We start from the raw sequence: 72,089 nt of genomic DNA, 5'->3' as shown, positions 1-72,089 counted from the left end.
AGAAATTCAATAAACAGGGCGCGGAATTTTCTAGCATTACTATAAAAAACAATGAAAAATAAACATGAAAAAGTTTTTTCAATTGAAAGTAAGGAGTAGCATTAAAACCTAAAACGAACAGAGATTATTACGCATATGAGGGGTTCTAAAAATACTTTGGTATAAAGAGCGAGGTATTTAGGAGGAGATAAATACCTCGCTCTTTATGCTAAAGTATTTCTAGTAATTTCAACTATTTATTCTATGGCCTTTCTGTTTCAGGGATCATTCTTAAAGAATTGGGACAAAACTTAAGATTTAGTGTAAAGAGCGAGGTATTAACGAGGGGACAAACCCCCTCATATTCATAATAAAAATATAAGAATATAAAAGTTTGTTACGTAAGTTAATTCTTAAGTTACATATATTTTTACTAATAAAAACGTTTGTTAAAAATTAAAAGTTCTAGTTGCCTTTTTAAGTAACCGAAAAATTGGAGGGGAACTAGGCCTCCTTCCCCACCCCTTATTTATCAAAATCGTCAGGTCAAAACTAAGAGAAAGATATTTAGCCAAAAAAAGAATTAATATGCAAATTTCATTTTAATAATTTATGTGCGGAGAGCCAAAATCAAACATGCATTAATTCAAAAACGTTCAGAAATTAAATAAAAAAAACTAGTTTTTTAACTGAAAGTAAGGAGCGACATTAAAACTTAAAACGAACAGAAATTTCTCCGTATATGAAATGGGTTGTCCCCTCTGCAATCCCTCACTCTTACGCTAAAGTTTGACTCTTTGCCACAATTCTACTTTTTAAAACAATTAAAAACTTTAGCGTGAAGAGGGAGGGATTGCGGAGGGGATAACCTATTTCATATACGGAGTAATTTCTGTTCGTTTTAAGTTTTAATGTCGCTCCTTACTTTCAGTTAAAAACTAGTTTTTTTTTTACTTAGTTTAAAAAAAAGAACAAGCTTTTGCGTGTTGTGAAGAAATCGTAATGGAAGAAATATTTTTGAAATTTGACGGTACAAAAAATAGATGGAATAATTTTGGGAAAATAGTTGGAAAAGCAGCAAAAATAATTAACAGATGTTGGTGAAAATACTTTAAGCTTAGTAGAAAAAAGAAAATTTGTATAAGCAGTTTTGGACTGATAGATCGTATGAGGAACAGAGAAGGCTAAGTTAAGTACAGAAAGCACTGAGGTGTGAATTAAGGAGGTACAAAATGGGAGCCATGCATAGAACTGCCGAAAATTCAAAGACGCAGTCAGATTGCGTAATATACGCATGTTAAGAAATTGAGCGTAAGCAATAAGTCTGGACTTGTACCAATGAAAGATAGGAACGGGGCCTCATTTAGTAATAATGAAAGTGTTAAAGACAGATAGGCAGAAGACTTTAAGAATATGTTAAACCTTGATAAAATTGTAATAAATTATATAAAAAAAGAATCAAAAGTTTCTTGAAAGTTTAAAAGTGAAGGAAGATTTATTTTGCGAAAAGTAGTTAGAGACAATACAAAAAGAATTAAAAAAGTGAGGCGTCATGTGCTAATAGGGATATGGTTAAAGATAAATTAACTAAGATTATGAATATGACTTTTGAAAAAGAGCTCCTATGAATGTTTAGCTAACTTTAACTAAACCCCTTTACAATAAAGATGATAAGAGGGAGTGTAATAATTATAGAGGTATTATCTTGGTTTCTGTAATTATTACGATCATTTTTATTAGACAAAGCTTTGCTGTAAGCTTTTCTGCTAAGAGAAGAATAGTGCGGTTTTAGGAAGGGGGAGAGGATGCATTGACGAAATTCTCACCTTTAGATTAATAGATAAAAAGTATGTAAATCATCAGACCCATTTAGTCTCAGTTTTATACTATGTGAATAATGAGTGTAATAATTATAGAGGTATTATCTTGGTTTCTGTAATTATTACGATCAATTTTATTAGACAAAGCTTTGCTGTAAGCTTTTCTGCTAAGAGAAGAATAGTGCGGTTTTAGGAAGGGGGAGAGGATGCATTGACGAAATTCTCACCTTTAGATTAATAGATAAAAAGTATGTAAATCATCAGACCCATTTAGTCTCAGTTTTATACTATGTGAATAGGCATTTGATTCATCCAATAGAATAGCTTGAGTGAAGATATTATCCTTATATAACATACCAGATAAATACTTTAAAGTGGCAAAGGCTCTGTACGAGAACAATGTCGCTGCGATTGAGGTAGGAAGTGAGGTTAGTAGCTGGTCTGGTTGCACTGGTGATTTCTCTTCTCATTAAAATTCGATGTGCACAAACACAGAAAAAAAGTAATGGTTAGTTTATGTATTTAATATATGCTATGCTTTACCCCCACCCCCCTGATGTGCAAACATATAGCCCAAATTTGTTTCTAAACTATTACAGGTTTGTAATGACCCCATATATAGGTCATTTTTAAGAGGTCAAGAGGTCAAAAAGTGCTTAAATCTGAATTTGCGGTAGAAGCGATTATTATATTTGTAAACAGCATTAAAAAAGGCATCGAGTGGTATATTCACTTTATATGAAAGCCAGTAATACTGTTTGCACCAATTTTACTTAAACAACATCTCTGGAGTGATCCCCTCTTCAACCAAGCGTGATCAACACATTAACGCTACCTTATTTTGATATGCCCTGATTATTTACCCATTTCGGCATCAGTCCCACGGAGTATTGCCCCGTGTTCTTTTACTTGGCTGATTGCATTTCCACTTATCCCGGTTTAACCCCTAAGAGATAATAACAAATACTTATCCGGCCACGTGTCACTCGAAACGTTATGGATAACTACGAGAATAACAGCATTTGACGCAAGTAAATATATTGTGACCGTGTCCGAAATCTTAGAATGCTGCATCCCGATGCAGGGTTAATTCTGAATACTCAGTCCGAAAGCTGTTTTTGTCATTTGTTCTTTGAAGGTCAAATCCGTATTCAACAGCAACTCAGTAATAGGGGAAGAAACAGAAATCAACCATCAGATTGAAAACAGCTTCCATGTAGCTCCTAATCACTTTGCTACTACTGCAAATTAAAGTACTGGACATTTTTTTGCTCTGTCTGATGGAGGAGCAATGTTTTCTCTTACAGATAATGCATGCACAATTGTCAAGACTTTGATTTTGGATAGCTTAGGTCAGACACTGGGTATATCTAGCATTTACTATAGTCTTTGGTAGGCCTATGCCTAACAATAAGTAAGGCCCATGACTTTTATGATGGCAATCAAGATCAAAGGTCATCACTAGATTCAAGGATTGAATTTTCTCTGGCCTTTGAAATCTAGTGGTCATGCAAATTGGGTGATCATTAGATTTGTAACATAGTGCATATCCACTTATGCACTAAATATATCTCTAGAGAAAATAAAATGTAAATGTCTCCAGAACAATCTAGACCATATCTAGTAGGCTAAAAGAACTGAGATTTTCCATTACAAAGCTGCTGCTAAGAATCAGAAACACAAAGAATTGAGATTAGAAGGCAGTTGTGTTTATAGGCCTTGATTATTTAGACCAATTAGATTTGTCCTATATTTTACCACCTTTTAGCTGAATTCTTTTGCTTTGCATTTGCTTTGCTAAGAAGTTGTCTTAAAAAGTTCCAAGTTTAGAGAATTATGTTAATATTTTTCTTGCTGATCAGAACAATTGTTTTTACAATTCCTTCTGTTTAAAGCATTTTAGAGAGATTATAAGTTCACCATGGGCATATTGCAGTCTCAAATGAGCTTATGGAAAACAAATAGAACATAATTTTTCTTATTTTGTATTATTTCAAGACTAGAATATCACAAAACTATGCTTTCATATTGCTTATTGTATCTTAAGTAAATACAATTCCAGATGTAGTTTTGTTGATACCTGCCTTAAATTTAATTTGTCTAAATAAAATGCATATTGTTTATGGGCAGCAACTATAACTTGACACAGGTTTAATCCCTGGCATTACCAGTTTATTTGGTTTGGGACAGGGATCAGTGATGTGACTCTGTTAGCTCAGCTAGAATTGGTCCAACTTTAAAAGGTTACCTAAAGAAATGTGGGGACAGTAAGCAGGAAGGGCATGCAAAAGCAAAGGATGGCTTGCCCCTAGCTTCCTATTGCACTTCCCGGCTAAAGGACCACCTGGTCCTTTACTGGCCTACTGACTTAGCCATATAAGCTTTCTTTTAAACTTATTAAGCATAAGTACAAATGAAGAAATGTCAGTTGGGTATTTGTTCCTTTTCAATGAATTGTTTATGTATAGACAAGTGTGGGTCATGAGAGATGACTAGTGAATGTTTTGCAAGGTTTAAAAAATTAGGCAATTGCTCAGGTTGGCAACTGAGCACAAAAGTAAAATTTTGTGAATGATTTTTCTTTGTGACTGTTATACTTATGTAATGTCAAGTATTTTATAGTTAATCTTTATTGTTTTGTTTTAATTGCAATGGCCCTAGGACTTTAGTGTAATTAAACCAACTTACATCCATCCATTTTCTTCAAACAGACAGGAGTTCTATGTTCCCTAGCTTCAATAAATTTATATGCAATTTTGAGACCAAGGGTTACAAAGTAGGTCAAAACTTGCAAATGGAACTGTGGTGCAACTAATTAATTTGTAAGGAATGTATATCAATTTAAAGAATTAAAAAAAATCATTTAGAATTCAAACAAGACAAATAAATAAATAAAAGTATCCCTTTACAATCATTTAATGAATTGTCACAAATGTAGGTCACTCTTAAGATTGAAATGAACAAAGCTTCAATTATGAATCTGTTTTCTTCCAAGAGACTGAAGGGGCAAACCTCCAAGCTTTGATAAATTCAACCTCACTTTCGGGCTCTTTTCAATGGGAACTTTCTTTGAATTTTTTTTGCCAACTAAAAACAGTAGGGAATGCATCAGGTATAAGTGACTTAAGAGACTTGACGACATTTAGAAAAAGCTACATGCAACCTGATCTAAATAAGGATGCTATTGTAGAGTATCAAAGAGAAGCCTACAGATATATCCCAAATAAAGTAAAGGCATATTACAAAGAACAAGAACAGGTTCATAGAATACCATTGAAGTGGTAAAGAAACAAGAAAATTCCAAAAATTGAGATTATAAGATTAACAAGAAACTATGAAAATTGCAAGTACAGTACTAGCCTCCTTCCAACAGGACAAATAAGGGGATTCACACCCCAAAGCTCTGACTATTTTCAACAACACCTTTAGGAGCCAAAAAAAATTAAATACATTTTTTCACATATGTCAAATATGACAGTTGACTCAGGAGTATAGGGTCAGGGATTCAATACTCTGTGGTGCCACAAATGGAAGGACCTTTGCTGTCATAAGCATTGTTAATCCTAGCACACACCCACACTCAAATATAACATTCTGTAAAATCATAAACATCTTAAACAGCAAAAATAAAAGACTTTTTTTTTATTTTTGATAAATATTATTTGAAAAAGGACACTACAAGGCAAATATCAGGTTCATCAGCACGCTAAATTTGATGTGACAATGATAAAATTTGTTAAATCTTTTCTGGGATCAAATGTGTTAACTACAGATAACACAGACATTGCAATATCTATTTGTCCATCCATCTGTTTGATTGAGATTCTGAGACTATGACCCTAGGTCAAAAAGGCTAAGGCTTTTAAAGTTTTTTTTCATAGACCTTAGGTCAAATAGGGAAAGAGGAGGGGGTTCTATACACAAAAAGTAGAACTTTTTGTTGATTTGCTGAAGTTAGTGACAGGAGTATCAAATTTAAATAAAAGATGGAATAAATGTACATAGCAAAATATCACCAAATTGGATCCTACTAGAATTTATCAGATTTGTTTAGTATAATTTCAAGAATGGGTAAGGTGCTGTCTCTGATAGTTGACCAAGTTTAAAAAAAAAATCCTTTAGATCAAAAAGCTTAAAAATAAATTTGTGTCTGATACACAATATAGTTAAATATATGTAGTTAGAGGAAAAACTACCATATTTTTCATCCCTGGGAAATTAATTTAAAGCCCTATCCTGATTAGAAGAGGTAGCTCACATCAGGTTACTCAAACATAATTCTAAAGGAGCTAGACCATGGTTAAAATGCTAATACTGCACTAATACTTAGTCAATTATTCTGCAATTTCAGCTTATTTGCATTGTGATGTTAACAATGGGTTTGCAGCTTTAATGTGATGATTGCTTGAAGACAGGATTATCACCCTATTTAGGGTAGATCAATTCTATTTGAAAGAAAATCATTTGGTAAAATTCTAGTTGATTGACTTCTTGCTATCTCAGAAAGAGGTTATGTTAGGAAAATGAAACTTTCAGGGATGCATCTACAGGCTAAAGTATGTCCTTGGAAGGTACTTTGAAGTACCTACCTCTACTCCTTCTCCCTCTAGAGGGCCCCGACCTTCAAAATATGTGTTATAAATGTGAAATCTTGCAAAATAGATCTTCTGTTGAATGAAGTACAACAAAATTGTTTTCAGCTTCACAACTTTGCTCAATCCAAATTTATAAGGTTTCAAAGATATGCCAATACATTTCCTAAATTTTGAAAAAAAAACATTGATATGGCTCAGAATTCTACTCATAACAGGAATTGCATTTTCAGAACTAAAGGCAGAGAAAAAGCAACTGGTAACTAAAACTTAAGATAAAATGTTGTTTTGTCAAAATTTCAATTTTGACAAACCTGTTAAACTTGTCAAACCTGTCAGATAGGCGAATTTCAGGGATCTCTAGAGGGAGAAGGAGTGGAGGTGAGTGCTCTAGAATTCCTTCCCAGGATATACTTTAGCCTGTAGACCCACCCCTGAAAGTTTCATTTTCCTAACCTTACCCCTTTCTGAGATAACAAGAAGTCACTCAACTAGAATATTAACAATCACTTTATTAAACAACTATCAAAAAACTGCTGATCAGCTATTACTCTGCTTAGAGATGATCCTTTAGCAGGGCATGAGAAATTTTGTGTTTTCTCTTTGTTTAAAACAGCTTAATTTTTTTGGCTTCAAGAATAACAGAACAAGAAGTCAATGATCATTGTATTTAGCAGTTATCATACAATTAAAACTCTATGATCACTGAACAAGGTGAAGATCTACATCCTTAATAATAATCATCTAAAAGCAGCTGATCACAAATAATTTTTTTTTAAACTGAGATATTCTTAGCCATTTACACTGGAAGTTTTTTTTGTCACACATTTTTGGAATTTGAAATCTCTCTGGAAACAGATCTTTCTTCCTTATGCTCTGGTCTTCCTTATGCTTTGGATATGGATCGCCACTATCTTTCTTTAGTTTCTTCTGAAAAACCTCAGATAAATGCTGCAATTTCGTAGAATTTTTTCGTGGGGTTTTTGACATCATAACCTTGCGATAATTACAGATGAAATTCTAGTCCGGACTGAGAATTCCAGACGGATGCGAAATTAATTCTGCATACTTAAGATTTCGGACACGCTCTGTATTGTTTGAAATCCTGAAATTCTGACAAGGAAGAGGCTGGGGCTAGTTTCTGATTGTAAGGGCAAATACACCTTCAGCAATTATCTCAGAGCTGGGTAGCCTAATACTATTTTTGTGGCCAGAAGTTTAATTGTAAGATTAAATTTGTCTTTTTGAGTCATTTCATTGAAGATTCTCTGGATGTTTTTCATTGTGATAAATTGTCTTAATGCTCTGCTGAAAAAGGAAAAAATATTTCAATTGCATAGGATAGGCAAATTTCAGTAGGCTCATCAATTACAAGTCCTAAACTAGTCAGCGAAGTGTTTATTTCACTAACAAATCACCAACTTCTTTGAACTCCAATTATTTGACCCCCTTTAGTCTGTATCCAGTTCTTGATTGCCATTTAGTCTAAATTTCATTTTGTTTGTTACTCATTTCTAGTCAATATTAGGCTACTTAGGGGTCATAGTTAAGCACTAGAGAAGTTGTTGTTAAATAACATATGCTTATGTATACATAGCTTATTACTACTTATTTTTCTCTGGGTATACAATATTTGATGTGGTACAAGGCAAGAGAAACAAGTAACAGTTGGCAGAATACATTGACAATATACAATTTGGGCTATATATTTGCAAATTAGGCAGGTTGGGGGTAAACTTTTTGTTGTTCATTTTTTCACTTACAAATAAAGTGAAAATACCACTTGATGCCTTTTTGTAAGTACTTTACAAATATAATATGTGCTTCTATTACAAATTCAAATTTAAGCACTTTTTGACCTAACCAAGCAAATTTTGGCCCCTGAAAAACATAGTACATTATTTTGTCAAAAATGACCAAAAACACATGCTTTGATTGAAAATTTGGGTAAAATTCTAGTTTAGTGACTTCTTGCTATCTTGGAAAGGGGTTAGGTTTGGAAAATGATCTTCTGCTTGAGTGAAGTACAACAAAATTGTTTTCAGCTTCATAGCTTTGCTCAATCCCAGTTTATAAGGTTTTAAATATTTGCAAATACATTTCCTAAATTTTGAAAAAAAAACATTGATATGGCTCAGAATTCTACTCCATAAAAAGGAATTAGAATTTCAGATACTAAAGGCAGAGAAAAGCAACTGGTAACTGAAAATTAAGGTAAAATGTTGTTTTGTCAAAATCTCAATAGGTATAGACCTGTCATATAGGTGAATTTCAGAGGGAGAAGGAGTGGAGATTGGTACTTTAAAATATCTTCCCAGGATATACTTTAGCTGGTAGACCCATCCCCAAAGTTTCATTTTCCTGACCTAATCCCTTTCCAAGATAGCAAGAAGTCACTAAACTAGAATTTTACCAAAAATTTGGTGTCAAGGGAAAAGAAAACAGCATAATATTGTTAAATTTGTTAATCCAGCTTAATTGTGGAAAATCAGTGATTGTGGATTATATGACATTTAGAAAGCAGATTAATAATGAAACAGTGAGTTTGAGACCAATGTTTTAAGCTTTTTTTTATACCCAAAAACTAGAAATATTTTGGTTATTTTCAAGAGTTCAAAAAGTGCTGAAATTTGAAGTTGCAATTGAAGCAATTATTATATTTGTAAAGAACATAAAGAAAGGCATCAAGTGGTATGTTCACTTTTATTTGTAAGTCAAAAATATAATCAACAAAAAATTTATCAATCATTAGTATAGAGCTGCACAATTTTCTCCTGGGTATGTTGGCTAAGTGGAAGGTCACTTATACCTGATGCTATCCCTACTGTTTTTGCTTGGTTGGAAAAAATCCAAAGAAAGTTACCATTGAAAAGGAAAGAGCCCAAAAGTGAAATTGAATTAGTCAAAGCTTGGAGGTTTGTCCCTTCAGTCTGTTTAAAGAAATCAGATTCATAATTGAAGCTTTGTCCATTTCAATCTTAAGGGTGACCTACATCTGAGACACTCCATTAAATGGCTGTAAAGGGATACTTCTATTTATTTATTTGTCTTGTTTGGTTACCATATGATTGTTTTTTAATCTTTAAATTGATTTACATTTCTTACAAATTAATTAGTCATACCACAGTTCCATTTGCAAGTTTTTACCTACTTTGTAGCCCCTCGTCTCAAAATTGCATATAAATTTATTCAAGCTAGGAAACATAGAAATCCTGTATTTTCATATTTGTATTTCTATGTCAAGCATAGAAATCCTCTAGGAAACATAGAAATGCAAAAACTTTAATGGTGTCCTATGTCATCTCTAAAAAAAACCTTAAAATGTATTTTGATATAAGATGCCTCAAAGACATTTAGTTAAATCTATGAAATGAAGGGCCAGACATTCCTTTACAATTTATACAACATGTAAAAAGAACAACAATTCAATTTTTTTTTCACAAAAGAAAAAGCTTGATTTAAAAAAATAAATATATTTTTAATAGAAAGTGAAATATCAAGTGACATCAATGAAATAAAACAAAGCAAAAATTCATGGAGAATAAATAATATTAGCCATATATTTAACCTATAAGGAGGTTGCATAAAAGATTATTCCTAAATTTAGAAAAATTAAGTGTTATGGCTTAAAGTTCAACTCAATTAACAGGAATTGCCTTTTCAGAACTAAGGCCAGAGAAAAAGAAACTGATAACCAAAAATTAAGGTAAAATGTTGTTTTGTCAAAGTTTCAACATGATAGACTTATCATGTAGGCAAATTTCAGAACCATCTAGAGGGAGAAGGAGTGGAGGTAGGGGTAAATTTATAGCAAATTGTATAACTGGCTTTTGTATAAAGTGAATATACCACTTGATGCCTTTTTTTATGCTCTTTACAAATATAATAATTACTTCTACCTTGAATTGAGATTTAAGCACTTTTTTAGCTCATAAAAATGACGAATTTTCAAAAAATTATGTCAGTTCATATAACTGACTTACCAATAAAGCAAACATATCACTGATGCCTTTTTTTATGTTCTTTATGAATATAATGATTGCTTCTACTACAAATTAAAATTTAAGCACTTTTTAAGCTCTTAAAAATGACAAATTTTCAATTAAAGTACAAGTTATCTGTTGTTTCCAACAAAATAATAGCCTACTATGTTTTCTCCATGCCATTTTTGACAAAATAATACTACATTTTCTCAGTGCTAAAATTTTTAATAATAAGGTTAGTTTAGGTTAGGCTAGGTTAAAAAGTGCTTAAATTTAAATTTAAGGTAGAAGCAATTATTATATTGATAAAGAGCACAAAAAACATCAAATGGTATATTCACTTTATGCAAAAGCCAGTTAAACAATTTGCTATAATTTTACCAAGGTAGGTACTTAAAAATACCTTCCTAGGACATACTTTAGCCTTTAGACACATTCCTGGAAGTTTGATTTTTCTAACCTAACCTTTTTCCAAGATAGTCAAAGGGAATAAAATTTTACCCCTGCTTTCCCTTAAAAACCAGTTGTAGCACAGTGAATTGATGGGTAAAATTCTAGTCCATTGACTTCTTGCTATCTTGGAAAGTTGTTGGGCTAGAGAATTGAAACTTTCAGGGATGTGTCTACAGGCTAAAGTATATCCCGGGAAGTTATTTTGAGATCCCTAACTATACCCCTTCCCCCCTACTCTATATAACGCAGTTTTTTGTGCATTACAGCTTATATTTTGGTCAAATTTGATCCTATATTACTATTAAAAGTGTAAATCCTTGCTTACCTTAGAAAAATTCCACTTTTCAATGTTTTTTAAGCTACTATATTCCATAATTAGTTCACACACCATTGAAAAACAATTATCACCTTTTATGGTATAGTTAAGACTGGAATGTAGGTATTTAAACGAACCCTCTTGTCAAGTTTAGATAACAATGTTTTGAAGTGTTTTATCTAAGCCTTTAAACAGGGTTAATTTAAGGGGTTTCTCACTCCAAGTTATGATTAAGTGCAGGTTATCCTTAGCAATTTTTCTAGTAATTATTTATACAATATAATTTTTTTTTTATGTTAATCTATGGAAACTTTCAATATTTATTTATCAAAGAAGAGGCTTTTTTAATTTTTGTTTAATTGATGTAATATCAAATGTGCCAGCTATATGTGATTACTATGGTGCTACAACACACCCCTTAAAATTTTAAAACTGGTATTTTTCACATTTCTAAATCTTTTTCATAGGGTGGTAACCAGGAAATTTTTAGGGGGAAAGGGTATTAAAGATATTTTTGAGGAATTTAAAAAAAAAACTGAAACGCATGAGACTTGTTTATATTCACTTTGTTACGTTTTTACGAGTCGGAGAAAGGTTTTGGACGGGGGTTCATACCCTCTAGCCCTCCTGGATATGGCTTGGTTTTTCCTAACCAATTTGAATTTAAAGGGAAAAGATTGTATTAATTTCCTCACAACCTCCCACATATTTACATTGCCATTAAAATAGTCGGATAAAGACCGTGTCCGAAAGCTTATTTCACAAAGAATGCTGCATCCGGATGCAGGGTTAATTCTGAATACTCAGTCCGAAAGCTGTTATCGTCATTTGTTCTTTGAAGCTCAAATCTCTACTCAACAGCAACTCAGTAGTAGGAGAAGAAACAGAAATCAACCATCAGATCGAAAACAGCTTCTATGTAGCTCCCAATCACTTTGCCACTACTTCAAATTAAAGTACTGGACATCCTTTTGCTCTGTCTGATGGAGGAGCAATTTTTCTCTTACAGATAATGCATGCACAATTGTCAAGATTTTGTATAGCTTAGGTCAGACACTGGGTATATCTAGCATTTACCATAGTCTTTGGTAGGCCTATGCCTAACAATAAGTAAGGCCCAAGACGTTCTTATGATGTCAATCAAGATCGAAGGTCATCACTAGATTCAAGGATCAAATTTTCTCTGGCCCTTTTAATCTAGTGGTCATGCAAATTGGGTGATCATTAGATTTGTAAAATAGTGCATATCCACTTATAGGCTAAATATACCTCTAGAGAAAATAAAATTTCTCCATGACCATGTAGACCATATCTAGTAGGCTAATAGAACTGAGATTGTCCATTGCCAAGCTGCTGCTAAGAATCAGAAACACAAAGAATTCAGAATAGAAAGCTGTTGTTTTTATAAGCATTGATTATTTAGACCAATAAGATCTGTTATATACCTACCTTTTAGCTGAATTCTTATGTTTCGCATTTGCTTTGCTTAAAAGTTGTCTTAAAAAGTGCCAAGTTTAGAGAGTTATGTTAATATTTTTCTTGCTGATCAGAACAATTGTCTTTACAATTATTTCTGTTAAAAGCATTTCAGAGAGTTTAAAAGTGCACCATGGGCATATTGCAGTCTCAAATGAGCTTGTGGAAAACAAATAAGAAATATAATTTTTCTTATTTTGCATTATTTCAAGACTAGAATATCACAAAACTAAGCTTTCATATTGCTTATTGTATATTAAGTAAATACAATTCCTGATGGAGTTTTGTTGATACCTGTCTTAAATTTACCTTGTCTAAATAAAATGCATACTGTTTAAGGGCAGCAACCATGACTTGAGTTTTTTCAATATTTTCTTTTTTCAAACAATTGTTGTTCTGTGGTCACATTTGTGTTCTTTCCTAAGTGGCTGGCTCTCTAGCAGGCACAGGTTTAATTCCTGGCATTACCAGTTTATTTGGTTTTGGACAGGGATCAGTGATGTGACTGTCAGCTTGGCTAGAATTGGCCCAACTTTAAAAGGTTACCTAAAGAAATGTGGAGCAGTAAGCAGGAAGGGCATGCAAAAGCATAGGATGGCTGGCCCCTAGCTTCCTATTGTACTTCCTGGCTAAAGGAACACCTGGTCCTTTACTGGCCTACTGACTTGGCCATATATGCTTTCTTTTAAACTTATTAAACATAAGTACAAATCAATTTAAAGATTAAAAAACAATCATTTAGAATTCAAACAGGACAACTAAATAAAAGTATCCCTTTATAACAATTTAATGAATTGTCACAAATGTAGGTCACTCTTAAGATTGAAATGAACAAAGCTTCAATTGTGAATCTGTTTTTTTTTAACAGACTGAAGGGGCAAACCTTCAAGCTTTGACTAATTAAATCTTACTTTTGGGCTCTTCTCAATGGGAACTTTCTTTGGATTGTTTTTTTACCAACTAAAAACAGTGGGGAAAGCATCAGGTATAAGTGACTTAAGAGACTTGACAACATTTAGAAAAAGCTAAATGCAACCTTATCTAAATAAGGATGCTATTGTAGAGTATGAAAGAGAAGTCTACAGGTATATCCCAAACACAGTAAAGGCATATTACAAAGAACAAGAACAGGTTCATAGAATACCATTGAAGTGGTAAAGAAACAAGAAAATTGTAAAAATTGAGATTATAAGATTAACAAGAAACTATAAAAATTGCAAGTACAGTACTAGCCTCCTTCCAACAGGACAAATAAGGGGATTCACACCCCAAAGCTCTGACTATTTTCAATCACACCTTTAGGAGCCAAAAAAATAAAAAAAAACATTTTCTCACATATGTCAAATATGACAGTTGACTCAGGAGTTCAGGGTCAGGGGTTCAACACTCTGTGGTGCCACAAATGGAAGGACCTTTGCTGTCATAATCATTGTTAATCCTAGCACACACCCACACTCAAATATAACATTCTGTAAAATCATAAACATCTTAAACAGCAAAAATAAAAGACTTTTTATTTTTGATAAATATTATTTGAAAAAGGACACTACAAGGCAAATATCAGGTTCATCAGCATGCTAAATTTGATGTGTCAATGATAAGATTTGTTAAATCTTTATTGGGATCAAATGTGTTAGCTATAGATAACACAGACATTGCAATATCTATTTGTCCATCCATCTGTTTGATTGAGATTCTGAGACTATGACCCTAAGTCAAAAAGGCTAAGGCTTTTAAAGTTTTTTTCATTAACCTTAGGTCAAATAGGGAAAGAGGAGGAGGTTCTATAAACAAAAAGTAGAATTTTTTGTTGATTTGCTGAAGTTAGTGAATAGAGTATCAAATTTAAATGACAGATGGAATAAATGTACATAGCAAAATATCACCAAATTGGATCCTACTAGAATTTATCAGATTTGTTTAGTATAATTTCAAGCACAGGTAAGGTGCTGTCTCTGATATTTGACCAAGTTTAAAAAAAAATCCTTTAGACCAAAAAGCTTAAAAATAAATTTGTGTCTGATACACAATATAGTTAAAGATATGTAGTTAAAGGAAAAGCTATCATATTTTTGATCCCAGGGAAATTAGTTTAAAGCCCTATCCTGATTAGAAGAGGTAGCTCACATCAGGTTACTCAAACATAATTCTAAAGGAGCTAGACCATGGTTAAAATGCTAATACTGCACTGATACTTAGTGAATTATACTGCTATTTCAGCTTATTTGCATTGTGATGTTAACAATGGGTTTGCAGCTTTAATGTGATGATTGCTTGAAGACAGGATTATCACCCTATTTAGGGCAGATCAATTTTACTTGAAAGAAAATTGCTTGGTAAAATTCTAGTTGATTGACTTCTTGCTATCTCAAAAAGGGGTTATGTTAGGAAAATGAAACTTCCAGGGATGCATCTACAGGCTAAAGTATGTCCTGGGAAGGTATTTTGAAGTGCCTACCTCTACTCCTTCTCTCTCTAGAGGGCCCTGACCTTTGATGACCTTCAAAATCTGTGTTATAAAAGTGAAATATTGAAAATTAGATCTTTAGTTTGAATGAAGTACAACAAAATTGTTTTCAGCTTCACAACTTTGCTCAATCCAAATTTATAAGGTTTTAAAGATATGCCAATACATTTCCTAAATTTTGAAAAAAAAAACAACATTGATATGGCTCAGAATTCTACTCATGACAGGAATTGTATTTTCAGAACTAAAGGCAGAGAAAAAGCAACTGGTAACTAAAAATTAAGATAAAATGTTGTTTTGTCAAAATTTCAATTTTGACAAACCTGTCATGTAGGTGAACTTCAAGGCTCTCTAGAGGGAGGAGTGGAGGTGGGTACTCTAGAATTCCTTCCCAGGATATACTTTAGCCTGTAGACCCACCCCTGAAAGTTTCATTTTCCTAACCTTACCCCTCTGTGAGATAACAAGAAGTCACTCAACTAGAATATTAACAATCACTTTATTAAACTACTATCAACAACTGCTGATAAGCTATCACTCTGCTTAGAGATAACCTTTAGCAGGGCATGAGAAATTTTATGTTTTCTCTGTTTAAAACAGCTTAATTTTTTTGCTTCAAGAATAACAAAACAAGAAGTCAATGATCATTGTATTAAGCAGTTATCATGAAATTAAAGCTCTATGATCAATGAGCTAGGTGAAGATCTACATCCTTAATGATAATAATCTAAAAGCTGCTGATCACAAATGATTATTTTTTTAACGGAGATATTCTTAGCCACTTACATTGGAAGTTTTTTTTATCACACATCTCTGGAATTTGAAATCTCTCTGGAAACAGATCTTTCTTCCTTATGCTTTGGATATGAATCGCCACTATCTTTCTTTAGTTTCTTCTGAAAAACCTCAGATAAATGCTGCAATTTCGTAGAATCTTTCGTAGGGTTTTTTGACGTCATAACCCTACGATAATTACAGATGAAATTCTAGTCCGGACTGAGAATTCTTCAAAGAATTCCAGACGGATGCGAAATTAATTCTGCATACTTGAGCTTTCGGACACGCTCAAAGTAATGGGACAAGTAAAAGAACACGGGGTTGGTATATGTAAATTACCTATACTCTTTGATCAGAGTTGCGTTCGAATCGACTCGAAAAAGTCAACTTAAAAGTTGACTTTTTTCTCTGCCGTTTTATTTAGTAAAAAGTTGACCTAGAAAGTCAACACAGAATTGCGAATCGAACGCTTCAATGGCAAAAAATTTAGAAATATGAAATTGTTTAGTCTAAAGAAAAGACAAGGAAATTGTTAATAGGCCTAGTGGAAATAATCTTAGCTTTTCAGTGACCTGTAAGTAATCTTATGCATATTCCTTAGGATTTAAAGGATTTTTGGTGTTCTAGGCCTATCTTGCATAGGCTAAGCTTAATAAGGAATGAAAAGAAAAATTTTATGTTGTTAAAAACGTTGATTCTCAGGAAGGCAGCTATCACATTGGTGAGTTATTCTAATATTACCAAATCTAACAGGCTTAGTTTCTAAACCAACCTATAATTTTTAGTTGAAAAAATTAAAAATTATAGGTTGGTTTGTAACTTTATATTATAAGTTAGTTAAAAACTAAAAATTATTGGCTTCTTTTCCCAGTAAAATTGGTGCAAACAGTATTACTGGCTTTCAAATAAAGTGAATATACCACTCCATGCCCTTTTTTATCCTCTTTATAAATATAATAATTGCTTCTACCACAAATTCAGATTTAAGCACTTTTTGACCTCTTAAAAATGACCTATATGTGGGGTCATTACAAATCTGTAATAGCTTAGAAACAAATTTGGGCTATATATTTGTACATCAGGGGGTGGGGGGTAAAGCATAGCATATATTAAATACGTAAACTAACCATTGGTGTATTTTTTTTATGTTTGTGCTGTTGCACTGGTGATTTCTCTTCTCATTAAAATTCAATGTGCACAAACACATAAAAAAAAAATACAGCAAAGATTAGTTTACTTATTTAATATATGCTATGCTTTACCCCCACCCCCCCTGATGTGCAAATATATAGCCCAAATTTGTTTCTAATCTATGACAGATTTTTTATAGTATAAAGATGCATGTTTTTCCCTTTGGTATGTAGGCTAAGTAGAAGATCACTTGTACCTGATGCTGTCCCTGTTGTTTTTAGTTGGATTGGAAACATCCAAAGAAAGTTTCCTTTGAAAAGGAAAGGTGAGATTGCCCAAAAGTGAGATTGAATTTGTCAAAGCTTGGAGGTTTGCCCCTTCAGTCTGTTTAAAGGAAAATGGATTCATAATTGAAGCTTTGTTCATTTCAATCTTAAGGGTGACCAATATTTGTGACAATTCATTAAATGGTTGTAAAGGGATACTTTTGTTTATTCATTAGTCTTCTTTGTTTTCTAACAGTTTTTTTTAATCTTTAAATTGATATCCATTTCTTACAAATTTTTATTGATACCAGAGGTCCATTTGCAAGTTTTCACCTACTTTGTAATCCCTGGTCTCACAATTACATTCAAATTTACTGAAGCTAGGACACACAGAACTCCTATCTATTTAAAGAAAATCAATGGATATAAGTAGGTTTTATTGTATTTAAGCCCTAGGGCCATGGCAATTAAAAACAAAATAAAGGAGATTAACTTTAAAATACTTGACATTAAATAAGCATAATAGCCACAAAGAAAAACAAATAACAAAATTATACTTCTGTGTTCAGTTGCCAACCTGAGCAACTGTCATAAATTTTTAAATCTTGCAGAACATTCACCCCCATTACATTCACAAGCTATCTCTCATGACCCACAAATTTGTCCATACATCCACATTTCAGGGAAATGGAAGGACCATCACACTGGTATTCTTCATTTCTACTTATATTTAATGGGTTTGAAAGAAAGTTTCCATGGCTAAGTCAGTAGGCCAGTAAAGGACCTGGTGGTCCTTTAGCCAGGTAGTGCAATAGGAAGCTAAGGACCAGCCAGCCTATTCTCTTGCATGCCCTTCCTCCTTACTGTCCCTAGATTTCCATCTGTACTCATTTAAAGTTGGGCCAATTCTAGCTGAGGTTAGTCATATCACCAACCCCTATCCAAAACCAAATAAACTGGCAATGCCAGGAATTAAACCTATACACCTTGGACAAAGCGTTCCAACCCAAAGCGCCTACCACTTAGCAAGGAACACAAATTTGACCAGAGAACAATAATTATTTGAAAAAAAATTGCTATAGTTATACACTACTGTCCTATAAATGCTATAGGCCCATTTTATTTAGACAAATCAATTTAAGACAGGTATCAACAAAACTCCATCAGGGATTGTATTTGCTTAAAATACAATCAAGCTATGTGAATGCTCAGCTTTGTGATATTCTAGTCTTGAAATAATAAAAAAAAGAGAAAATTTATATTTTCTATTTATTTTTCACCAACTCATTTGAGCAAAATCATTTGTGACAGCCAAATGCCCATGGTTGGCTTAGAACCTCTCTAAATGCTCTGAAACAGCAGGAATTAAAAAAAAATTATACTAATCAGCATTAAACTGTCCCTTAAATTTGAACACGTGTATTTAATTTGAAAATGATGCTACTGCTAGTCAGGTTACTGTGCTGTTCCCACTGGCTCTACTGCAGTTAAAAATGGGCAGTTACCACGCAGTAACTGCAGTTACTGAAAAACCATCAGCTGGAACACACCCATAAGCAATTATATCTTTACATTATATCAATTATATATCTTATATTATATTATATATATATATACATAAGCAATTATATCAATTATATCTGTAAAGAACATACAAAAAGGCATCAAGTAGTATATTCACTTTATTTTTAAGTCAAAATATGAAAAAAAGAAAAAATTTACTCCCGACCTGCCTAATTTGCTAATATATAGCCCAAATTTTAAATTTTAAATGTATTTTGCCACCTTTTAGCCTACTTATTTTTCCAGTTCTTGTTTTGCCACAGTTGCTTCAATTATCAGGTACTATGGTTGAGGTATAGATTGGCAGAATCAATAGGAAATATGCAATTTCAGCCTTAGATTTCCATATTAGGAGGGTTGGTGCTAAAGTAAAGCAGAGCTGCATACTTCTCTAGTGCTTAAGTATGACCCCTCAGCAATATTGACAAGAAATGAGTAACAGAAAAAATTCAATTTGGACTAAATGGCAATCAGGAACTGGATACAGGCTAAAGGGGGCCAAAAACGGCTGTATAATTGGAGTTCAAAGAACTACAATTATACAGTGATTTAAAAAAAATCACTGTATATAAGTGATTTTTTAGTGAACTAAACGCTTCCCTTGCTAATTTAGGACTTTAAATTGATTAGCCTACTGGAATTTACCTATCCTATGCAATTGAAATATTTTACCTTTCCAGAGCATTAAGACAATCCATCACAATAAAAAAAAAAAAATATCCAAGGCATCTTGAATGGAATGACTAAAAGAAGACAAATGAAAATCACAATTTGCAATCTAACAATTAAACTTCTGGCCACACAAATTGTATTAGGATACCCAGCTCTGAAATAATTGCTCAAGTAGCTTTGCAGTAACTTTAACTAATATTGCAATAACTTTATAAGTTTTTTCTTAACCATTTTATTATCTACCTATCCCCCCACCCAGTAAAAAATAAAACCCACCCACCCACACAAGAAAAAAGCCAGTGTTAACAAGGATAATAACATAGTTTCTAAGTGCATTTTAGTGCAACCTACCCAACAACAAAAAATCTGGCTCAATAACTCACCACACTGGTACACAAAAGTGGTGCCTTCATCCTGGATCCATCTGAACACATACTCCATGATTACCTATAATTGAAACTTTTGCCCTCTTTCCGAGTTAACTTGAGACGAACGTACAAAAGGCCTTTTTTCGCGTCAACCAAAGAGACTGTTTGAGCTCAACCACTCGGTGTGGTTGAGCTCAACCGCTGTTTTTGCGTGAAACAGTGACAAACCAGGTTGTCATGAAAAGTGATTTTGCGTGAAACAATTGACTGGTTGAACTCTAATTTAACCAGAACTGTCATTGTTTTTAACCGTAGGGTTCTACCATTCATAATTGTTGGTTGATCTTTTCAGGCGTAGATTTCGAAAAGAAGAATTCGTAGGCTATAAATAAGTCTATATAAAATAAGAATTATAAGCTGACAAATAGAATTCTAGCCACGCAAACGTAAGGTTTAATTTTGTTTTGTTTTTTCGTATTATGGCTATTTGGATAAATGTTGGGTTATATCCTGCAATTTGATTCACATAGGCCTTAATACAGGAAGTCAAGAGTTTGAATATGCTTTTGAAAACTTATGTAGATACTTGGAAATCTTTGTTTCATCCTTTTGATGCCCTAGACTTGACCTTAGCTTGGTAATTTGGCTTCAGAGATTAAACCTTGATGAAGCAAGACCCTAGTGGTTATAAAGCATTGTTAATCCAATTACTATTCTTACTAGATGCTTCAAGATGTGTTGCATCTTTGTCAGAACTCTTTACATTTCAGCCTTACCCTATAGGGCCATGGACAAATTTTCAGGTCAAACTCTAGTTTGGCTACTGTTTGCTATCTTAGAAATGGGTTAAGTCAGGAAAATAGAACTTCCAGTAATGAATCCAAAGCAAAAAATATGTAAAATTCTAGTTTAGCTAATTTTCATTATCTTGGAAAGGGAATAGGTTACAAGAATGAAACTCAGTAATTAATCCAGGGTCAAAAACACTCTGGGAAGGTACTGCCAGGCTTCTATGTCAACCCTTTTCTGATTTCTAAGTCTTAGATAATTGCTTACTCAAAAGGTCTATACCTATACTATTGAAATTTTGACAAAACAAGATTTACCTTAATTTTTAATTATCAGTTTCTTTTTCTCTGGCTTTAGCTCTTAAAATGCAATTCCTTTTATTTGAGTAGCATTTTAAGCCATATCAATATTTTTTTTTTCAAAATTTAAGAAATGTCTTTGCATATCTTTAAAACCTTATAAAGTGGATTGAGGAAAGCTGTGAAACAGTTTCTTTGTACTCCATGTAAGCAGACCTTCCCAGAACATACTTTAGCCTTTAGACCCATCCCTGAAAGTTTTTTTTTTTCAATCTCACCCCCTGGTGCTCTTTTACACATTGTATAAATTGTGAAGAAATGCCTGCCCCCTTGCTAAAAGTCTTAGAAGTATCTTATATCAAAATACACCTGATACAGTTTAATTTTTTAGAGATGGCACAGAATAGCATTAAAGCTGAGTATTTGATTTGCAAGAAATGTGTCCCTTCTGTTGTAAAGCATTTTGGATAGACACTAATCTAACCATGGACATATTGCTGTTGCAAATGGTTTTGCTTAAAATGGTTTGGAAAACAAATAGCAAATGTAAATTTGCTTTTTTTATCACTATTTAAGACTAGAATATCACAAAGCTATGCAATCACATTGCTTGTTGTATCTTAAGTAAATACAATCCCTGATGGAGTTTTGTTGATACCTGTCTTAAAATTAATTTGTCTAAATAAAATATATTGTTTATGGGACAGTAGAGAAAAGCAACAACCATGAATTGAGTTTTTTTCAATATTTCTTTTTTCAAATAATAGTTCTCTGGTCACATTTGTGTTCCTTGCTAAGTTGTTGGCACTCTGGTTTGGGAATCCTTTGTCCAAGGGGTACAGGTTTAATTCCTGGCATTGCTAGTGTATTGGGTTTTTACCAGCTAAGTATTCACCATGCTAGTTTGCATCTTAAGTAAAGCAATCCCTGCTGGAGCTTTGTTGACACCTGCCTTACAATAACTTGTCTAAGTAAAATACAATGTGTATTGAAGATTAGTGAAAATGGCTGTAAATCCATCTTGTTTTTTTTTCAATATTTTTTTTTTAATAGTTGTTCTACTCTGGTTGTAATAATGTTCTTGGCTAAGTGGAAAGTACTCTTAGTAAGAAATCCTTTGTCCATGGGGTACAGGTTTGATTCCTAGTATTGCCTGTTTATTTGTTTTAAATGGGGGTCAGTGATGTTAGACAGATCTAAACCAGCTCTAAATAGGCAAATGGAGAAATATGCAAAAGGTAAGCAGGGAGGGTGTACAAAAGCACAAGATTTCTGGCCCCCAGCCCTTAATTGCAATTCTTGGCCAAAGGGTCACAAAGTGGAAATTAGCACTGCCAGTTTAGACCTTGATGTGTCAGTGCTGCCATACTTACTTACTTGCATATTGGTGTTGAGTTTGCCCACATTTTATCTTCATTACTATCTAAAATCATTTAGACATTCAGCAAACTGTCTCAAACCACAATTAGTATTGAATAGTTTTTGGGCCTTACTGACTTTCCCTTTATAGCAAAGGTTTATTGTTGTGTATAATGTAGATATTTTAAAGTAATCAATCATTAAGAAGTCCCTTTTAGTTTTATCAAGTTTTTGAGTAATAAACCTTTTTAATTACCTTAAAATATTTATTCAGGTCCTTTACTATTGGCTGCCCTTTATATTACAATAATGATTGAAATATATTGTGGCAACTAAAAATTTGGATAATCCAACCTATTTTACCATCTTAAGGTTGTTTACAAAGGTGTATGAAATATTTAAGTACTGACTTAGCTACAGAAAACCTCTAGATATAATAAAATGTAAGCAAGATGGCTCTTACTTTGACCATGTCTATGGAAGCACTAATGAGAGAGTGGGTTATTTGATGCATTTGTAGGATTGAGTGAGATGAGAAATGAAGTGTAGGCTTGATGAGAGATGGCTGGTGAATGTGATGAGGGATGAATGTTTTGCAAGATTTTAAAATTTTGGACAATGTCTCATGTTGACAGTAGAGTGCAGAAGTAAAATTTGGTAATTTTTTTTCTTTGTTTCTGTTATGTTAGACAATATTGAATATTCTAAAGTGAAGTTTCTTTTTTGTTTGGAATTGTGATGGCCCTAGGGCTTTAGTGCAATACAAATTACTAATGTTGATTCACTTTCTTTAAACAAACACAAGGTCTATGTCTCCTAGCTTTAACAAAGTCAAATGTAATTTTAAGACCAGGGATTTCAAAGTAGGTCAAATGAACTTCTGGTAAAAATGAGCAATTTATGAAACATCTAGATTAAAAAAAAGTCTTTTAGACAACAAAGAAGACAATTGAATAAAGAAAAGTACCTTATATCATAATTGTTGTGCACCCTTAAGATAGAAATGAACAAAGCTTCAATTAAGATTCTGTTTTGTTTAAACAGACAGAAGGGACAAACCTCCAAGCTTTGACAAATACAATCTCACTTTGTGGCTCCTATCTTTTCAAAGGGGACTTTCTTTGGATTTTTTCTATCCAACTAAAACTGAAAAGGACAGCATGATATACAAGTGACTTTCCAATACCCTACATAGCAAGAGAAAATCATTAAGTTAGGCTATGCTTTATCTCAATCCCCCTCCCAATGTGCAGAAATATGGCTCAAATTTCATATTTTCAATGCATTTAACCTCCTGTCACCTGTTTTTCTAGTTATTGTTTGTCACATTTGTTTAATTTACAGCTACATGGGATGAAGTTAGAGAGACAGATTGACAAAACAAATGGAAAATAGGAAATTTCAGCAATACATTTTTATATTGGGAGGATTGAGGGGTAAAGTAGAGCAAAGTTGAATATAAAATGTGTTACCAGCTATTATTCTAAAAATTATGAAGCATGAATTTTTTTTTTATTATGTTTCTTTCTCTTCAGGTCCTTCTCTAGGGCTTTACCAAATCAAACATTCTATGCCCAGAAAAATTAGCAACAAGGTATAGTCTATATACAAAGGCTTATGTTATTTAACTATGAATATGGAATTTATATGGCAATCAGGAACTGGATACAGGCGAAAGCAAGTAAAAAAGAAAGAAAAAACTTCCCTAGTTAGCTCAGGAGACTTTTAATAGATTACTCTTCAGATAATTGCCTATGATACATAATTTAAATATTTACCCCTGTACAGTAGGGCATTAAAACAATCTATCACAATGTAAGATACAATATATTTAGATATGATGCTGATTTACAAATTCCAGGATTCTTTGTTGTAGTTTTCATAATTTTGTTGATAAAGTTTTATATATTCATCATATTTTATTTTATGTCATTAACATTAGCCAAACTAAACTTCTCAATAGAACTTGAATGTGGTGGCTATAATGCACAAGTACTGCAAAAATCTTACAACACATTATGTGTTATGGTAACTGTTCAGTGAGAAAAAAACTATTTTCCTAGTTTAGCTTAATTGTTATATTTTTGTGCTTATCAGAAATATTTTATTAATTTTAGGCAGCTGTCCCCCCTCAAAAAATTCTTAAACATTTGCTGGTTTATACTTAACTAGTATTCTACTGAAAACAAAAATTAATATATATTTTGTATTGAAGAAATATAAAGTCCTTTGGATTATTTTTTATTAAGATTAAGCAGTTTGCTACTTTCTTTTGTTAGGCTAAGCCTGTAATAGTGCTTTATTGTGAAGAGCCAAAATTTGTAGGGATTGCAAAGGCTAGCCTGAACAATATGTTATTACAAATTATTAGGTTAAACTTCTGTTTGGTAAAATTCTATTTTAGATAAATTTGTATTATCTTGAAAAAGGTTTAGGTTAGGAAAATGAAACTTTTAGGGATGGGTCTAGAGCCTGAGTGTGGCTGTGGAATTTTAAATCTTTGTCCACAATGACGCCTAAGTCTCTTTCCTCGGCAACTGCTTCCAACTGATCACACCCTATATGGTAGGGATGGTGGGGGTTATTGTGCCCTAAGTGCAGTACCTTGCATTTTGTTGCATTGAATTGTAGGGCCCAAGTTGATGACCAAGAGGATAGCCTGTCAAGGTCCAGCTGAATGCAGGCTCTTTCTTCTTCAGTTTCAGCAGGTCCAATGAGCTTACAGTCGTCAGCATATAATGTTAAAAGGTTGCATAGATAAGTTGTACAGTCGTTAATATATATGCTGAACAATGTTGGCCCAAGGATGGTTCCCTGTGGGACGCCGCTTATAACCGGGGAAGTGGAGGAGAAAACTGGATCGCCATTATCAGTGTAGATCATGACACGTTGAGATCTGCCAGTTAGGAATGCTCCAATCCAATCAATCACATCCTCATGCACCTGATAAGCTCTAAGCTTCAGCAACAGGTATGAGTGTTCAACTTTGTCAAAGGCTTTGGCTTGGTCAAGTAAGATAATGTCTACCGGTTTACCCATATCCAAAATTTTAGTTGCATGATCATATGATTGAATAAAGTTGGTGTCGATTGACCTGCCCCTGCGAAATCCATGTTGTCTATCGCTAATAAGTGTATTTTCTTCTAAATAATTTATAAGAGCATGGTTAATGATACCTTCCATAATCTTGCAAATGGCTGAGGTTAGGCTTATTGGTCGATAATTTCCTGGGTTATCCTTGTCGCCTTTCTTAAAAATTGGTATAATATTTGCTGTTCTCCAATCATTTGGTACTGACTTTTTGGCCAGGGACATGTTGAATATTCTGGAAAGGGGGAGGGAAATGTGAGCAGCAGATTCTATCAAAAGCCGAGGGTGGAGATTATCAGGTCCAGCAGCTTTGTTGGAGTTTAAACTTCTTAGTATTTTAAATACATCTTCTTGAGTAATGATTACAGGGGACATTGGGTTGTGTACTGTTACAGGAGGTATGGTTGGGAGTGTAATGTCAGGTGGCTTAGAGGTGAAGTTTGTGCAAAAGCTGGCATTCATGCAATCAGCGATTTCTTTCGGGTCAGTAGTACTGGAGCCATCTGATTTTTTTAGCCTGTTGGTGCGTCGACGGGAAGGGTTGTTAGCTGTAACATAGCGCCAGAACTTTTTTGGGTTTTTCTTTGACTCATTTGCGATAGATTCTTCATGGTCTTGGATAACTTTTCTTGTCATGTTTCTCAGCTTGTTTCGGAGCATGGCGAATTTGTTGTGATGGTTGTCACACTTGCATTTTAGGTATTTATTCCATGCTCTATTTTTCTTTTTGATAATTTTCTTAATATTCCTGGGAAGGTATGGAAGAGTCTTTGGTTTATCTGACCAATAAACCTTTGTATGCTTCCTACATGCACCTAGTAAAGTAGACTTAAAACGATTCCAACTAGATTCAATGTCTGTCTCATCTGATAATCCCTCATCCCAATTTATATTAGCTAGTTCTTCACGGATTAAAGCATAATTGGTAAAAGTTCTCTTAAGTTTACCATCACGACTATGGTTAATATTAATGTCATTCATTATACATATGTGGTCACTTGCACCAATAGCTGGGAGGTAACAAGTGGAAGTAATCCTCTCAGGGTCATTTGTAATAAGGAGGTCAAGTAATGATGGTTGTTGTGAATGTCTAAATCTAGTGGGTTGCATTATTATCTGAGTTAGGAAGTTGTCAGCAAGGGTTTGGATGGTTGTGTAGGAGGGGTTATTAGGGGGTGAGTACCCAATACCTTCAGACCAACGAACTTCTGGCATATTAAAATCACCATAAAGCACAAGTGATGAATTTAGATTACATAAGATCTGTATTACGTTAGAAACTGCTTGGTGAGATACTAGTTGGTTTGGAGCTGATGGGCTACGGTAAAGCACACCAATATTCACAATTTCAAATCCAATTAGAAGTCTAACTAATACATGTTCCACCCAAGTATTAGTAGGTTGAGAAATAGAAAAATCAATTTTATCTACCTTAATTCCAAGCCTAGTGTAGATAGCCACTCCTCTTCGACACAGGTTACTATCTAGGTTGCTCAGGAGTAAGTATCCAGGGATTTGAATATGTGCGTCTTCCAATTTGGTCAAAGAGTTCTTAGGACACGCCTCACAAACACAGAAAACATCTACATCCTTTTCATAAAGTAACACTTTTAGTTCTGAGAGTTTTGGCACTAAAGAATCAATGTTTGTATATAATATTCTTAGTTGCGTCCGTTTTCTTTGGCCGACTGGGCTGTTGCTAGTTCTGGCTTTTGAACTCTGATATGGATTTTCGTCGCCCGAACTAGCAGTGACGTAGTTGGTCTCAGACGAATCAGATGCAGCACTTGATGGAGAGACAGAGCTCAATACCGAAGCCGCGGAAACAAAGGTTGAACTTATAGAAGTCTTTCTGGCTAGGCTTGATGCATTATTTACACTATTTACAAGGGATATGGGTAAGTCTAGTGAACCATCGAGCGAGGGGGGGGAAGGACTCCCTCCCCCCGGGGGATCACGTTTTTTGACACGATGGCGCCATCACGGATGACAAGGTTTTTTTCACCGGCTGCTGCACGCCTCTTTATCTCTTCAATTAGTTCTTTCCTTCTCTGGCGGTCTTCATTGGATGCATCAGCAAAGAATGAGATACTCCCCCTCCTCTCTCTTGAGGCCTTCAATATATCAATTTTTATTTTGTAATCATTTATAGAAAAAAGGATTGGGTTGGGTCTGTCTATGGTATTTGCATTCTTACCATTAGGTAGACGTTTCAAGTTAGTAATAGCCCCGACATTAATTGAGTATTCATCTTTTAAGTAAGTTGAGATGAACTGAGCATCGTTGGTTTGCAGAGGAACGCCATAGGCAATCAGATTAAGTCGTCTTCTGTTTCTGTCTTGCTCTTGTCTCACTATTTTGCGGACGTCTGTTTCGAGACGGGTAGTTATAGAGTTTTCCACAAGTTTCTGCACATCATCTATGGAAACCTTTGATTGTATAGCCGTCTCAAGCGTTTCCACCTGAGCCCTCACAGTGTCCAAAGAAGTCTGCATATCAGATCTGAAACCAGCAAACATGTCACGCATTTCACTACAATGGGATTCGAGAGTGCTTTTCACTATATTTGGAACATCAGGCTTACTGGAACCTGTTTTACATAATGGGCATGTCCAAATACTTCCAAGTCTTTCATTCATTTTGCAGAAAATGTAGTATTCGGCTGTACTCATTCCTAGACATGTTGCACAGAGCCATTTATCACATTCATCACACTGAATGGCTGGCGAGGACTCACTCAGAACACAACCAGAGACAGCACACTTATCGACTCCTTTTTCGGGTGTTGCGGGTTTTAGGCGTTTTGAGCTATTGGACGCCATAATTTCAGAATGAGCGGCAACGCTGGGCGGAAAAATTCAACACTGATATCGCTTAATGAAGAACGGGAAGATGTGCAATTCCCTGGAGAATTGAAATTAAAATGAATTGCCCAAAAGTCTAAATATATCAATCACAGCACTGAGGTAGGTCCCTTAAATCAACACCTAGGGTAACACAAGACCTGAGAAAATGCAAAAAACAGTTTTATCTCACAGTTTAATACATATATATCCAGGGTTCAAAATTATGCAACCACATGTATTTGTTATTGTTTTGATCCAACCAAAACAATAACCAATCTAACTCTACTCTTTCTCTCTCTTAAAAACGTTTGCCTTAAATTACCTTAAATCACATTGTCTAATGAAATAAGGATTAAATCCCATAGAATTGCTGGTTAGTGATGATGACAGTTGGAAATCTCAATATTTGGTCCACACCCTTAGAAATGCTTGTGTTATAAAAGTGAAACCCTTGCAAAATAAATCTTCTACTTAAATGACAAGAAAAAAGCGTTTTTAGTGTCCTAACTTTGCTCAATTTCAATTTATGAAGTTTCCAAGATTTGGAAACTTTCAGGATATACATTTCCCTATATTTAAATACAAAACACTGATATGGCTTAAAATTCTACTCAAATAACAAGAATTGCATTTTCAGAGCTAAAACCAGAGAAACAGAAACTGCTAGCTGAAAATTAAGGTAAGATGTTGTTTTACCAAAATTTTAATAGTTACAGACCAGTCCAGTATGCAAAATTCCAAGATTTAAAAACAGAAGAGGGTAATCACATAAGCTTAGCAATGGCTTCTCAGAGTATGTTTTTAGCTATGGATTAATCACTGAAAGTTTCATTCACCTAACATAACCCCAATCAAAGATAGCAAAAAGTAGCTAAACTGGAATTTGACTGGAAATTTAATCTATAGCCTGGTAGGCTAGTAGAATACCAAATCAAAACAAAAAGAAGTCAAACTAGAATTTTATCCTCTGTTTAGGGTAGCTCAACAAAGCTAAAGTCTTAATCATTTAGGACTTTTTAATAGATAATTTTGCTTTTACAGTATGAATACAACATTTTCCAATATATTACCTGAACAATTTAACCCAAGATTCCACTAATTCAGACCCTTCCTTTCTCTCCAAATATACCAGAGAGTATGCTAGATCATTTTTCAATTCTCTCTGACCTCAAACTAATGTGAAATATGTCAAACCCGGAGGAAATTAAGCCAGTGCTAAATCATTTAATTATAATAGAATGACACTCTTAACACTATACGGATGTTTTATGTTTGAAATTTTTTGCCAAAACCGACAAGTAAAAAGTGTTTTCGCGAACCAGTTTTGTTTGAGCTCAACCATATGTAATTTTTTCTGTTTTTGCGTTAAACATACAAGCTGGTTAAACCAAAGCTGTCATTGGTTAAACCAGCTGGTTGACGCGAAAAAAGGCCTAAAATGTAAAAGTTGTTAAAAGTCAACTTTTCATTAACTTTCAGTCAACTTTTACAAATCGAACGCTAAAAGTTAACTCGGAATCACAAATAAAACGTCAGAATGCTGGTTTCAGTCAACTTGGAATGTGATTCGAACGCAACTCAGTCCGCCAACTCTGGCTGAGAAGGAACAGGTTTTTTTTTAAATTTGTTTCTGGTGGTAGAGGTAGTTAACTCTCTTTGCATTTGGCTATGTAATCCATGTATATAGGCTTATAGCAAGCAATCTGCTTCCATAGAATACCCAGATGATCACTATTCTTTTACAAGGAAAAGCCTCTTTGCTTTAGCCTTGAAGGATGTCAGAGGACTCGTTTTTCTCATTTCAGCTGAAATGACATTCCAACTAAAGCAGGGGGGGGGGGCAAACATTTTAGTTACAAAAAATAAAATCCAAGCTGTGATTTAAGGTAAAATAAGTTAAAGTTGTAGAATAGCAGCTCTTCAGAAGAAGACATGTTAGAATAAAAGGAGAGCACTTTTAGACTGCTAATTTGTAATTGTAGGCTATGCTCTTTTTTAAGGTTGAAGCTGTGTTTGTGGTGATTCACCTTCATCCCTGATGGTCCCATGTATAGCCTTAGGATATATTGGAAATTAAAGTTATAAAAATCTAAGACAATGTAATTTGTACTTATAATACCAAGCATATCTGCATTAAACACATTATCAAGTTTTGTTCTATATTAGGCCTAGGCTATGTAGAATAATTTTAGCCTAGGCCTAGTTAACACATCCTGACTATATTTCCTTATCTCCCTATTTTAATGTCACTTAGTTTTTATTTATAACTTGAACTTGTTTAAGTTTGACTAGTTTTTATCTTTTTAAATTTTAATTTACTTTATATGGTTGAGTTATTGACTCACAAATAATTATCCATCGTGATTTTTCTTCTCTTTCTGTGGATTGTTCTGGGTACCCAGCTGACTGACTGTATATCAAACAATAGGTTATACAAAAAATGTGGTTCAATCCTGTTTTCTAGGTCTATAATGAAAGAAAAGTTGAGATTGCTAGGCTAGGAATAAGTGAAGATGAAAAGGTGACATTAGGTAACAAAAGGATTCAGTAAAATTCTAGTTAATTGACTTCTTGCTATCTCAGAAAGGGCTTAGGTTAGGAAAATAAAATTTCAGGGATGAATCTATAGACTAAAGTATGTCCCAGGAAGGTATTTTGAAGCAACTACCTCTACTCCTCCCTCTAGAGAGCCCTGACCTTTGATGACCTTTAAAAATATGTTTGTTATAAAAGTGAAACCTTGCAAAATAGATCCTCTGCTTGAATGAAGTACAACAAAATTGTTTTCAGCTTCATAGCTTTGCTCAATTCCATTATATGAGGTTTTAAAGATATGCAAATACATTTCCTAAATTTTGAAAAAAAAAACATTGATATGGCTAAAAATTCTACTCAAATAACAGGAATTGCATTTTCAGAACTAAAGGCAGAGAAAGGGCAACTGGTAACTGAAAATTAAGGTAAAATTTGGTTTTGTCAAACTTTCAATAGGTAGACCTGTCATGTTGGCAAATTTTACAGCCCTCTAGAGAGAGAAGGAATAGAGGTGGGTGCTTTAAAATACATTCCCAGGACATACTTTAGCTTGTAGACCCATCCCTGAAAGTTTCATTTTCCTAACCTAAACCCTTTCCAAAATAGCAAGGAGTCAATTAACTAGAATTTTACCAAAGATTCAAGAGGTTGGGAGCTTCACTTACCTTGGTAGTACTATTAGTAAAGATGGTGGGAGCAGTGAAGATATTAAAAGCAGAATAGCTAAGGCTCAGGGTGTTTTTTCAAAGTTAAAAAAAAGTTTGGAAGAATAGAAAGATAAGTCTGCAAACCAAGATTAGAATATTAGAAGCTACAATGATGACAGTGGTCAAATATGGCTCTGAAGTATGGGTGCTCCAAAAAGCGGATGAAGATTTACTTGATGTTTTCCAGAGAAATTGCCTACAAATTGTCCTGGGTACCCAGCTGACTGACTGTATTTCAAACAGTTGGTTGTACAAAAAATGCAGTTCAATCTTGCTTTCTAGGGCTATAATGAAAGAAAGGTTGAGATGGCTAGGGCATGTTCTGTGGATGAAGGATGACAGATTGCCAAAGATTGTCCTTTTTGGCCGACTGTCTGGGGCTACAAGGAAAGCAGGTCATCCTTGTCTGGGTTAGGAGAATGTCATAAATAAAGATCTAAAGGAAATGGGAACTTCCTGGGAGGGTGTAAAGAGGGAGGCCTTGAATAGATTAGGTTGGAGGAGGAGAGTGTGTAGCTGTGTTGGCCTCAGGCAGCTTGGTGCTGCAGTGAGTTATTATTATTATTAGTAGTAGTATTCTTGTTTCTGCATTTTTGCCAGTCTTTGTGTAATCATATGATTTGTCAACTCTGAAGTCCAAATTCAGCCCTTTTTGTGCTTGTGATTTTTTGAAATAAATATCTTATCTTAAGCAATACATCATATACAGGAGGAAGGGGAAAAACAGTACTGGAACTAGAGGAAAAACAGATGACAATTGTTGGTTGAGAGTTTCAGCTCAGGATCAGCAGCAAGTTAACTATATGCAGAATATCAGAGACTGTTGCAATATTTTTGAGAATTATAATACCAGAAAGATTTTGGGTTACATTTAAGATCCCCAGCCAATTTTTCCTCAAACTTTTACTTCAACTCCTTGGTTTGGCTAGTTGCCTGGTTATGAAAAGATTTTAAGGCATGATAATTTTCTGAGGTTTTCTTTTTCCCATATTGATTCCATGCTTGACATTTTCTGCTAATTAGCTTACTAATTTCAGTAGATGAAAATGGTAAAATTTTAGCCTGTTTTGCCCCAAAAAATTTGTTACAAGACTTTACAGCTTGAAAAGCTCAGCTTTCATGTTTGACCAACTCTCATCAATATCAGTATAAGTCAATCCCAACTCAATTCTTTCAGAGACTGCATTTATTTATTCATCCAGTTATGACTTCCAAAAGTTGCATAGCCTAGTACATGAATGCTTTTGCCTGTAGGCATGTTGAGCCTTTGACCATAACCCATTTTTTTTCATAGTGGAACTGTATACAATTAACCAAAAAAAATTCTACTGCTCTGCAAAATATTGAAGTAGTAGAAATTGGTCTGTAATTTCGAAAATAAGCCCATCTACTAGACTTGTATAGTGGCTTCTCAAGAGCCTCTTTCCATCTGCTTGGAAGAGATCAAGCCAAAAACAACCAGTTGAACAGTATGACAAGCAGCTCATGTAAAACAGATGCCAATTTTTTTAATATAATATTTGTAATACTATCAATATCCATGCTTTTACATATATCCAACATTCTCAGCACTTTCAAAACCTCAGAAATAGAAATTAAATGATCATCAGATACTCTATTTAGACTAGTTAAATGATTCCTGGTACTAGATTCCAACTCATTTTTTGTCAAACTCTTTGTCCCAGAAACTTCAAAACTACTACTTAAAAATATAGCTGAACTTCTTGGTTTTACAGATGTCCTTTTCTATAAGAATGGTACCATCCCTAAAAATGTTTTTGGATTTCTTTCAGAATTCCTACTCAGAATTGACTCACTCAAGCTCATGCCTATTTTCATGCAATAGTTTGGTTGCATGATTTTTAGCTTTTTTTTTATAAGTTTTCATATTTGCATCAGTCCTGTCAGCAATGAAACCCCTCCAAGCTGCATTTTTTTTATTGCTTGGAGTACTGGTTTAGGAAGCCTCACTCTGTTTTTAAATTTTTTTGCAGAAATTTACTTTGGTGACAAATTTTTCACATCCTTGTGATATTGCTTTGAGCAAAACATTGAAAATCATACCTAGTGATAGATCAGGTTTCCTAAACTCATTACGTGAATTTAAATCAATAATAAATCTTTTAAACCCATCATAATCAGCTTTTGCATAGTCATGCCATATCTTTGTCAATTTAACTTCTGGAATAGATAATCTTAAACTAATTTCTAAAACAACATGATTGCTTTTTCCTAACAGCAGACAAAAATCAATATTTGATACAAAGTCACTTGACTTGGTCTAAACTAGGTCTAGTGTTGAGGGAGTCTGATCAGACCTTAACCTTCTTATCTCAATTGCATGCTGAAAAAAATGATTTTCAGCAACAGCAGGTAGAAAACTTTGTTCCTTACTATTCGCAGAAGCTTCCACGCAAAGATTTTGCCAATCTATCTTTCGCAGATTAAAATCACCAACTACTTGCAAAATCTTCAGTTGAATTTAATGGTATATTGAAACCCAAGTACCTATAACAAAAAGGCAAGCATAAGCAAAGCAAGCATATAACATGACACTACAATAAACACAGATGCAATCATGCATGACAGGATCTTTCATACTCTTTCCTTTGTCGAGATTATAGGTTGAGCCTCTTTGGTTCCTTCACTTGTCTGCCAGAATGCTTGGTGTGTATGGTCAGGGCTCCAGTTGGTAGGTTGGATCAGACTGGTGATCACACAGGAGGTATTGTGGCTCTGGCATCATATGGCAGAGTGGTAAATCTCTCTGCAGGTGTAGCTGCAGGCAGAGGTGACATTGGGCTCACAGGTGAGAAATGTGATGTTCCCAGTGCAGTGGCTGATGGTGGTGAAGGCGCCTGTTGTGCCTGCATGTCACTTTGCTGGTCTGTGTGCTTAAAATCAAAGTAAGTGGATGAGTATTGGTTTGCCCCTCTAATATGTTGCCTGTTGTGCCTCTACAGCTTTCCACTCTCTGTTTGGATGATGTAAGACCATGGGGTATATTTGTTTTTTTTGCAAGACCACTGCTTTCTGCCACTTGGCATTTTCATCCAGCTTCACCCAGACATTTTTACCATTGAGCAGTGGTTTTGGAGCTTTTGAGTTTTTGTTGTATGGCTTCTCCTGTTGTTTCTGCTGTCTCTCTCTGGTTTTCTGGAATGTTGACCATGGAACAACTTTTGATTCCAGGCGTTTGGGAAGTATTGGTAGTACAGATCATAGTTGTCAACTCATCAGCAACTGAACTGGGGAAGCCAGTCCATCTACTGCTGTGTTTTTTTATTCTAGCATAGCCGGGTATGTGTCTGATTGTTGTTCTACAGCTTTGGCCATGATCCATTTTGCTGCCTGTACTGACTTCTTGCTGAATCCATTAGACTGGGGATACTTGGGGGTGGATGTATTGTGGACAATGCTCCATTTATCCATGAAATCTTTGAACTCTTTTGATGAAAACTGGGGGCCATTGTCTGATGTAATGGTCTTTGGTATGCCGTGTCTGGCAATATGGGCTTTAAGTTTAGTAATTGCTTGTCTAATTCTATGAATCTGCTGTAACAATCATCAGTAGTGAGATATTTGATTCCCATGAATTCAAAGATGTCAGTTCCAACATGTTCAAGTGGGTATGTGGGAATTGGAGAGGCTATCATGCTTTCTCTGGCTTGGTTGTGTGCCATTGAAGCACATGTATTACAGCTCCCAATCATGTTCTCAATGTCTTTGGTAATGTTAGGCAAGAATACAACCATCCTTGCTCATTACTTGATTTTGATCATGTCCAGATGTGAAGCATATAGTTGCTCCAGCATGTCCCTTTGAAATGTGGCAGGGATTAATATTTTGTCACCCTTCAGGATAAACCCATCTAGGTAAGTTAGCTAGGTAAGAGTTTGCTATCTTTAATCAGGACTGACTTGAGGAAGCTGAGTACTGGAAATTCATAGCTGTGTTGTATGTTGGGATCCGTTTTTGGGTAAGTGCAATCTTGACAGGGCATCTGCAACTGGGATTTCTGATCCTGGGCAATATATGACTTGTATGTCACAATACTGGATTCCTATCATCATTCTTTGTAGTCTTGTTGGAGCTTTATATATGGGTTTCTTCAACATTGATTCCAATGGTTTGTGGTCACTAGTTATTGTGACTGTCCTTCCATAGACATACTGGTGGAAGTGTTTGTAGGCATGTATTACAACCAGCATTTCTTTCTCTATCTGTGAGTATTGTTTTTTTTTTTTGCTTTACTGAGGGACTGTGATCCAAATGCTGCTGTCTTCTCATCTACAACTGTTTGGGCTCCCAGTCCATGCTGTGATATATCTACTATGACTTTTACGTGCTTGTTTGTATGGTCAAAGTTTGCAAGGTTCTTGCAGATAGATGATTGGATTTGTTTTCTTGCATTTTCATGGAGTTGGTACCATTCATAATTCTTGGACTTTGACAATTCTTGCAATGGATGATAGAGGGTGGATAGGTTTGGAATGTATCTGGCTAGATAGTTGTACATGCCCAGTAACACCTGTAGCTGTTCATGTGATTCTGGTGCTGGCATGTTTGTAATTGCCTTTGTTTTCTGTGGGTCTGCTTTGATTCCTTTGGCAGTGAGTAAGTGCCCAAAGTAGGGGATACTTTCTGCATCAAAAATGCACTTTTCTTTGTTGAACCTGGCCCCTTTTTCTCTGGCTTTCTGCAAGACCATTCTCAGCTTAGCATCACTGTCTTCTTCATCCTTTGCTGTTCCAGTGATGTCACCAATGATAAGACCTATATCCAAGCCTTTGAAAACTTCCTCCATTTTCCTTTGGAACTCGTCCTGTGCTGACTTGATTCTTAATGGGTATTGTTTCCATCTGTACCTGCTAAAGCATGTACTGAATGTGGTTATAAGTGATGACTCCTCATCCATGGACCAGTATCCATTTCTAGCATCTAGCTTGAAGAACCTGTTGGTTCCTGAACATTTGGATGCTACATTGTCAAATGATGGTATTGGGTGGTGTGGGCGTTGTACCCACTTGTTAAGATCAACAGGGTCTAAGCATATTCTGAGGGATCCATTTGGCCTCTGGACTACTGCTATTGGGTTTACCCATTTAGTGGGCCTTGATTTTTTCTCAACAGTGCCCATCGACTCCAGGCAGTTCAGTTCCTCCTTGCACTGATTCAATGGCATGGCAAATGTCTATGGCTCTGGCAAGAGTCAATGTTCTGCCCTCCCTCAACAATTTTTCTTGGGTTCTGCTGACAGAAAAACTGGACTTAAAGGAGCAATCTCGAAATATTTCGTCATTTAGAATGGCCAAATTGGTGACATTTTGTTCTTTTCTTGTCTGCAAACGCATGATTTCTGCAATGCCAAAACTATCAGATGTTTCTCTTTGTGAATAATATCTGACAAGTACTGAGAGAAGGCGCAGTACTGGCCTCTAGCTTTGTTGTAATGTCAGTAGAAATGTTTTAGCTGAAATTTTGTAATTCTTGTTTAGCTGTTTCTATGACTACTTGCTTGACATCATCCATAGAGCATTTGTTTTGAATTTCAACTTCAGAGTTCGAAATTCAAGATCCAGTTCCTTCTTTAATTCGAACTTGAATTCTTCTTTGAATTGAGCAAAAAAGCTGCTTGTCTCAGTGCACACAATTTCTCTCATCTTCCTTGCAGTAACAACTTCGTCATTCAGCCATTTCTGTTTGTAAAGTGGACACTACTGAACTGAACCCAATCTCCGACTCATCTTTGTGAAAAGCTGATGTTCTAGCTCGCTCATTTCTGTACAGTCAATACAAAGCCATTTCTCACAGCCATCACACAGTGCTGAATCATCCATTATATAACCATTATATAACCAATGCTTCTGAATCATCCATTAACTTTTTGTTGCAAGCTTTGCACGCATCTACTCCTTGTTTTGGGGACCGCTTAACCCTTTTTGGACTCATTTTCAGAACAAGTAAATCACTATCTAAAAGCTGCAATCTCGCTACCCTGCCTGAAATAAATTTGGGCTGCAGAAGTTGGTCTGGTCTAATTGATGATCAAGGGCTTCAAAAAAAGGTTCAATTTAGTCTATTCTGTGTACTGAAGCCAGGTTTAGTCACTTAGAACACAAGAGTCACTAGTAGACAAGGAATTTTCAACCAAGAAATTTGCCATTTTTTGCCAACTCCAGCGTTGTAATCAATATATTTTGATCAATCCAACCAAATTTTGGTAGGATTTGCTTATACGACGGAAATCTAATAGAAAAAAGGTGAAATTCTAGTATATAGGGCCAAGGCTTTTCTAAAAGAAACACTACAATAACAAAAGAGTTGCTACCCCAAATTAAAAGTATGTATATACACTTTTCATTATTTAATAAAAAATATCTTCAAAGTTTTTTCAAGTTCTGTGACACGTTTCACTTTTCCCACCCATTTTGCAGCAATAGACACATGATTTAAGTGAAAAGTTATCAGGATTGGTTTTTCGACAGTATTTTATCTTATTATGTTACTAAAATAAATGTCAGAGTTTGCTGACACCACTGAAGGTCATCTACATCTTTTTACCATTGGTGTGTTTCTTGTTCTTTTGGAAACCCTATATCAGTAAAAACATGTATATCTGTGAATATGTATTTCTGTTATAGGAAGAGAATTTAGAGATTTGGGTATTTATTCAGAGAGTAAGAGGAAAATCTTATTAAAAAGAAAATGGAATTATAAAAGTCAGTAGCCTACACTCTTCAGTTAGTCAACCGAATAGGGACCAGATGGCATGTCTTTTACAAAAGATTTACAATTCTAATTTAGATAAATATAGATATTTCTAATTTTTCAATTTAGATAAATAATATATTTTTTTTCTCAGGCTTCACCCCTCTTACTCAGTTTACCTTTTCAGCAAGAGAAAAGCTCTTGGGTCATTTTTCAGCACAAAATCTAAAGACTTCCCTTTGCTGTTTGATGAAGTCTTGTACAACAGAGAGGATTCGCCATGCTCAAATCTTGCTTGAGAAAATTGTTTTATTTTGACTCCACTTTTTTCTTCACCTGGGACAGAGATTTGATGGAGCTTCACTGTAAAGAATTGTCTAAGATCTTTACAGCTTTGCTATGTTTCCTTCTTAGTTCAATCAGATTACACAGGTCACTAATGTCAAGGATGTCCCTATTTTGAAGCTTGAACTCTGGATCTATTCACAGAGTCTGCAGCCATATAGGTATGAACTTTCACTGGATATTTGATGACGGTGCTATCTGACCCACCTTCCAAATTCTAAAATACCATAAACTCACTTTGTATGGCTTCACATCCCTGCAAAGCCTCATTCTAGAAGATGCATAAATTGGGATTCTCCCTTGTAGCTTCAAATGTGGAACATTTTCATTGAAATAGACAACACGTGGCAAGAAATAAGGCTTCATTTTTGGTATGCATATTTGGCAACAAACCTCCTTCTGTAAATCCATAGTATAGACTTATGTCTCTCTTTCAGTGATGTATTTTTCAATTTCTCATCTCACAGCCTCAAATAGAGTTTTTTGTTTCATGGAGTCTTCCTTTTCTGTATTGAATGCAAGATTTTACAACCTTGTCCTTTCAAAGAACAAATAAATCAGCCTTAGGCAAACAGAGGGATACATTTGCTTCCTTCAGTATTCTTTGTATGCCTCCTTTGAAATCTTTATTTTGGGTTTCTTAAGCTGGAAATCATCCATCATTACTGAAGCTAAGGCTCTTTGGAAGGTACCTCACATAAGGTGTAGCCAAGCAATTTTAGTGTGGCACAGCTGGATGGAAAATTTCTATATGGTTTTGTATCCTTTTTCTGTCAATCTTGTTTCCAGGTTTCTTGTACCTATTGCAACAATGGTCTGTCGCCATTGTATCAAGTTCATCACATGGAAGGTATTTTTTGCAGAGAAATGATAGAATTCTTCATCCCTAATCCAAAGGTGGTAAGGAACTTGTAATTTCAACCTTCATTCTTTTAATTTTTGGGGTAAAAAAAATACACTTGGTTTTTATGGCACATGGTATTTACCAAGTGACATATAGCAATTGCAAATTCTGTTGGTCTGTCTGTCAGTCGGTCCTGGTTTTACTAGTATAGGCACTTCCAGATAAGCCATAGGACAATGAAATTCGGTAGGCATATCAGGGACCAGACCAGATATTCGTTTCCCCGATTCGATCATCTGGGAGGGGGGATGGTTAATTCGGAAAAATTAGAAAAAATGAGGTGTTTTTAACTTACAAACGGGTGATCGGATCTTAATGAAATTTGATATTTAGAAGGATATCGTGTCTCAGAGCTCTTATTTTAAACTCCGACCGGATCCGATGACATGAGGGGGAGTTGGAGGGGGAAACCTAAAATCTTGGAAAACGATTAGAGTGGAGGGATGGGGATGAATATTGGTGGGAAAAATAAGCCCAAGTCCTAGATCCGTGATTGATATAACCGGGATGGATCCGCTCTCTTTGGGGGAGTTGGGGGGAGGGTTAATTATGAAAAATTAGAAAAAATGAGGTATTTTCTAATTTACGAAGGAGAAATCGGATCTTAATGAAATTTCATATTTAGAAGGACATCGTAACTCAAATCTTTCATTTTAAATTCTGACCGGATCCAGTGTCATTGGGGGGAGTTGGCGAGGGACTGGAAATCTTGGAAAAGCCTTAGAGTGGAGAGATCAGGTTGAAACTTGGTGGGAAGAATAAGCACAAGTCCAAGATACGTGACTGACATAACCGGACTGGATCCGATCTCTTTGAGGGAGTTGGGGGTGGGGGTAATTCGGAAAAAAATAGAAAAAATGACGTATTTATAACTGGCAAACAGGTGATCAGTTCTTAATGAAATTTGATATTTAGAAGGATCTTGTGCTTCAGAGTCCTATTTTAAATCCGGACCATATCTGGTGACATTGGGGGAGTTGGAGGGGGAAACCGGAAATCTTGGAAAACGTGGTATCTTTATCTTTTGAACAGGTGATCGAATCTTAATGAAACTTGATATACGGAAAGATCTTATGTCCCAGATGCTTCATTTTCAATTCGAATTGGATCCAGGGACATAGGGAGTTGGAGGGGGAAGCAGAAATCTTGGAAACTGGAAATCTCGTAAAATGCTTAGAGTGGAGAGATTGGGATGAAACTTGATGGGAAGAATAAGCACAAGTTCTAGATACGCCATTGACATAATTGGAACAGATCCGCTCTCTTTGGGGAATTTTAACTCCCGACCAGATCCGGTGACATTGGGGGGAGTTGGAGGGGGAAACCGGAAATCTTGGGAAATGATTAGAGTGGAGAGATTGGGTTGAAGCTTGGTGGGTAGAATAAGCAAATGTTGTAAATACGCGATTGAAGTAACTGGACTGGATCCGCTCTCTTTGGGGGAGTTAGGGGGTCCAGTGCTTTGGCGAGTTCAATGCTTCTGGACATGTTTGGACGATGAAAATTGGTAGGCGTCTCAGGGACCTGCACAAATTGACTAGATAAAGTCGTTTTCCCCGATTCGACCATCTTGGGGCTGAAGGGAGAGCAAAAATTAGAAAAAGTGAGGTATTTTTAACTTGCGAGTGGGTGATTGGATCTTCATGTATTTTGATATTTAGAAGGACCTCGTGTCTCAGAGCTCTTATTTTAAATACCGACCGGCATTAACCCTCTGAATTTCCTTTTAAATCAATCTATTGATTCTAAGAATTTTGCTAGAGCTCATACTATATGAACTCTTGGCTCTTCCGACCTCGTCACCAATGCCATATGAGCTCTTAGCTCTTGTTTTTTTTTTTTTTTTTGAACTTTTCTCCACATTGTGGAACTCGTCATATAACCGGAAGAAAACATAATAGCATAATGACCTGTTTACCCCTTTCTCTAGGATATATTGTTCAAAATTTATTATGCAACTTTTTTAGTGTCTGTGCAACAAATAAACTTGCAACTATTAGTAAATTTCTTGGAATGACACTCTGGGTCTAATGGGAAAGGATGCTTTGTCATCTCTTTTTTACTTTTCTCTTTCTTATTTCTTGCTTTCTTCTGAGCAATTGGTTTAGTGTCAAGTTCTGTTGGGGGCAGCTCTACAATTGGTTTAACACTTTCAATGCAACCACCATATGTCATCTGCTCAGAAATTGTTTGCTGCTCCTTAAGATCATCAACACTTGCAGTAATTAATTCAGCTTCAATTTTGTCTGGGCACATGGAAACATCCATATTGCCAAGGAAAGGATCAGTGTATCACATAACATTAGGTCTGTCTTCTTCGGCTTTGAAATTGATAGAGACACGGTGCATGGAAATGATTAAAATTCTATATCCTTTGAGGCATATTTGACTGGCTTGCTATGGACATCAACACTCTCACTAGTGCTGCTGCTGTCATTACCATAGTTAGTATCACTGTCTCCACCTCAAGTTCTACTGAACAAACACCAAGGTCAGATGGTGTTTGATGTTAAAATGGAAACACATTTCATCGTTGGTTTTTTCATTTCATCGTTGATTTTTTAACAGCAATTGTTATGTAGACCCATAACTTTAACAAATGTACTTAGCAAAGTTGCCCCACCCCCTCTGCTATATTCATCTTTCCTACAACTAGCAATTGATCTGTCAGCTCCTTACCTTAGTAATGGATTCCCAAGACCTATTTTGAGTCTCTTATGAATTTTGGGTCTAGTGTTTGTGTTTACCTTTAAGCTAACAAGTTAGATTAGTAAAGGAGACATAAAAACAAAAGGGGCTGTGAATCCTGGTAGTTTCTTAATAGCCATCTGTGTGTCCTGTATGAAAACTTTTGTGCTTGAATGCAAAAATGCCATCGGGACACCCATGAATTTTGGCAAGGTTGGAAAAAGAAAATCGCCTACACTATTAATACATTCAGACCAAAATTTTGCTGGATTGGCACCAATTTTGGAACGGTAAGAACAACCCTGCATGCTGCAGAAATAAAATTGTCCAAATCGTCAATGACATCCAGAACGTCAGAAAACCTTTCATAAAGAGGTGCTATGGAAGGAACCTGGTTGGAAATAGAAAACATTGGTGTCAATAGTTCAACTTATTCAACAAGTAATCTTTGTGACTTATGAATGAATGATGCTGAACACAGAGATTCTGACACAAAAGTATGCACTAAATAAAGATACTGTTAGGATTTAAGATTCTTTGGTTGCTCCTATCAATACCAAATGGGTTTTGGTCTTACGTGCTCTTTACTACAAAAAAAACAACATTATCTCTCTCATTCATGTTTCTACCTTGGTAAGTTGCAAATGAATCCTAACTGAAGTACTAGTGCATTGCTTTACTTTACCCCTCCCTTCTTACATGGATGAATATACAGCCCACTATACATATTTTCTTCTTTAGTATTGTTCAACCAATATTAACCAATCAACAGGAAGAAAAGTGTCGTGCTATTGTCAGAAATGACAATATATATATATATATATATATATATATATATATATATATATATATATATATATATATATATATATATATATATATATATATATATATATATATATGTATATATATATGTATATATATATATGCAGTAGGCTGAATTTAAATCTATTAGGGGGGGTGGATAGTAAAGTGAAGCAATGTACTTTGAGGTGAGCATCCAAAAATTAATTTATCACCTCTGACATTTCAGAATTGATGCCTTCCCTCCCTGATTGGGAAGGAACCTACCCAGAGCCACTTCCCTAGTGACCTCCCTTCTGCATACCATTGGTATATGCAGACTGCTTGTTGACAGTTTACACCCACTTTGAATTTAGAAATTCATCAAACAGTTCGTGGTAACGAACTGTAGTAAGGAGCGACCCGGCTCAATAGTAAACGAAACTCCAAAAAACGGAATTTCGATGCTAAAAGATATATCAAAAGAATCGGATTTTTATGCTAATTTTAAATATATAAGTTTCATCAAGTTTAGTCTTACCCATCAAAAGTTACGAGCCTGAGAAAATTTGCCTCATTTTGGAAAATACGGGGTAACACCCCCTAAAAGTCATAGGATCTTAACGAAAATTACACCATCGCATTCAGCGTATCAGAGAACCCTATAGAAAAATTTCAAGGTCCAATCTACAAAAATGTGGAATTTCGTATTTTTTGCCAGAAGACAAATCACGGGTGCGTGTTAATTTTTTTTTTTTTTTTTTTTTTTTTTTTTTTTTTTTTTTTTTTTTTTTTTTCCCAAGGGGTCATCGTATCGACCAAGTGGTCCTAGAGTGTTGCAAAAGGGCTCATTCTAACGGAAATGAAAAGTTCTAGTGCCCTTTTTAAGTGACCAAAAAAATTGGAGGGCACCTAGGCCCCCTCCCACGCTCATTTTTTCCCCAAAGTCAACGGATCAAAATTTTGAGATAGCCATTTTGTTCAGCATAGTCGAAAACCATAATAACTATGTCTTTGGGGATGACTTACCCCCCACAGTCCCTGGGGGAGGGGCTGCAAGTTACAAACTTTGACCAATGTTTACATACAGTAATGGTTACTGGGAAGTGTACCGACGTTATCAGGGGGATTTTTTTGGTTTGGGTGTGGGGTTCAGGGGAGGGGGCTATATGGGAGGATCTTTCCTTGGAGGAATATTTCATGGGGGAAGAGAAATTCAATGAAAAAGGCGCAGGACTTTCTAGCATTACTATAAAAAAAAAAACAATGAAAATGTAAACATGAAAAGTTTTTTCAATTGAAAGTAAGGAGAAGCATTAAAACTTAAAACGAACAAAGATTATTACGCATATGAGGGGTTCTAAAAATACTCTAGCATAAAGAGCGAGGTATTTAGGAGGAGATAAATACTTCGCTCTTTATGCTAAATTTTTTTTTTAATAATTTCAACTATTTATTCTACGGCCTTTCTGGTTCAGGGGTCATTCTTAAAGAATTGGGATAAAACAAGATTGAGTGTGAAGAGCGAGGTATTAACGAGGGGACCAACCCCCTCATATATATAATCAAAAATATAAGAATATAAAAGTGTGTTACGTAAGTTAATTCTTAAGTTACGTATTTTTTTTTACTAATAAAAACGTTCGTTAAAAATAAAAGATCTAGTTGCCTTTTTAAGTAACCAAAAAATTGGAGGGCAACTAGACCTCCTTCCCCACCCCTTATTTCTCAAAATCGTCTGATCAAAACTAAGAGAAAGCCATTTAGCCAAAAAAAGAATTAATATGCAAATTTCATTTTTATAATTTATGTACGGAGAGCCAAAATCAGACATGCATTAATTCAAAAACTTTCAGAAATTAAATAAAAAAACAAGTTTTTTTAAATGAAAGTAAGGAGCGACATTAAAACTTAAAACGAACAGAAATTACTCCGTATATGAAAGGGGCTTTTCCTCCTCGACACCCCGCTCCTTGCGCTAAAGTTTGATTCTTTCTCGCAACTCTACTTTTTAAAACAATAAAAAACTTTAGGGTAAGGAGCGGGGTGTCGAGGAGGAAAAGCCCCTTTCATATACGGAGTAATTTCTGTTCGTTTTAAGTTTTAATGTCGCTCCTTACTTTCATTTAAAAAAACTTGTTTTTTTATTTAATTATAAGATAGACTGACTATCATTGGGTATAGTTTTTTCTGCTTTGGTTGTATATTCCAAAATTAAAACCTAAAATGTCAACTAAAACTTTGGTATACCAATTCAATGTTTATTAACTTCCTCCTATATCCAAATTGTTATTACACCTATGGACTTCCTGCTACCGTTTCAGTGTTAAGGGTGGTCCACTCCGTCAAGGCACGCACTTATGGGGGCCTTGGCCCATCTCAAAAATATTAAAATTTTCTAGAATTTTCAGGCACTTCTTTTTCAAATTATTTAGTAATTTCTTTTGTTATTAGGCCCCCTCCTCCCATCTTTTGTTATTCTCTCCTCTCAAAATTTCTTTTACTACCCTCAAAGAAAAATTCATTGGTACGTGCCTGAATCTGACCTTCATATGAAATTCTATAAAATGTAGACCTTTGTAAAAAGTGTTATGTTCCAGGAAATGCATATTCCATATTTAGGTTCTAAAACAGAATTTCCCATACCATTTCCCATACCATTGCTGCCATGCCTGGAGTCAATATCTGATGTTTTCACATTTCTGAGATAGTTGCTAAAAGGGGTTGGTAAGTTGTTCTGCGTGCTGTTCTGGGTCATCACACCTCACCACCTGGGGCTAGAAGACTAAGCACAAGCTTATTAGGTAGATTCGTTCAGACTGCTGGTTTGGTTCGCTCCCTATAAGACTTCTTTTTTTCTCACTTTCTATATACTTTTGTTTTAGAGTTATTTTATCTACTCGCATTTTATCTGTTCACATTTTTATATCTGGAATTATGCGACAGGTTATAATGCAAAAATGTATTATTTATTATATTCTTGTTTTTCAACACAGGAAATAGCTGGAGGTGAATAACCCCCTACCAATAGTAAGATAAGTTATACATATACAAATTCAGTAAATATGAACTGAAATGATACCCAAGCAAGCTAGTGATTTACCTAAGGCACAGAAAAATCAAGTGATGCAAACGCACATGACCTATTGGTTGAACGCGTCTAACCCCAAACAAAAACAATAAGTTTTCTCAAAGAAAGGATTTGCAAGAGAAAGGACTGCACTACTGACTCTGCCTTTGCGAAGAGTTTAGCAAACGGTTTACAGTAATCATATAAGAAGTATGAAGTGTCAGATACAATCTTTAAGCATGGCAATGAATATATTTAGGTTTTAATTGGGCTAGCAAGAGCCAAATACATCTCAAAATTCTGAATTCTTCTTTTAGTTTCTTTAACTAATTTTTCAGTGTAATCATCTCTGAGAGACTTAAAAACATATAGGCTATATATACCCAAATTTAACAAACTTTAATCATATGAATTGGGAATTATAGGTGTAAAAAGGTAAGTGTCTTGAGATATCTCTTTTTATTTGTTCATATGTGTTTTACTTTTTTTTATATATAAAAGATAATGCGTTGGAGCCTTTAAAAATTAGTTTCTAATTCTTGTCTAACCCCTTTTGTAGATTTAGTTTGGAGTTTTTGAAGTGATAGATGTGTTAGGTCTTGTGACTACTGATTTTAATGTTAGGTATTTAGTATAATTTGATTCAATAATTGATTCAATTGGCCTCCTGCATTGAATCAATTATTGGCACTTGGTCAATTATTGGCACCCTTGTCACATTGATTTCCCAAGATTTTGCTTATTGACGCCCTTGTCACATTGCCCCCCCCCCCCACCACCAAGATTTTGCTCTAGATCTACCTCTGATTGAAGCTGCAATATTCCCATGAAAGTATTCACGTCTTTGTGTTGTATCTCAACCAATTGTAAATGAAAAACTTAAATATCTAGGCATCATTCTTCATTGAAAATTTAACTGAAATATGCGTAGGCTATAAATTCAAAATTGACAAAAATTAGCAGCTAAACATTGTACAACTCGACTTATCGCAAGAAAAAATGTAAATTTAGAATTTTAAGAAATTCTATCAGTAAAATCGAAATTGCGATAGCAATATATGGACGTCTCCCCCTTTATTTTTGGTTTCTTTGAAAGACAAGGTTGAGACTTTGTTTAACTGTTCTCCCAGAGTATTGCTCTGTTGTAGATATAGCACTCCAGCCTCTGAAAACCATCCGAACATGCATAGCAAATATATCCAAGCAATATTTAAACCAATAATGCATTAATGTTTGGGTTAGGGTCTATTATTTTGCTTCGGAAAAAGCGTCTAAATGGCCTTTGTTTAGACTCGTTTAAAATGACTGGTGCTTAAATTTTTTTTTATTCCTTATTCAAACTGTCATCTATCTTACCATTAATTCGAGCAATTTTAGGCCATAATTGCATTATTTGGATAGATTAAAATCTAAAAAAAAATTAAATTGTTCAAATTATAAACAAATACAACGTAGAGACAATAGGGAAAATTTCAAGACAGTGGAAATTATTTCTGTAGATATTTCGGCTCTATGTCCAAGGGCCGTCTTCAGCGCAATACAAGAATAAGAGAGAAACTATATATATATAAAAGAACTTACATCAAATTTAATTAAAAATGATCTAACAAAATATTTTACTAAACCGATTTATCAAACAGTTCGTGGTAACGAACTGTAGTAAGGAGCGACCCGGCTCAATAGTAACCAAAACTCTAAAAAATTGAATTTTGATATCAATAGCTACATCAAAAGAATCGCATTTTAATGCTGATTTTAAATATATAAGTTTAATCAAGTTTAATCTTACCCATCAAAAGTTACGAGCCTGAGAAAATTTGCCTTATTTAAGAAAATAGGGAGAAACACCCCCTAAAACTCGTAGGATCTTAACGAAAATGACACCATCAGATTCAGCGTATCAGAGAACCCTACTATAGAAGTTTCAAGCTCCTATCTACAAAAATGTGGAATTTTGTATTTTTTGCCAGAAGACAAATCACGGGTGCGTGTTTATTTGTTTGTTTTTTGTTTTTTTTTGTTTTTTTTTCTTTTCCCCAGGGGTCATCGTATCGACCAAGTGGTCCTAGAATGTCGCAAGAGGGCTCATTCTAACGGAAATGAAAAGTTCTAGTGCCCTTTTTAAGTGACCAAAAAAATTGGAGGGCATCTAGGCCCCCTCCCACGCTCATTTTTTTCCCAAAGTCAACGGATCAAAATTTTGAGATAGCCATTTTGTTCAGCATAGTCGAAAACCATAATAACTATGTCTTTGGGGATGACTTACTCCCCCACAATCCCTGGGGGAGGGGCTGCAAGTTACAAACTTTGACCAGTGTTTACATATAGTAATGGTTATTGGGAAGTGTACAGACGTTTTCAGGGGGATTTTATTTTGTTTGGGGGTGGGGCTGAGGAGAGGGGGCTATGTTGGAGGATCTTTCCTTGGAGGAATCTGTCATGAGGGAAGAAAAATTCAATGAAAAGGGCGCAGGGTTCTCTAGCACTACTATAAGAAAACAATGAAAAATAAACATGAAAACGTTTTTTCAAATGAAAGGAAGAAGTAGCATTGAAACCTAAAACGAACAGAGATAATTACGCATATGAGGGGTTCTAAAAATACTTTAGTATAAAGAGCGAGGTATTTAGGAGGAGATAAATACCTTGCTCTTTATGCTAAAGTATTTTTAGTAATTTCAACTATTTATTCTACGGCCTTTCTGATTCAGGGGTCATTCTTAAAGAATTGGGACAAAACTTACGATTTAGTGTAAAGAGCGAGGTATTAACGAGGGTAAAAACCCCCTCGTATACATAATAAAAATATAAGGTTATGAAAGTTTGTTATGTAAGTTAATTCTTAAGCTACGTGTATTTCTTACTAATAAAAACGTTCATTAAAAATTAAAAGTTCTAGTTGCCATTTTAAGTGACCGAAAAATTGGAGGGCAACTAGGCCTCCTTCTCCACCCCTTGTTTCTCAAAATCGTCTGATCAAAACTAAGAGAAAGCCATTTAGCCAAAAAAAGAATTAATATACAAGTTTCATTTTAATAATTTATGTGCGGAGAGCCAAAACCAAACATGCATTAATTCAAAAACGTTCAGAAATTAAATAAAAAAAACTAATTTTTTTAGCTGAAAGTAAGGAGCGACATTAAAACTTAAAACGAACAGAAATTACTCCGTATATGAAATGGGTTGTCCCCTCCGCAATCCCTCGCTCTTTACGCTGAAGTTTGACTCTTTGCCACAATTCTACTTTTTAAAACAATTAAAAGCTTTAGCGTAAAGAGCGAGGGATTGCGGAGGGGACAACCCATTTCATATACGGAGTAATTTCTGTTCGTTTTAAGTTTTAATGTCGCTCCTTACTTTCAGCTAAAAAAATTAGTTTTTTTTTATTTAATAATAGTACTGAACCAACTACGAAAAGGCCTTTGAGACAGGCTGCTAAACAAGCAAGATTAGCTCTTCAGTTTGAATGAGCTTATATTCTCATTTCATTCTTTTCGCCAGTCCTGGTTGAACTTCGTTGAAGTAAGGATGCTAGGGCTATTTTTAAAAAAAATAAAAAAAAGTTTTAAAAAGTGTTTTTAATTATTCAGTTTTTATCCTCACAATTTGATGTAAGTTCTTTTATATACATATATATAGTTTCTCTCTTATTCTTGTATTGTGCTGAAGACGGCCCTTGGACATAGGGCCGAAATATCTACAGAAATAATTTCCACTGTCTTGAAATTTTCGCTATTGTCTCTACGTTGTATTTGTTTGTTATGGAAAGGCAGTGTGGTCTTCGTCGCTATTTTTGTTCAAATTATAGATGTAGTCTCCAAGAAACAGTAGAATATGTATTATTTGAATGTCTGACATAGATGCGACTGTCCTCTGCCAAATCGTACCCGCTAGGTTTTTTGATTTAGAGATCTAACATTTTTTTTTTTCATTTTGGGAATAGATGAAGGTATTGATTTTAGTTGATAAAGTTTTTAAAGTCCGTTTTCTTCCCGCCTTGGCCACTCCATTTTCTGCTTGGTGGAACCACTAAATTCTGTAATTCCAGTTTGTCAGCACTAGGTTTTGGCCGTGGGAAACCGGTGAGATTTGCTCTGAACTTTGCAAAAAATCAAGGTTAATTTGTTACTTTGATGTTGAATAAAATTGCAAAGTACATACTGTAAAAATGTGATGGGGAGTCATAAGGTGGGAAGTTGGGTGGTAGGGATATATATGACTAGGGAGTTGCACGAGCCCTATTCAAATATAGAGTTGCGTTGGTTCAGCTATATGACAAATAGTAGAGTGATGGGGCTTGGGTCGTTTTCAGTATTTCTATGTATACATGTTTTTTGTAGATGCAATGCATTCAAAATAGAAAATTGAATTTTTAGAATGGGAATTGGTGCAAAGGTGATGAATAAAAGATCTACTCCGTCAAGATAAATTCTGTGAAAACTGTCAGTTCTTCCCTCCCCATCCCCTGACCAAATCCTTGGTGATACCTCTGTATATTTTATTATTTTTTTATAATTATTTTTACATAACTACACGCAGGGACGTATTTCAACACTGTTCCAGACCAATCTGAAGAATCCCAGTCCCTCTTGGTAGGTGCGCACCCTTGCACAAATTAAGTATACTTTTTTTTTCAGGTTCTTTGTGGACTATTTAAGAAATGGTTTCGAATTCAGACACGATTAATAACGAGGACGATTTGCCTGAATCAATTCAGTCTCGTCTCTGTGAGATTTGCTATTTCAGAATTTGGGAAAGGAACAATTTTACATCCAAAGTTGAAGATTATTTCCTGTCTAAAAAGACGGAAGTAGGAGATGAAAAACCTGGAAAACACATAAAAACCAATCCTTGCTGTTTATGTTTTGGATTACTTACTCTGCCTCTTCTAGAACAATCTATTTTGCTTATAAAGCAGATACTGAATAATGACAAATATAAACAGGATTTAGAAAGAAAGCAGTGTTGTTTGAGTTTTTCTATCCCTCCAGCTATTTTTATCAGAGAAGCTGTTTTGAAAGTTTTTATAAAAGATAAATATGAAGGACTTTTGGATTTTGAAAGAAAGTCAGCTTTCATTACAATAAAAGAATCCTGGAGAACATGTCTAGAACAACTAGCAAATGATTTGAAGTTTGACGACAATAATCCTCTACGGATTACTGTCACGGCTTTATATATTGATAATAATGAAGAATGCAAACAACTCTCTCACATACCGGGAACTTACTTTCCAAATGCTAATAAGAAAAGCGCAGGACCAGAATATATTTATTCCAGAGCAAGTGTTTTGAATGCTATCGGGAGTATTTCAGAAGAAGATTTGAAGAAAAATCTTCCATTTCCGCCTTCAATTCCACAGCATTTTGCTACATTAACTGCTTCTGGAAAGCATGACTCTGTTTTTATTGCAGGAAGATATAACAAATATTCAAGAAATTTGAGTCAGACCCCATGGACTATTGATGGCGTCAGAAAAAGTGACCTCTCTGTTGATGAATTATTATCAGGTCCGATAAAATCAGTATTTAGAGCAGAACACCACAATTTCTCATCGTCGGGAAGGGAAGACGTAGATGTTCGTATGTTAGGATCTGGAAGGCCGTTTATTGTGGAGTTGATTGATCCTGGTTTATCTGACATATTATTTGAAAAGATGAGAAGCATAGAATGTGACATCAATAATAGTAGTTTAGTTAAGGTAAGAGATTTGCAGATTATTTCGAAAAATGAAATTAAGAATCTAAAAGAAGGAGAAGAAGAAAAAAAGAAAACTTATAAAGCCTTGTGCATAACAAAACAAGTTCCTGCACCTGAAGCAATCATGAAAATTCAAAATTCTGAGAGATTAGTGTTAGAGCAAAAAACCCCCATACGTGTCCTTCATAGAAGGCCTTTAGCCATCAGGAAACGAGCAGTAGAAAATATAAAACTGACCAAAGTCCCTAAGGAGACTCAGGATTTTTTGATGTATGAACTAGAAGTTACTACTCAAGCCGGAACATATGTTAAGGAGTTTGTTCATGGTGATTTTGGAAGGACTAATCCTAATCTATCAGACCTACTAGGGATAGAAATGGATATAGTTGCCTTAGATGTACTGAATATAGAAATTGATTGGCCTCCTGCATTGAATCAATAAGTGTACTTGTTCCAACATGTTTTGCTTTTAGATTTGGAGTAAAGAAGTCTAAATGCTAGCTGTTATAAGTTTGTATTGTGACACGTGATGGTGCTCAGTCTATTTTCTTGAGAAAATCGGTTATAATCCTCCCATGGCTCCTATTTAGTGAGCTTTTAACGACTTCAGGAGAAGGTAAGTGACATCTGTGAGCATTGCCAAATGCTAGGTGTGTAACAATTCTAGCTCAAAGACTATTTAAAATAGCAATTATGGTTTATCTATGGCTTCTGTCTAATATAATTTACATACACACACACACACACACACATATATATATATATATATATATATATATATATATATATACATATATATATATATATATATATATATATATATATATATATATATATATATATATATATATATATATGGATATATATATATATATGGATATATATATATATATATATATATATATATATATATATATATATATATATATATATATATATATATATATATATTAGCTGTTGGGGTGGTGCTTCGCGCCACCCCAACACCTAGTTGGTGGGTGCGCTTCGCGCCCCCCCAACCCCCCCCGCGCGCGTAAGTCGTTACGCGCCATTGTACTTGTGTCCCTATGTCCCACCTGTGAATGTAGATATATATATATATATATATATATATATATATATATATATATATATATGTTTTTAACTACGTAAAACTTGCGAATATACAACATTCTTTGCTGTCCCATTGTCTGTACATATAACTAGATTGTCAGGTTTACCGACTCTTGAACATGCAACATATAATGGTCCATGGGAAAACAATCCGTATTCAGATCTATACCTCATGATTCTAATGATTGCCCTTGAGCTTTGTTGATGGTGATTGCTAATCGACCATTCCCTGTGTCGCCGTCGTCATTTATATATCCCCCTGTGCCCCCCGGCGTCCCCGTTGTAGTTGTGTCCCTGTCGTCATTTATATTCCCTGTGTCCCGGTCGTCATTTGTGTCCCGGTGTCCCAGTCTGTGATTTCTCTTTGAGTGTCCCGGGCGTCATTTATATTCCTTGTGTCCCGGTGTCCCGGTCGTCATTTGTGTCCCGGTCTGTATATACATTCGTTTTTGAATTGGTCTTTTTTTTAGTTTTTTACCTTTTTTTTAGTTTTTTTAGTTATACCTCATGATTCTAATGATTGCCCTTGAGCTTTGTTGATGGTGATTGCTAATCGGACATTCCCTGTGTCCCCGTCGTCATTTATATATCCCCCTGTGCCCCCCGGCGTCCCCGTTGTAGTTGTGTCCCTGTGTCCCGGTCATCATCTATATTCCCTGTGTCCCGGTCGTCATTTGTATCCCGGTTTCCCGGTCTGTATATACATTCGTTTTTGAAATGGTATATGATGAAATAAATTTTTGTATTTTTCCCCTTTTTTTTTTAGTTTTTTTATTTCTATTTTTTTTTAGTTTTGTTTTTCTCCTTTATTTTTCCTTTTTTTATTCTGCACAAGTCAATTTGTGCAGCTCCCTGACACGCCTACCAATTTTCATCGTCCTAGCACGTCCAGAAGCACCAAACTTGGCAAAGATCTGAACCCCCCCCCCCCAGCTCCCTCAAAGAGAGCGAATCCAATACGGTTAGGTCAACCACCTATCTACGACATTTGCTTATTCTATCCACCAAGCCTCATCCCGATTCCTCCACTCTAAGTGTTTTCCAAGATTTCCGATTTCCTCCTCCAACTCCCCCCAATGTCAACAAATCTGGCCGGGATTTGAAATAAGAGCTCTGAGACATGAACTCCTTCTAAATATCAAATTTCATTAAGATCCGGTCACCCGTTCTTAAGTTAAAAATACCTCAATTTTGCTAATTTTCCAAATTAACACCCCCCCCCCCCAGCTCCTCCAAAGAGAACGGATCCGTTCCAATTGTGTCAATCACATATCTAGAACTTGTGCTTATTCTTCCCATCAAGTTTCATCCATTCTTCACTCTAAGCGTTTTCCAAGATTTCTGTTTCCCTCCTCGAACCCCCTATGTCCCCAGATCCAATTTGAGTCGAAAATGGAGCATCTGAGACATAAGATCCTTCTATATATCAAGTTTCATGAAGGTCCGATAACCTATTTGTAAGATAAAAATACCCAATTTTTCACGTTTTCCAAGAATTCCGGCTTCCCCCTACAACTCACCCCAATGTCACAGGATCTGGTCCGAATTTAAAATAAGAGCTTTAAAGCACAAGATCCTTCTAAATATCAAATTTCATTGAGATCCGATTACCCGTTCGTAAGTTGAAAATACCTCATTTTTTCTAATTTTTCAGAGTTAACCCTCCCCCCCCCAACTACCCTAAAGAGAGTGGATCCGTTCCGGTTATGTCAATCATGTATCTAGGACTTGTGCTTATTTTTCCCACCAAGTTTCATCCCGATCCCTCCACTCTAAGTGTTTTCCAAGATTTTAGGTTTCCCCCTCCCAACTCCCCCTCAATGTCACCAGATCCGGTCGGGATTTAAAATAAGAGCTCTGAGATACGATATCCTTCCAAACATCAAATTTCATTAAGATCTGATCAACCCTTCATAAGTTAAAAATACTTCATTTTTTTCGAATTAACCGGCCCCCGCCCCAGATGGTCAAATCGGGAAAACAACTATTTATAATTTAATCTGGTCCGGTCCCTGATACGCCTGCCAAATTTCATCGTCCTAGCTTACCTGGAAGTGCCTAAAGTACCAAAACCGGGACCGACCGACGGAACTTGCGATTGCTATATGTCACTTGGTTAATACCAAGTGCCATAAAAATAGTAGAAAAAAAAACGAAAATTTAACAAGTCTCCTATTCCTATTTTTTTGTCCTGAAAAAAGCTTTTCAATTTGAAGATCGAGTTTAAAAGTCAAAATCTACTTCTACACTTTCTCTTGTGAGAGCTGGTTTACTATGTCTGCACTCGATATGATTTAGAGAAAAATGAGTTTGAAAATCTTGGTCTTTCCATAGTCTTCCAGATATATTGTTCGACTTTGTTCTTATAGATAAGAAAATTGAAAAAAAAACGAGATATAGAGGCGATAACGTTTTGGGGTGTGAAGAGCCAATTGCCCGCATAGATTTTGAAACATACCCACTTTTGGTGTTTTCGTTTTACAAAGAGGAAAAGAAACCCTTCCACACCCCCTATATTTTCGTGAAATCGTCACAACTGTTTAAGAAGAAACTCTCCGTTCTTGAAAAAATGAAAGAGATCATGGCCGCATTCCATGAGCAAAATTAAAGGTACTACATTTCCGCACTAACTTTTCGAAAAAAAGATAGTTAAGACAAAACGGCGCCCAAATTTCATTTTTTTTTTGCAAAAAACGTCAGAACCAAACCCGCTTGAAATATCAATGGTACAACTTGAGCATTTTGACCCCCTTGCGGTTAGTTCATAGTTGAAAAACTTTTCGTTTGCTATGTATACGACAACGTAAGAATGGTGCTTTCTCACTCCGAGTAGTTTTCTAATCAGATCAAGGGAGATTGTTGCTTTTGAGAACATCTGTATGTCACCATGCACCAACCTACTTTCTGGAAAGATCTGTCCATCTTTCTTTACTTATAAAATCCAAAATTGTGAAGACAGGTTGGAAGACACACTATTCCTAATCATAATTGAGGATGTACGTCCATTCCTGAAATTTTAATCACATAGCTAACGTATTTCAAATAAATACCTTGGAGGCATTGCTTCCAATACTGCCTTCCAAAATCTGGGATTCTGGGCGAACTCCTGTTGTGATGAAAATACAAAAAGACAAATGATATTAAACGCGAGTAATTTATTAGCCATTGATATAAATTACAATGACCCGCACATAAACGTAGATGAATTGGTATGACAGATGACGTTTTTGTCAAATGTCACCGTCTTTCCATTCAAATTTGGAGACAGACACAATTTGTACTGTGATATTGGTACAGCAAGGGAAGCAAGGACACAAAAGAACCCGTTTATCTCTTCCAATGTGCTGCAGAACAGGGCACAAGAAATTTCAAACAACGAAATAACTAAAACACACACTTGGCTCTATGACTTAGTCCTGTTTCGATGGAGCAATCCCTCCATATTCACTCCCAAGCACTGTTTCAACAGGGGTGGGGAGTATAACTAGTAATATTACTTGGTTTCTATCTTATCATTTAATAACCCTTTCTACAGGGTACATATTTCAGAATAATAGCGGACATCTTGATGTATCAGAAGTCCTTCCCCCTGCTAAGAAAAATTCTTTTAATTCATTTAAAATATCGGAAATTTGAGTATCAAGGATAGGAAACCAAGAAAACAATAAAGGCAAGTTAAAACATGCATTTAAAGTCTCAAACAGACATATAATTAAAAGTTATTATAAAATTAGTAATAATACAATACCAGTTATAATAATTGTTAATACAAAGAGTTGCGACTATTCCAAATGAAGCTTAAGCTGAAATAAACCAGCTCTTGCGTTAGGGATATTAAAACCATCGAAACAAGATAGTCACAAACAACAATTCCTTTTACGACACCTATGAATTTGATCATTCAAGAAAAAAAAAGACAAAAGAAAGGAAAACCTTACCCGGCAATTTATCAAACCAGAGGATTCAGAAATGAGTAATTACTTTTTATATGCGTTAGAATACAGTAAACAATTCTTTGGTATTAAATCCAGGCTTCTGCCTCGATTCTCAGACTTTATTTTAATGTGAATTTCAAAAAAAGACAAACTAACACAAAAAAAAAAAAAAAGCAAAGAACGGAGAAAGCATTCATTTTCAGAATAATATAGGAGCCATAAGAATGTTTATTGACTGTAAAAAAAAGGCCAGAAAAGATAAATTGGAATGACGTCATGCGAGCGCCGAAGTTCCAATCTACCGACCGTACCAAACGGCGCAAGGCGATAAAAAAACTAGTGGTCTTAAGTCAAGCTATAGCGAAGAGATAGAAAAAAAATTATTTAAACAAGAAGCATTACTCCGGGGAGACACGTACACACAGAGGGAGGAGGAAGAGGAGTAACTTGTGATACAGGCCAGCTAAAATTGGAAATGATTTTTAGATATCCTCCCATGATTTCTTGTAATATTCGTGACGCTCTCGTAGTTATGATTATTTTACTTCCATTAAATACTTTTTTGCTTATTTACGTGCCTTCAGGTAGTAAAATTAGCTTAATTAAGAGCTCTTCTTGAGTATCATACATTTTGAAATAAAGGATTAATCAATAGGAGAAAAGAATGACAGGTAAAAAGTCAACTACAACATTTCTGATGTGGGATGCACGATATTGCCTGATAAAGGTGATCATTACAAGTTCAAAAGTATTTTAAAATACAACTAGGATTAAAAACCCAAAATTTAAAAGTTAATATGAGCATACAAACAGCACTAAATACAATTTCTTATCCAGCACCCAGACAAAAAAAAAAAAAAAAAAAAAAAAAAAACGAAGTAAAATTTCTATTAGAAGACCTGCCCAGAGAGAAAATTACGTATTTTATTCTGTGACCTCTATTTTCCTGAAGTTTAAAATGCAACAGGGAATACAAAACCGAACCAAACTACTCCAATATTAGTTGTTTATAAAGTGATATATGTAGAGGGGGGATTTAAACCCCACAAAAACTGTTAAAAATCTCGGTCTTTGGTGCATTTGGGAATATTCTCCAACCAGTCCCCTCCTTCTAATTTTTTTTTAAGTAAGAATTTTTGCTGTCACACGGTTGGCCAGACGAACCACCCTAATGATCCGACAACATCTATTTGAAGTTTTCAATAAGTACTAACTTTTCAATCAATTCTTATCGCTTTAAGCTACTTCCCATAAACAGTGACTTTTAATATTTACAGTCAAAATTCGGTTTTTGGAAACTATTAACATAATTTCTGGGGTTCCGTTTTGGCCATTCTTATTAAAAACGTACTTAATATAAGAAAGAAGTTTATAAAAAGAAAACACGGGGACATATTTTCGATAATACTGCTATCATTGCTGGATCAGAAAATTTGAACATTACAAAAAACAGCAACTTAAAGCTTAATAAGACGTTTTACAATTATTAATTGTGATATGCCAAGTCCCCTCCTAGACCTAATTACAAGTCCAACATTTTATACCAAAAAAAAGAAAAAAAAATTAACTGTTGGCAGTTTTGGCTTCAAAACTAAGGTACCTTGCTACCCTTCATAAAACATCACATATGTATACTGAAGATAAAGAATAAATACGACAGAGCATGAAACAAGATGGTAACATCAGTGCATAAATCTTGCAAAAACATTTACATTTACGCAGTGAGGCGTATGTAATTAATGAAAATAATTCTATTTTGATGACAATCTGAAGAATAATTTTCTTATTCTCGCAGAATTTTCATTACTTCTTCTTATGAGTGTATATTGATTGGATTCGATTTAATTTTTGAGAAAATATGTTAAAATAGAACTGCTTAGTATATTTTATATTAGGTAACTATCGCCAACTAAGCAAACGGAGTAAATTAAATTTAATAAGAATAACTGAATTAAGTGTAACTGTGGTCACTGGCAGATCCAAGGAGGTTCCCTGACCCCCTCCCCCAAGATTTTTCTGGCGCCCTCTTATTATGGTTTTTCTTCTTTTTTACTCTTTTTTAGAATAAATTTGTCAATTTGGTCAATTATTGGCACCTTTGTCGCATCGAACCCCCCCCCCCCCCCGAAATTTTGCTCATTGGCGCCCTTGTCACATTGGGTCTCCCCCAAGATTTTGCTCTAAATCCACCCTTGACTGTGGTTTACAAAGTGGTCCTTCTACTAGGCTCTCTTCTTGAGATTTATTCACCCCATTATCATAACATGACCTTACTTATGTATAGGGTGCGACTCAAAACTGAAGCCATTCCCAGCACATTATTCGTAAAAAAACAAGTTTGGAATAACCATGCTGGTAACAACTCTCCGGGTAATTTTGACAGGATTTTACTCAGCTTAGAATAGAAAATTACACCTCTGTAAATGAGTTCTTGACTCAGTTACTTCCAGGGTCAACTAAAGATCAGCAAGAATTAGATTGAGTTTAGGCCCTTACCTAGCATAGGTTGCCATATTGCTAGAAAAAACGACAACAATAACATATAACAGATGTATTCTTGTATAAGCTTAGAGACTGATTAGAAGGAGCAACATAACTTAAAAATTTGGTGAGAATATCATGAAAATAATCAGTCAGAATTGAAACGATATTGAGTAAGATTAATTAAGCTAATTAAGTCCCCGTTAAATTTTTTTTTGAATATTTGCAGCAGACAATCATTTTTAATTTCGCATTCTGCCACCCCCGATTGAGCTCTAGTCTACAATTTTATTCATAGTCAACGTCAAACCAGAACCTGGATTTTATAGAAACAATACTAATAAATTATATCATCTTCATTGTCCAAATTTCTCCCTCGCAAAATCATACAAAGAAAGTTATTTAGTTATTATTTTGTGTCTTAATAATAAATCCCGAACCACCCCTCATTTAGTTTGAGCTAAATCTATAAGTAACTAAATACACTACACAAGATATTTCACTGAAGGAGAAGGATAGGAACCACCAAAAGATTTTAGTATTTTTCCATCCAATAATGTGACTACGATTGATAGTGACGACTGACGACAGTTAAAAACGCAATGAGAGAGTTGGTACCCACATTTACTTGAATCTCTGACGATGGATCCACAACTAGCTAAAGATCTGTAGAAATATTTTTTGTTAGACTGAAAAAAAAATGAAAAAGTTAAATTAATAAATTAAGTAATCGACCATTGATTTTAGATGAGATACTGCAAAACAAACATAAACATTTTTCGCGGAAAGGAGCAGTTTTTTTTTATCATTGAATTTTTTTTCTTTAATAGCACTGGGAATCCTCTTAACTTCATAAATTTGAAACATTTCACATTATGCTTTCTAGGAAGTCTATTACCATAAAACTCCTTGGTGGTTACTCTCTAAGGAGAAAGCATGGGTAACCCAGTTACGGTTAGATACAAGTGACCTTGAAATATCGAGGTCTTCGAAGCTCAGACTCAATACAACACAAAAAATTGCACTAAATTTTTACGGTATACACAATAAGATACAATTTTTGGAAGTTGCAGTGTTAACAACCCAATAATTTCGTTTATGCACAATTATAAACAGATTTCAAACGAAAAATTCCTGTCACAGTTTAGAAAATTATAAAAATGAAGACGAGCCCTATAAAAAGTTTAAGAGAACAAGCCAGGATATTTTTTGTTCAACAACACTCGTAGACTTTCAGCATTAACAACGAAGTAAATTGCAAAACTATACCAAGATGACTGATTCAAAAAAAGAAAACAACAACGCATTATTCGCCACAAAAAAGTAACAATAATAATGTTGGTTATAGCATGAGTACGAATACAATACTACGTAATTTTGTTTGAATAAGATTATTTTTACAAATTCGAATCGCAGAAACGCTAGTGAAGGCTAGGGATTGCCTTGTCGGGGATACTGGTTCACAGTTCTTAATCTCTAAAAAATAATAATCTAATAAAAAATACAAAAGAGCCAGACTAATTTTCTTTTTCTATTTTAGCAAGTAATGACATTATACTGAGCATGTTAGCTTCATTACCTCCGACAGAGGTATTAGTTTTCAGCTCCAAGGGATATAGCAGCAATGGGCGTGGACAATATCTTATTTTGGAAGAGGGGAGAGAACCAGAATTTTGTAATGGAGACTGGGGGGGGGGGCATAGATTCTTCGTTTGACAGATGTAATACAAACTTGCATTCCCAGAGGAGGAACGAACCCTTTTGGATCACTTTTGCTATTCCCAAAGCTGTCTCTCCCGTATTTGCATGACCCATCATCCTTGATACTGACTTAAATGATATTTTGATTTAGGTAACATAAATCTTACCAGTTATTTAAGCAAAACAAATTATATATATATATATATATATATATATATATATATATATATATATATATATATATATATATATATCATTTTCAGTTGATTCTGACTTATAAATCAATAGGTTTTCTTCAGACCAAGAGCAAAAACTAAGGAAAAAGACTTCCTTTTCCTTTCTAATTCCTTCAGTTTAAGTTTCCAAGGGAAAATAGAAACTGAAAAGGACAAAACAATTACGTCATGGTTCCATGCTTACATGAAAAAGACAGAAATAATATTATTAATAAACAAGTTGGTATTTCCGTCATAATAATTATAGAAATTTATTATATTTAAAGAGCGGGGGGAATCTAAAAAGAATAGTTTTAAACTTTTAGATGTCTTATTAGATAAAATGATTTTTACGGTTATTTATAAAACTGATAATTCTGCGGTTTGTACTGAAAACTAATACCTTTTTACATTCCAAGCATTTTGCTTCTAAACCAAAATTTTTTACAATTTAAATGGTACAAATTCAAAGAATGGCAGAAGCAGTAGAAATTTCATGATGATAACAGTAACTATCGTTTTTCATCAAATGAAGAGGGAGAGACAAGAATTATATAGTACAAAGGAGGGAATATACAGCTCGTGAGTGTTTCTTTCATTTTAAGGTGACACAATTAAAAAATAAATCTAAAATTAAAAACCTAATTAAATTGACTTATCAAAACACACTACAAGTTGCAACACATACAGAATATCACAATTATTGAAAAAAGGAGAGAGGAGACTTGTCGAGATTCGCTCGCCTTCTGATGTCAGGTTGGGTTTAGTATACACAGTTGCACTTAAGATGTTAACACTCAGTTATAAAAGAGGACCAATTTCATCTCCCTATCGTACAAAAAATGGACGTCGGAATTCGTTTTTTTTTGTTTCTTTTCTTATGAAAGTTTGTGGGTTTGAGCAGAGACTACCGTCTGGGTATGATCAGACTGTTGTTGATTCCTGACTGATTTGACGAATCCATCTCAAATTCGACGAGCAATGGAAAGTGATCTAAAATAAATCGTAAAATTTATATCTGAAAATTTATCTTGAGATAATGATTATATACGTCCATAACATATATACAAGGGAGGGGCATACTCAGGAATTATTCTTGGTAAGGGGGGGGCTAGACCCCCCAAAAAAGTGATATAAGGGCATACTCATTGGCATATTGGCCTTTGGATGTGGGGGGGGGGGGGGCTAGACTGAAAGAAGACTTAGATGTCAAAAACAGATAAGATTGATCATTCCCTCGTCATAAATAGATAGCTATGATGCGTCACATGGTAACCACTCTCTTGTGGATAAAATCAAAATTACGCACAACTACTGCGCCAATTATTGTAAATTATCAAGCTGAACTAGTTCAGCTTTCAACGAATTTACAGCAAGTACGAAAAAATACATCAGCAAGTTGAAAAGTGGCAATACTTCATCCTGTCCCAGGAATGGCTCAATTAGTAATCACTAGGTTATGCAAGGACACACAGTTAAAAATTGAATTTTAGTGAACCACATGCGCCACAACTACTGCGCACAGTTACCTCTATTCTAAGTGCGTATATAAGGATTGATTTGGGGGGATGGAGGCGGGAGGTAAGAAATGTGTGAATTATATTGAAAGTATCAGAAATTGTCTACTCAAAGTTTTGGGATGAGGCCGGGCCTCCTGGATGCGGTACCACCTGTAAGCATGAGAAGAGTCACTCCTAGTTTCAAAAAGGCAATATTTTGATGTGGGTGAGGCAATATTTTTGTGGGGAAGTTTGGAAATTATGGAAAGCTCGGTTCTGAAGGCTCCAACCCGAGTAATTGCCTATGAATCACAATTTGATTTTTTTTTTTTTTTTTTTTAGGGGTGATTCTAGCTCCTTGATTTCACAGAATATGACTCAACATAAAAATAGCCAAGGCAAAGATTTGGAAGGGGTACTGAATCCTCAGCAATCTAATGACCTTTCTAAGCAGCCACAAAGACTAAACTAACTTTCACGCCACCTTCTCTTTGGGCAAATAACCTAAAAGCTCGATTTTACTTTATAGGTAGTGTTGAATCAGATGAAGCACTGTTGTTGTTGGAATTATAATTAGTGACTAGTTTGTACTAAGAGCTACATATATTTTTTCAGAGGTTCTTGCTGATGGAATTTTTGTAAAGTTGAAAGAGCTGCAAATATTCGTATTTGCATTCAGTGTAACAGGCTGCTACTCCTTGGAAATTTTTCAAGATGTTGGTACTTCAGTTCTGAGCTTTGGAATCTTTATATTGCGCAAAATATAAATTTTACATATTCCTGTAGCTACCAAGAAATATAATCAAAAATCCATTTATTTTCAACAAATTGTTAGTGATAATTTCAAAAACACCCTGAAAAAACTTATATATAGCTGGTTCTATTTATACATGTTCAATTCATGTCTTGCGCAAGATTGATTTGTAATAGTTTTCATGAAATAAATCATAAAATAAAGCTAAAACCCTCGATTCAGAATGGAGACACTACAGGAAAATAGGTGGTATAACCTTAGCGCTTGGCCAAACGAATTAAAAAAATTGCTTATCAAGAATGAAGAAAACAGCTTCATGCTGACCAGTCTTGTCGCATTAAAATCACGAATTACATTCAACATAAAGATAACTTCAAAATGGCTAAAAAAATTATAGATACGGGATCTGAAGAAAAAAAAAATATATATATATATATATATATATATATATATATATATATATATATATATATATATATATATATATATATATATATATATATATATATATATATATACCGTGAATGTCCGAAACACATTTTCTCCTTGGATTTAGTCAGCGTTGCCAGTCAATTTTTTCCGTTTAATGCAAGGTTTGCTCATGACAGGTTAGGTTTTGATTAGGTTCGGTTAGGATGGGTTAGCTTAGGTTATGTTTTTAACCCATTTTTTATATTTATAACCAAATTTAACTTACCTAAACTAATTTAATCTGACCTAGCTTTAACTTTTACCTTCATAGCTTGCATAAGACTGAAAAATCTGACTCATAAATCTAATTCAAACCAAGCAAAGTAAAAGAAATTTCGGACATTTCACCGATGAATGTCGACCTTAACCAGATTTTGGACATTCACGGTAACAAAATCAAATAAAATGTATATATATATATATATTTATATATATGGACATTCTAGTGATTATCGACATTAACCAGATTTTGGACATTAAGGTAACATACATATATTATATATCATCCATTGCTATTTCTACAATTAGCCATGGCTTAATGCCCACAAATACTTGATTTTAAATCAAAATCAACAATTTAACTCAATATATATATATATATATATATATATATATATATATATATATATATATATATATATATATATATATATATATATATATATATATATATATATATATATATATATATATATATATATATGGACATTCTAGTGATTATCGACATTAACCAGATTTTGGACATTAAGGGTAACATACATATATTATATATCATCCATTGCTATTTCTACAATTAGCCATGGCTTAATGCCCACAAATACTTGATTTTAAATCAAAATCAACAATTTAACTCAATATATATATATATATATATATATATATATATATATATATATATATATATATATATATATATATATATATATATATATATATATATATATATATATATATATATATATATGATATATATTTTACATACAGAACACTAAAAGAATATAAAATGCTTTAGCTCTTCTTAACATGTGTTAACTCGTTCCTACTCACGAAATTCGTACGAACATTATGCTTCGACTAAAGTGCTTTTTAATCACAGTTTTATTTATTCTTTTCTGATCAACACTTTTTTATTATGACGTTTTAATGGAAAAAAATGGGAAGGGAAGAAAAAGATAAAAGACGAACAGACCTGAGGGTATATGAGGATGAGGACAGCCAAGAATTTTATTTTCACGAAACCATTCCGTGTCGATTCCTCCAAGTAAGCCAAGTGGATGCATGCTGGCTCTCGAATAAAAAATGTAGTCAATCATTCCCTTGAAGTCGTAACTGTAAATTCAAAATAAAAACGAAAATGATAATTTTGAAAAAAAAGAACGAAGAAACTTATTCTTAATTATCCTACCATCATCCACAAAGGTTTTCAGTCCACTTGAGGAGAGAAGTCTATTTAGGAAAAAAACAAACCAACAAAAATCAAGAATATATACAATTGTGGGTCTTTAGAATTATTTTCAGTTGTATTTATTTCTCCCCTTTCCAATGTTAAGTTTTTAATTCAGTTTGTGGTTACTTTCTTTGCATATAACCTTCACAATAATTTTTGAGTGCAATATCGTCGATTTTCTTTTTGATTTCTCATGTACATTTTTTGTAGTTAACTAAAAATCACAAGCTACACAAGGAGCTCAATCAAAAAGAGATATAGCCTAAGAGGACTGAACACATCTATAATTAGTTACAATTGAAATTTTCATACTGAAACACATCTACGCAAAATTCCACTTTTTAAATAAATAAGCTGAAATCAATTTATAATGGACTACTCGACACAAAAATCATGTTTTTCATATAAACGATACTTTTGATTCATTTTCTCGAAAAAAGCGCAATGAACATTTTTATACATAACGAACTAGCCTACAGCTTCAATGTGCAATTCACGGGCATTTCATGACCTTCAGTGAAATGTTGAGCGTTAAAAGCAAAGCCATAACTGTGTAATGACTCAAATGACAAATTCATTACATAAAAAAATGAAGCCAAAAATCCTTGAATTTTTAATAGAATCAAATGTTATCACAACTATCTTCGTAAGTTCTAACATCGTCATATGCAGTAGATTGAGACTTTAAATGACGCATATCGACTGCTTCTTCTCCAGATGCTCCAACTGGATCTAAGCATTATTGATAATCTAAGCGGATAAAAAAATCTAATGATGAACTTTCCACTAATTTGTTAAAAATAATACCAGTGTAATTCTTGAACTACTTCTTCATTTAACTGATACATGTACCTGTTCAGGTACATTTCCTAATAGAATGAAAAGGATGAGTGTGGTGCCATTACATAAAAATAAGAAGAAATAAACCTAATGTAAACAAGAATCGGCCATTTGTGATTGTATCTCCATTGTCCAAAGAATTGGAAACCATTCTTAAAGTAAAAATTTCTACCTTTTTAGATAAAATCAAATTTCTTCACCAAACGAGGATGGGGACTAGGAATAATAAAATCATATCTTTGTAGTCGTCAGATCGTGTGGATCTTGTGGTCAGTTGTAAGGTTTATATAACCTAGATGATATTGGTGTCCCACAAGGTTCTATGTTAGGTCCGTTTTTATTCCTAACGTATATTGATGATGTTCCATGATGCTTGCAGGAGAACAAGTCATCCGATTCTATTTGCACATGATATTGATGTGGCAGTTAAAGCAAAGGACTCATTTACGCTGATTCAAAATTTGATTGTAGATGGTTTGTTCCCACTAGTTTAGCACCAAATTTTTTTGAATACAGAATGGTTTTCGGTCTACGAGGCCGTAGTGGAAGAGATGGCAACGATTTGGAGTGGAGTCGTAGTTTCTCTGATTAAGTGTAAGAAATTATTTAGGGGGCTAGAACCAAATATACGCTGTACTAAGTAAGGGGAGGGGTTAATATTCTAAGAGACGCAGAGTCATCTTTATTAAGATTTTTTTTTATTCAGACACTGACAGAATTTTAAAATCTAGTATACCAATTATGGTAAACTTATTTGATCACAACGGCACGAAGAACTACAATAGAGAGAACAGTATTAATTATTTGGCTTACGATACGCAGAAAGAAGAAATAGTAAAAATGCGAGGGGTGAAAAGATAACCTAGACAATGGGACGATGTTTGGTAATATAACACAACAAGGTTATTTCAATAACTCTATAATCAGTTGCGAGTACACCAGCAATGGCAAGTATAACCTCATTTGGAGCTGTTCTAAAGATTCGAAATTAAAATCGAGGAGGCCATTTGAGCTGCAAATAGAGCTTTCCTTACACACATTTTTCTAACTGCTGTAATCTATAGTGCAGTTGCAGCATACAAAATAGTAGTTTCAGTAATGCTTTATAAAGAGTAGTTTGAGATCCCAAGTCGATCTGGCAACACTAAGGAGGCGGCTAGATTATTGATTTGCCAAACCCATTCTAATAAGTAATATGAGAGTCACAATAAACCACCTAAGAGAATACTTTTTCTCCTGCTTCTTGCACTGAATTAGTATATGGGTCGTTACCTTTCTTTATGCGAGATGGTTGTGATACCCCAATATTAGACTTGTATGTTCCGTATCGTATGCCAGGTATCAGAACCACGTTAGGTTTATAGAAAGTTTTTCTAGTCGCCCAATTTGGCTTTTGATATTTTTGGAATAGTTTGACATTACCTATCACTAACCGGAGTCCATCTTCTTAATCGCTGTAGATGGTGGCATTCTCTTCTCAGAACAATTAGCTCTTCAGTCCATAACCGAAAATATCTCTTGACATTGACAGTGTATAGAGGGGAGCATTGGGACGTAACTTTATGTATTGAAGCTATGAGAGACTTTGTGGATTGGTTCATTTCAAGCTGAGATGACAAGAACATACAACAAGTATCGCCAATAACATCCAACAAAATAACACTAAAGGCAACTCAAATAGGTTTTGTCGTAATTCAACTTAGAACTGATGTTTGGGTCATGTTCACTAGCATTCAAAGACGACTTGTTTATCTTTTGTCATTAAAAGAAACTGCAGGCCAATTTTCCGCATAACTGGTAGGTTAAATCAGGACGAGAGTGAATTCTGTCACAAGTGAACAAGTTTAAGCTATTTGAAACTATTAAAGAACTACTCAAGATGAAGTCTTCCAATTCCTTATCTTTTACATCAGTAGGAATATTGGATAGTTAAATGGGGCTTTTTGGTCCTTGCCCCGTGAGTATGGGGAGCTTAGAGCAAAAACAAATTCGCACGAAATATCTGATTTTCAGATGCCAGGTAAGGCGGAAAACGCTTAGTCATACTGCAAGTTCAAGTAAGTGGGGCTTTTTGCATTCAAGTCACCACCGATGTGCCAGGATCACAGTTTCAGACGAAGTAGTTGAGGAATTCTAAAAAGTTTACACACACTATGTTTAATATTGACGGTTAAAACAATAACAGCAGAAAAACACCTAACAAACAGTCTATTTATGCACATACATTTCGAAGCAGTCTACCTTAACAAGACTAAAAAGTTCCACTATTTTTCGCAATTGATACGAATGATGCCTCCATTTTGAAGTCAAAACTTATATTGGACAATCATATAATGAAAAGAGAAATCACCAATGCAACAGCACAAACAAACATAAAAAAAGGAAGAAAAAAGGAGAAAAGGAAGACTGTTTTCCTACATTAGTGATTAATGTAGATAAGTACTTGACTAAGGCCTTAACCCTACTCATCCATACAATCACATAGGTCAAACAGCATAGCCATACACAATCAACCATAAATAATAATCCATGGACAGAAATCTACATATTTTGGTCGCATATAAAACCACTTTAAACACAGCAGTGAGAAAACATGGAAAACTTTTTCAATATTTCTTAAAACTTAGAAATGCTGCAGAGATATAAACATTTTTTTTGGGATATTTTAGACTTGAAACGTATATTACATTAAGACACTTTAAAATACGAAACCTGAATAATTATTTCTACGAGAAGTCTCCTTTAATTCGGCCTCCTCTTTGGGTCCTTAGGTATACTAGAGCGCAATGACTACCTCCCGTTAATTCCGATAGTTCAGGGTTCTAAATACGATATTCCGTTTTCAGACCCAGTAGATACTTTTTAATCTCCGATATTAAAAACATGGTACTGAATCGTTTGGAATACAAATTTTCTGAATGTTGACTCTTCCATAATCACTCTAGGAGTTATTATGGGCAAACAACAGAAAACTTTCCACTCAGAAAAACCTGTCTTTATACTAGAGAAAGTTAACTATAAATAGCTTTTAAGACTATACCGTCTGGCTATATTAAATATAGAAAGCAGTAATTGAAAAAAAGAACTAATATTTTATTTAGACAGTGAAAACAAAATTTATTTCCAACGCGTTTGATTTACTGAGGAATATGTTCGAGGTTGGCTACTTATACGATTTGAAACCCTATCATGACTTACTTAGTCTATGTATCTTTAAATTATATTGCTTTTCCTTCAAAAAGGGTTCCCACAACACTCAAGTTTTAACATTCTCTTGTACAAAATAACTGGTGCCTTTCTTTTAATTTTGTTTCTATATTTAATATACCTGGTAGGGGAAACCACTTGACAGCGGGCCTTAAAGTGAATTCCCATTCAAAATCACGTGGCCCAGATAATTTAGAAGGTCCACCATTTCCGCTATATAACTTACGTGTAATTCGTAAAAGGCATGATGTCAGTTGTATAGGCAGACGCCAACTTAAATGCATGCGTGTATTCAGAGTTCTTATGAGAATGTGACACTTTCTGCAGGCAAGATTTGTACCCAAAGTCCTTGAAGTCTGGATGGTTCATTAATATCCGATTTTCTGTTAGGAAGTCGTAAACCCCTGCAACAAAGAACAAAAGTTGCATGATTTAAAAAAACAGAAAAGAGGTGGTTTGAATAATACTAAATCTGACTGGATGGGTAATTGGAGCAAGTCAGATTTAGTAATCAATTATCATATTAATACCTGAGCAATTTGAAAAGTACACACATGGACTACAAATAGTTTTGCATCATACCATGTTCAAGGCTGCCACATCAAGTGATTCGTCAATAGTGTTAATCTTTTCTTCCTCTTTCCACAGCGATGTGTTAACTCTGGATTTTTAGTGGTGGGGGTACAATATCTAAAAAAAGCCAAATTCGAAATCATACCGCAAAGAAAACTTAGACGAAGTTGTTTAAACTATTAAGTTAGAGGTTAAATCCTTATTTGAGAAACCAAAATCGTTGAATATACGACGCAGATTTGCTGAAATTTATGGCAGGCAAAAACAAAAGGGAAATCTGAAAACTTAAGACCATTATAGAAAAACAAATAGACGTTTTTGGGTAGGCACGGAAACGATGTAGCTTGCCGTTGCCTCCAGAAAATTTGAGCCTGCGTTTCCAGATGAGACGAACGGTTTACTACTGGGCAATGGGACTGCAAGCGGTTAAAAGACATCATTCTAGGCCCTCTGCGATGGAAATGTAAATTTTTATACTATTTTCTTCTACAGTTTTCTATTTTACCCCCAAAGGGGCAACCATGAAGGATGGTGAACATTCAACAGAATCTCATCATCCATAGGTCATTCTTCAATATAGGCCTAATGCCTGTATTGATTATACATAAATTAAGCATTCTTTAATGCTTAATTAATGTACCGAGAAGATTTTGACCCACAATTTCCTACTCATTCGCTCTTTTTATTCCTTCAATTGTTATGTCTTTGTTTTTGATTCTTTCCCTTTCTTGATATTCTATTAGATTCTATGTATTTCTATTCTATGGGGTACCGTGTTGCCTTAGCTAACATATAATATCAAAAATTAATTACAGCTTCATTATTTCCACTTGTTTCAAGGCAAATTCTTTATACAAATGTTTTTACAGGGATGTTCTTATGAACAGCAGTAAAGAGACAATGCCCCCAGGAACAAGAAGCCATTGGCTATTGCATATAAATAGAAACATGAGATATATTACCATTCAAATCTCGATGAAGAAACCTATTGGCACCACTTGCCCCCTCCCCCACCTTGAGAAATTTCTTGGGGGCACTGATGACCTTCCCTCTATTTGTGTCGGTAATCATGTGAATATAATGTTTCTTGTTGGACAGAGAAAGATTCTCTGCAATAAAAGTGGTGCTATTACCTCCAGCACCAATATTACAAAGGTATTCCAAAATAGGCTCTTTGAGAGTTAGGAAATATGGGCATAGAACCACTCTTTTAAGGCTTTAACCCAACTCCCCCCACGGGCAAAGAGATCGACCAGCCCTTTTTCGTAATAGCTAATGCACAATTATACACCTCTGTATATAATTTTAACAAGCCTCAAATGGATAAACTGAGTTTTATGAAGGTTTAAAATAAATGTCTATATTAACTCTTTACTTAGTATGGACCGAATACATCTTAAGGAACGAATTCACCACAACACAGCATTACTGCCTTTGAAACTGGAAATCTCAAAATATGGCTTTTCTATTGAATATCTCAAAACTTTCGCTTCATTGCTTTTTGGTACCATTTGATTGAAAATTGTCGTTTTGTGGCATAAAATGGCAGAAAAAATCTCATTACTGTGACACAATCTTTTTGCTGCTTAACAGTAGAAGTAGCGATTTCCTTTCAAAGGAGCTCTTAAACATCTCTCAATGATGTTTCAGCAACACACTAAAGACCAAAAATAAAAGAAGGGTGAGGAGAACAAAATAAGGAGAAAAATCTTTGCTTTCCACGCAAAACAATGGTTTTCTTTATTATTCAAGTTGGGGGTCTGTAATTCTTCTAAAGATAGTTTTTGGCTATGGACATTCTAGTGGCGCAGTTTTCATCTCGATCTAAAACCATTTTCATGGAGTTTCAGACTATTTTCCGAAATTCCTATAAATTTGTTTTCACAATAAACTTGTAAAACAATTATATTACCATTCCGAATAAACTGTATAAACTTCAAGTGGCGATTCTTCCTCACTTTTTTTCTTTATTCAAAACACATATTTAAATTTTCTCTTACTATGACCTAGAGTTCGTTCTATTATACTAGGTGTTAGCAAGTGCGGCCACCATGATTGCGCCCGACTCGCTCCTTATTTAGGGTCTGCTACCACAAACTGTTAGATTTGCTTGTAAAGTTCACCATCGTAATTGTTGGGAATATGATTTTATAACCCCAGAATT

General features: G+C 34.7%; 3 protein-coding genes across 7 annotated transcripts in view; 1 reads left to right on the top strand and 2 right to left on the bottom strand.

Annotated features, from left to right (window-relative positions):
* LOC136036246 (gamma-aminobutyric acid type B receptor subunit 1-like) overlaps window positions 1-2,713 on the bottom strand; it is a 194,719-nt gene extending 192,006 nt beyond the window's left edge. The window contains exon 1 of the mRNA XM_065718359.1: window positions 2,663-2,713. Within this exon, the coding sequence (XP_065574431.1) occupies window positions 2,663-2,666 (4 nt within the window). The 5' untranslated portion in view covers window positions 2,667-2,713. The remainder of the gene's footprint in view (window positions 1-2,662) is intronic.
* A 13,449-nt stretch (window positions 2,714-16,162) lies between these two features.
* LOC136036243 (tRNA pseudouridine synthase Pus10-like) lies at window positions 16,163-52,189 on the top strand. Of its 5 annotated transcripts, XM_065718353.1 has the most exons (3): window positions 16,204-16,219; window positions 29,829-29,856; window positions 50,627-52,189. In XM_065718353.1, exon 3 carries the CDS (start codon window positions 50,650-50,652, stop codon window positions 52,129-52,131), a length of 1,482 nt encoding a protein of 493 aa, XP_065574425.1. In that variant the 5' UTR covers window positions 16,204-16,219; window positions 29,829-29,856; window positions 50,627-50,649; the 3' UTR covers window positions 52,132-52,189. The 5 variants fall into 5 exon arrangements, with proteins under 5 accessions (XP_065574428.1, XP_065574425.1, XP_065574426.1 ...); XM_065718356.1 differs by lacking the exons at window positions 16,204-16,219; window positions 29,829-29,856 and adding an exon at window positions 16,163-16,183; XM_065718354.1 differs by lacking the exons at window positions 16,204-16,219; window positions 29,829-29,856 and adding an exon at window positions 28,145-28,366.
* Window positions 52,190-55,942: 3,753 nt separating this feature from the next.
* The window catches only part of LOC136036245 (CCR4-NOT transcription complex subunit 6-like), a 24,860-nt gene continuing 8,713 nt past the window's right edge, over window positions 55,943-72,089 (bottom strand). Inside the window, exons 4-6 of the mRNA XM_065718357.1 lie at window positions 69,579-69,756; window positions 65,048-65,187; window positions 55,943-62,127 (exon numbers count right to left, since the gene is read on the bottom strand). Of these exons, the coding sequence (XP_065574429.1) occupies window positions 62,042-62,127; window positions 65,048-65,187; window positions 69,579-69,756 (404 nt within the window). The 3' untranslated portion in view covers window positions 55,943-62,041. The remainder of the gene's footprint in view (window positions 62,128-65,047; window positions 65,188-69,578; window positions 69,757-72,089) is intronic.

Source organism: Artemia franciscana, chromosome 15 (assembly GCF_032884065.1).
Source record: "Artemia franciscana chromosome 15, ASM3288406v1, whole genome shotgun sequence".
In the NCBI taxonomy this organism is placed as follows: domain Eukaryota; kingdom Metazoa; phylum Arthropoda; class Branchiopoda; order Anostraca; family Artemiidae; genus Artemia; species Artemia franciscana.
The sequence above is the reverse complement of the archived record's forward strand: the minus strand, read 5'-3'. Positions and strand labels throughout refer to the sequence as shown.

Excerpts from the sequence above, each read along its gene's own strand:
- LOC136036243 (XM_065718356.1), top strand. The coding sequence starts at position 50,650 with ATGGTTTCGAATTCAGACACGATTAATAACGAGGACGATTTGCCTGAA.